Source organism: Leuciscus leuciscus (assembly GCF_965113295.1).
Source record: "Leuciscus leuciscus genome assembly, chromosome: 18".
Taxonomy (NCBI): Eukaryota; Metazoa; Chordata; class Actinopteri; order Cypriniformes; family Leuciscidae; genus Leuciscus; species Leuciscus leuciscus.
Genome location: NC_138742.1, coordinates 15,983,498 through 16,055,586, shown reverse-complemented (window position 1 = coordinate 16,055,586; position 72,089 = coordinate 15,983,498). Strand labels below are relative to the sequence as shown.

Here is a 72,089-nt window from a genome sequence, read left to right as displayed (position 1 = left end):
AATACCATCGGGAAAACTACTACATACTAAATATTTTAATATCTAAATTTTTGTCCATCCATTTTGTCAAGGCAATCATTATTTTCAAGCATTGAAAAGCACAACACTCATTGTAACAGTAATCTATTTGAATGGAAAAGTTTAATTCAAGTCTTCTAAAGAGACACATCCACTTTATAAGGTGAGATTTTAATTTAGGCTTTTGTTTACATATTTAAACATTGATCAATAACCATTACAATAATCTAATATTTACTCACTCAGTGTATTTGTCTTTACAATAGGGTAACGTGAACTGTTGCAATAGCTCACACACAGCACAAGGAAGCTTGATTTCAATTCAAACTGAATTTAATTTGCAAAAAGACTAGATTTTTCATAACTTTTGACAGCGTTTAATTCAAGAGCATGGAGAGATTGGAGCTGGACGTCATTTGAGTCTGCAGTGAGAACCACTTGGAGAGATTTGCGATTGCACATGATATGACACACAGTCCGAGAGCGCACACTCAATATCCGAGTCCAGTTCGTTCGTATATTTGAGAGCTCGCGTCCAGTTTTCTGCGATTACATGAATGTGCCCTCGCGTTATAATATTGTTCGTGACATTTGCCATTAAAATATGCCATAGAAACTTGCAGGTATTAATAAAATTATGCGTAATAGGCCTAACGTTACCTGCAATCCCGCGCTGAGAGGAGGCGGGTGTGTCAAACTCGCTGTCGTTGAGATGAGAGAATGAGAACGCGCAGCTGGTAAAATATAGATATTTTGACAATACTACTATGTAGTTTGTTGTTCCAAACTTTCAGTCCAGCCATTAATCACTCTGAGCTCCTCGCCTCCTTCATGATCAGCTCTTCAAAACCTGCTGCGACTGCGGCGGCTTTCATTCAGTCCAAATATCAGGGGTTTTATTGGTCCGTTTACGATCGAATATTTTTATTGGCTACCGAAATGCCATTCAAAGATTTGAATATCAATTCAAATTGTACTCAGTAACGAAATGTGATTTTACAAGTAGCGAAGTAGATTACTTATCTTAATATGTACTTGAGTACAAGTAAAATTACAGATTTAAAAATATACTCAAAAAAGTACAAGTACCCAAAAAAACTACTTAATTACAGTAATGTGAGTAGTTGTAATTCGTTACTTCCACCTCTGCAGGCAGCACGTACTCCCGGTGCTGCACGATGAAGCTCATGGAAAATATTCTTTGCTGCGGTAGTGTGGAAAATGCTTCTTTGCATCATTTGCATTGTAAATAATCCAGGATACTTCAAATACCTTGGCAAACAAGAGCAAGCCTGACAGACTGATGGTGGCATGGCACCTGGGCACACTAAAGAGTGATCTCTGAAATCCAATCCAATTTAAGTATCATTTAACTTTGTCATCAAGTGTTATTTAGAACGTCACATGCGGAAAAAAAACGACACACAGTTGCACAGATACACAAGGTTTCTTCAACAAGACCTGTGGTTTCGTAGGAGCCACAGCGCCTTCAAGCCTCATCTTTAGTCAGTAGGACTTTTTGTTTTTCTTGTCTACTTATAGAGAGCTTTTGAGAAACAAAACTGTTCATTAGTGCTTCTTCAAAGCTCTGGTGTGGATATCAAGATCTTTTATTTTTTCATTTTAAGCCAAAACCACAGCCTTGTAATACAAAACATTGTGGTTATCATTATTCTGCTGAAGTATTATTTTAGTTTTATTTATATATTATCATAGTTTTCATTTATACTGTTAATTAGCTTATGTATATATAAGCTAATATAGTTTATTTTGTCATTTTTATTAGTTTTTTTTTATATTTCTAAATAGTTTTCATTTATTTATTTATTTTTATTTTATTTTATTTCATTTAGTAATTTTAGAAGTTCTACTTATTTCCGTTACATGCCAAAGCAAAATTACAAAATTTTCAAAAACATTCTTTTCTTTTTTTTTTTTTACCAGAATTTTTTAGCTTAAGGATAACAACACTGGTCTGATGTAACGATTTAGTGACTCTATTAGTATTCTATGGTGAGAAGTACGCAAACAACAGCCAATCTAAGGGTTCATCAAAAGGTATCCCAAAATGCACCTCTTCGATTGTACAAACATGACTGTATTTTGTGTTTTTAAAGTCTATACACTGCTTCAAAAAGCACATTTTAGTATCTTGGTAATTGATAAACAACAGATTTTCCATGATCCTTGGCCAACAGAAAATACAAAAAAAAAGAAAAGAAAAACACCAAATAAGCGATGATGATTCAGTCTATTTTTTGTGTCCAGTCTGTAACAGTTTTGCAACAGCTTGACTAAATTAAGCCCTTATTATGTGAAAAATTTACACATAAAAGACTCCCAACACTTGTGACAATTTTGCAGCACTTTTCTTTGCACTTAGATAATAATTGAAACCTGAGTGCTAGTTACACAGTGTCTGCAGGTAATCTCTTTCAGCTGTTATCATTATCAGCATGAACCCACACAGTAGCTGCGGCACATCTGAACATTCCCACATTGACTTCAACACAGTTTCTAAACAGAAACAGACTCTTTTGCGAGATTAAGTTCATTAATCATTATTTGGAGGAGAAAATTCAGAATCAAACGATATGATTCTAATATTTCCATGCTATACTGTAAATTTCAAGGACTTACCCTAGCTGCTATTATGATATATTGATTATCATAAATTCAACAATGGGCACGAAACAAAACAACGAGCTTAAGATGAATCAGATCAGCTGATGTTTGGAAAAGTGTCTAATATGTTATGTTGCTGTTTGTGTGGTCCACATATTCATAAAGATTTCGGTAAGGGGTGTGACGGCTGTAGAGAGCTGTTTGGTGTATTTTAATGAGGTTGTATTATGTGCATGTAAATATTACAGCACACATCTATAAAAACCCATGCTACAAGAGTACTTTATGTTTGTGAAAACTGCTGCTTTTTTATTTTCATTCTTGAACAAGACTGTTTAATATATGTAGGCTAAGTGAGTTATGTTCTAGACAAGATTTCTAGACATGACTTTTTCAGTCAAATGTTTGAAAACAGACAGCTAAACTCCTTCACAATTTACTTGTAGATTTATACTGCGGTTATTGGAACATGTGCTTTTAAAAACGAACTATGCTTTGCCTGGCATAAAAACTCTTGGCTGAAGGGCTATGTGGCCATTCTCTTAGAATAACATTAATTGGAGCACTGAAACATGTGGTTAAGGACACTAATGTTGCTGTGTACATTTAAAGAGAACTAATCAACTCTTTTAACTCTTTTATAAGCTGTTAGAATCGACTGAGATAAAACGGGAGAATTTAGTGTGGGAATGCAAGTGCACATTAAAACTGAATATTAACAATAGATGAGTATTTCTTCAACACTTTTGAGTTTCAAGCAAGGTTTGATTTTTATAATCATTCATAACATATTTCAGCTTCTTTCCTTTTGTCAAATGAGGGTCATAGTATATTTTCCTTTGAAACTTTGTGTATATTTTATTCTTTAACCCAGACTGCCAATATTTAAACTATGAAAATCCATTACATATTATTATATATTTAATATTACACGTTTAAGACAATAATCATTTAAATAAAATATTACACATAAACCATTACAAAAATTTGTTTTTGTCAAAATAATTTAGATAATATTTTTCTGCCACACACTTGTGGTATAATTTCCACTATACTCTGAACAATTTTGCCCCTAATATTTTTTGGGGGCAAACATTTCCAAGGAGTCAACTTCAGTGAAGAGATGAAATTTGAGACGCTGTGTGAATAACAAAAAAATTAAGGTAAATATCACTTAATATTGTTTATTGTTCATCATTTCCAATCAAGCTGGAACTGTTAACTGTTAATATCCAAAAAGTGTGAAAATATTATTTGAGGACACATTATAGGACACATAAAATACTAAAAGACATTCTACTCCAAAAACACAATATCATTTGTGTTGTCAAACACAATAGATTAATTGAGATGTGATGGAAATGTTCATTTTTTTTTTTTTTTATAAAAACAGGATTATTCTGTACGGCATGTATATATCCACTGTTAGACATTGTTAGAAAACAAAAAAATTCAGGAATTGTATCCATGAAATAGCTGCATTATTAGCCAAAAGCATTGATTAAGTGTTCTATTGTTAAAACCATTGTCTTTGCAGTGGTATTATATTAATATGGAATCGGTCCTTAGCTTCTTCTTCTTGCATATTGCTATTAATAATTCTCAAATGGCTATCACTGCAAAGCAGTTTGTCTTTTTTGCTGTTGTTATGTTGTTTTAAATATGTTTAATGACAGCTATGCGAGCATGCTTCAACTCATACACCGTATAGTGTGGAGCGCTCAGAGCCTGCCAAGGCAGTTGCGAAACCACCTAGCACCACAAACTCCCTGACAGGAATTTCCCATTGCCCCATTATCAGCATCAGACAAGCTGAGTGATCCCAATTACCTCTTGCCCAAATGCTAAGAGCAACTATTCTTTTTTCTTTCTTTTTTTTCAGAGAGGAGAGTGAACGTTTATGAATGGTTCCATTGTGAATGTGAAGTTTCCTTGTTCACTGAGCACTGTATAAACAATCACAGCATATGGCTGTAGCCTATTTTAATTAATAGATTCCTCATCCTCAACAAGAGGACAGGTAGGGAGATAACAGCACAGACTCGCAGGGATTGACTCCAGAGATAAAATGAGGCACCGTTAGATGCTTAACAGGCTTCCTCTTCACAAATCTATGCCTTCATTGTTGTACTGTAAAAAGCAAAAAAAAAAAAAAAAGAATTATATGATTAATAAAATTATATAAAATAAAATTATATAATATATAAGATAAAATTAATCTAACTTAATAAGATAATAACAGTGTGCTTTTCAAATCCATTCAGAAAATGTCACAGCTAGGCCTTTCAAAATATTCGGACTTTTAATATATATTAAAGTTTTACTAAAAATATACAATACTGTTCTAAATTTTGAGGTTGGTATGATTTGTCTGTTATGTCTACTTGTTATGTTAAGTCTGTTATGTTCACCAAGGATGCATTTATTTGATACAGTAAAAACAGTAATAGTGTGAAACATTGTTACAATTTAAAAGAACTGGTTTCTATTTTAATAGGCCTATATTTTATTAAAAGTCTTATAGTTGAACTATGTTTCTATTTTAATGTATTTTCATATATTTTATTACTGTTGTGCTGCTTAATATTTTTGTGGAAACTGACTTTGATGAATAGAACTTTCAAATGAACAGCATTTATTTGTAAATTTAAACTAAATTTAAATAAATAAAAATCATACATGTACTTGGAAGATCGCTCTTTACTGACACTGATATGAGAGGTATGAAATATGAAATCTTAAGCATATAGCCATCATACGACATATACTTTTAAAATATATTTAATTACTTTTTTACATACAATTATTATGAAACAGCAAAAATTGGGAGAAGTAACTAAAAATTACAAACCACAATGTAACATTTTTGTTTAAAATTAACCAAATGTAAATAATGAGTCAGTGCATCATCAATATTTCTTTCAAAACTGTTTTTGTCTTACCCTGATTCATATGGAAAGCCTATTTAAGTGTTTACATTTCGGGGTGGTTTTCGCGGGAAATTGTGCACATGAGTCACTCGCCCATGTGTGTCTGTCTCCTAATTAAAAAAGTTGCCCCGGCTACTTTGACACATGTATGCAGGTTAGTTGTCACTAGGAGTGAGAAACTTTTACATGGAGCCGCTAAAACCTTCGAGGAATCCCAAAAAAAAAAAAAAAAAAAAAGAAGAGCGACAGAGCTCGTAATAAAATGAGAATCAACATTAGCTTTTCAGAGATGGCGAGAACTGAGGGATTTGAACGGTTGAGGCAACACAGACAGATTTTTTTTATTGCTACTGGTGAGTAAGGTATTTTTATTGAACAGATAAATTGCCAGATGTAGGCTAACTCTCTACCATAGTCTATTGAGCATTATCTATTGTGAAGGGTCATTTCATTATGGGTTGTTGTTGCGCTGTGCTTGAATTTATTTTAAAGGATGTAGGCTACCATGTCAAATGGGTAACGTTAGCCATAGCTACAGTAGGTTATATCTCTTAAGCCAGAAGTGAATGTTTCATGAGCAGTATATAATCTCTCTCCTTTTTTTTAGGTATGAGAAAGAACAATTTACTTTCTCTCCAAGGAAAACGCATTTGCCTCTTCTACTGCCATTATCTTCAATTGAAGCTGACTCAGATTCAGGTAAACAATTTGCTTTCTCCGCGAACCATATTCATCCGCACAGTCACGCAGAGCCGAAGCACAACCAAAACAATATTCTTCCGCAAAATGCGGAGTGACAACCTCATAACTGACATGATAATGTAAAAATAATAAGTGTTATTTATACACATACATAAGTGTATGATTAGTAGGCCTACATATAAAACACATGTGACTGACAACTTATGAAACTTGTACCCTTGTTCTAATGTTCTGTAAGAAAAATAGATTCTACTTTCGTAATATAGCTGAACCACCATGTCCCAATGTGGTTTTATTATTCACATCTTTTCCCAACAGCTATTACAAATACAGTTTTTTTTTTTTGGAGGATTGAATTGAACAAATCAACAACATTTAAGATAGTTGTGAAACCAACTCACCAGAGAAAACAAGCATTTAAGCATGAACTCCAAACCGTATACAATATACTATGATATACTGTAGCCCAATTGACAACTAGCCTCGGTGTCCTACCATACAGTATACATACATATTTCTATATGTGAGACCGTATTACTGAACCCTGAAGTAAGACACAAAAAGTGGTTCTTTATGAGACCTGGACATTGCACAAGACTATCGCAGTGGACGCTTGGAATGAGCCATAGTTCTCTACTATTGCTCCAAATTTCCTATTTGTCAGCATTTCCAAACAAGGCCACCTGTAGAGAGCAGAGCAGACAGAGAGACTCTCTCCCTGGGCGACGCTGAGTCCCTGTATATTATGTTTTGTGCATGCTTCAGATTTTTTCATGGCAACCCGAGTTACTCTAAACAGCTCTGCGCAGCCCCAGCCCTGCTGATACCAGTCGCCACCAAACACAACTGTTACTATGGTAGCGGCTCGATCCTGTCTCGTTTCGGTCTATTGGGTGAAAGATTGGATGAGCTCAAAGTAAAATGTCTAAAACCGTCTCAGACCTTTCATACTTGGGATATTTGACTATTTGTCTGTAGTGCTCTTTTGGTTTATTATCGTTATTAGCATTATTATTTGTCCGCCTGTCTCCAAGTCCCCACCTGGCAACTTGGTTTTCTTTTCTGTTCTTTTATCCCACTCTCATTTTAACCCCACTTGTATTTGTGGTGTTCTGGATTATAAATGAGCCTGACAAGTCTCTCCAAGCTTATGTTACAATGTGCAGCACTGTAAAGCTTTGGAATGAGCAAAGTACACAGACAGTGAGCAACGATTGATTTTCCTATAAATTGTGAGCGGGAGCTATTGCTCAGACAAGGAGGCTCCGGTAAGACACAGAAGGCCTTGCCAGGAATGAGAACGATGCTCCTGTCTCTGTCTATTCCTCTGTCTCATTCTGCATGCAAAGAGAGCGAGGGAGAGAGGACAGAAAGGTGTGCCTACAATTATGGGCTTTGTACACCTTATTTTCAGAATTATTAAAAGCAGACGGTAATTATTAATTAACATCTTCACATTAATTATAAAGAACAACTCGATTTTTGTACTTTATTTTGTTTTATTTTATTTTAAAGTTAAGTTAGATGAATATGAATGATACATTTTCCAAGATGGCATCAATAGTATCTCAAAACACACAGCGCTTGTACTAAAATCAATACATTATACCATTAAATATTTTTTTCTTAAAAAATCTCTCTCACAAACATTATCAGTGTTACACTAATAAAACATTTTAAAAATTGCCTGTATGAAGAATTACATGTGAAGGTAAATTGAATGGACATTTAAAGGGGTAATTCACCACTGGCAAAATGGGCTTTCAGTAAAACGTGGCTGCCTAGTATGCAGTAGAAAGGCGGGGTAAAAAGAAATTTGTGCTATACTGTACCTGACTAGAGAAAATAGAGAAAAAAGGCTGTTGTTGCCAAATAGATAGGAAAGCTTCTACACCCATAATGCACTGGGCATGTTGTCATCTAAGGCCACTCCCACTCTGCTATGTTTATGCTTGGCAAAAGTCAAATAGTGCCTTGCTTTAGTAGGAAATACTTCTTAGCAAACTTCTAGTCACAATGGTGTCACTTGGTGTTGTTCGATGACAACGAACAGTGTTTTAAACCAAACGGAGGGGAAAAACTGTAGGAAATGGCCTTTTTTTTGTTGCAAAAGCGCAGCCTTTTCTCAGACAGACTGTCAAATAAACGTGAATTTCTCAGTCCCGGTAACGGAGAAAGAGTAAACATTGTATATTTATATATATTACCGACATTGTAACAATACAAAGCAGGTTGAAAATCGGTGAAGTTACACTCTAAACAGCCTCTTCTTCCTATGAATTTTGACCTTGGAAATACTTTCCCATCATTTTTAGATGAAACAAAGTTTTTAACATTGATAATATCATAACATGTAATTTTGTTAACAATAAATTGGTCTTTTTTACAAATATATATAGGCTATATGTATATTTTTACACTTTTATACATTGCTTGCGCTATAGTGAAAATGAGAATTCTTTTTTTTTTTTTTTTTCATAGAAGCACCTGGTACATTCAAATATTATAAAAAAATTTACAAAACAATATGGAGTCAAACCATTTCATTTTTATTAGAAAATATGTGAGGTGCTTCTTGAACATTTTAATATTTACTCCTTAATGTGTGATGATGTCTGACTTTTGATAGCTCACCCAATGCGGCTCTACTATTAGAAAACTTGACTTTGATATTTTATTTGTACTATTAAAAATATTAAAAAAATTGGAGTAGGTATCATTCAACTATTATGTTGTCAAATTTTAGAATGTTTAAAAAATTACATATATATATATATATATATACATATATATTAAAAATAAAAGCATTCCTTGTTTTAGAATGCAGTGTGATTATAATTTTTTTTATATTTTTTTATATGAGCGAATACAAATCCTCCTAGGTGATTATATTTATATAGTCATCATAGTTATACAACCGCAATTCCAGCTGGCATTCTTCTCCATTTTCATAATCTCCCCAACTCCAAAACTGCAAAGTAACGCCCTGAGGAAAGATTCGGAAGATACATTATGAATCACATAGCCGCATCATTAGGTTAATTACCCCACAAACGCACAGCGGCTGGGTATGTTCACTTCAGAACGGCGACTGCGAGACGTGATGACACAGGCTGTCTTTGAGAGCGTCCTCATAATTGCCTCGGCTCTGACATGCATCTGTCAGTGACACACTGCTCACGTTAATGCCCTTCTGTCCACAAAAACCAAGGGGGAAGGAGGTATTTTGGTACTTTGGGGTCGGACAGGTTGCCCTTCGGAGACTGTGGGAGGCCCGAACTGGAGCCATTGGTTTAGATTGGTATCGTGTTAATGGTTCCCCAGACTCTGAGACCCACACTGGAAAACCGTAAGAGGCTGAAGAATGCAGATCTCCCTGAATCAATGTCACAATTAGAGACAATTGCACATACAGATTTGAGTCAGGCATCCAGACGCAATGTGCCTGTTGGAACATGGCCCTTCTCATACTGTCTTATCTCCCCTTATTCATCGACAGGGTTTCATACATGCCGTTATGCTGTTTAACACCCCATAGGCCACAGTATAAACTGTGAATGATGTTCCACTTAAAAAAACATTCAGTGATACATACTTTATTTGTAATGGCTAGGCCGTCACTTCCACAGACCTCCAGTGTCTAGGATCAGCCATCAGTCCTCCTCCCCACTCAGCGCCACTGTTATGGGCCGTTATGAGAAACATGTCAAGCATCTGTGATGAGGAGACAGGGATAGAACTAATAGCACTAATCAGAGTAAATCTGCCCCTATTGTCTCTGCTCTGAGTGATAAGACAAGTGGAGGGGCTGTGGTACCCCACGACAGATCTGATGGGAAAATGCAATGCTGAACTCGCCTGGATGATGGAGTAAACATATCGATGAAACCAGCTTTTTGCTGAAAATGACCACATTGTCAGCATAAGACCTGTACTTCTCTGTCTTACGAATGTAAAAAGTGGTTATCTGCAACTGTTAATCTGTAAAAGTTTTTTCTACTTGATCTAACACTTCAATTTTTGTTTGTGTCACCTATGTATTTAGGTTGATTCAGTGTTGTTAAAGGGATAGTTCACTTTGAAATTCATTTTTGGTATGTTTTAGCTTACCTCAAGGGCATCCAAGATGTAGGTGTCTTTTTTTCCGCGGTAGTTTCAATTTTGATATTTTTAGGTCAAACCGTTCTTGTCTGTCAGTCATATAATGCAGGTCTATGGTCACGGTCTCAAAACACAAGCACAGAGTCCAAATTAAAACAATTCCCCGTCGTCCAAATGAAACAATTCCCCATCGTAAGTACACATTGATGGCCTGAGACACGAAACGAGCGGTTTGTGTGAGAAAACGAACAGTATTTATATCGTTTTTACCTCTTATACGCAGACATGTCCGAGTGATCTGATCTGACGTGTACGCAGACTGGTGCATAGATATATACACTAGATGTCACCTTAAAGACATTCGTTCCAATGAACTGCCGTAGACAAAGCGACATCTAGTGTATATATATCTATGCACCAGTCTGCGTACACGTCACACACCAGGATGCGCGAGCGCCCTCAGATCACTTGGACGTGGCTGCGTATAAGAGCTAAAAACTATATAAATACTGTTCGTTTTCTCACACAAACCGCTCGTTTCGTGTCTTAGGCCATCAATGTGTACTTACGATGGGGAATTGTTTAATTTGGACGACGGGGAATTGTTTTAATTTGGACTCTGTGCTTGTGTTTTGAGACCGTGACCATAGACCTGCATTATCTGACTGACAGACAAGAACGGTTTGACCTAAAAATATCAAAATTGAAACTACCGCGGAAAAAAAGACACCTACATCTTGGATGCCCTTGAGGTAAGCTAAAACATACCAAAAATGAATTTCAAAGTGAACTATCCCTTTAATATAATAATTTCAACATAAATAAAATCCAATTGATTTTGATTGGATAGTTAAAATGGTGTGAAAAAAAAATCTAAATATGATATAAAAAATAATAACACACACTTTCTGCATTTTTACATTTTCAAAAAAACTCATTTTGTATGATTTATAAGCTTATTTCCTCACGGGACCTCAATTTAGGTCCATGGTGACACGAGTCCCCATGAGTCAGTGTGCATTCATGTTGAAGTCCCCACCGGGATAGAAAAACACACACACACACAGTTTGTAAAATGTAATTTATTTCTGTGATGATAAAGCTGAATTTTCAGCATCATTCATCAGGATTCTCTGACGACTTTAAATTGCAAAATAACAGCATTTATTTGAGATTGAAATCTTTTGTGTGTAGAGATGCTGCTGAGCGAGCAGAGGTGAAGATGAGTAAGCACACTAACATGTTTTGTTTTTCAATCTCTTAGAAATCGCTAAATCAGCTTATTTGAAGGCGAGACACTACATGTAAAAACAGTTTTTTCATGCATCTGTCAATTTAGCAATTTTTGAGCAATTCTCAGACCAGTGGAAAGAAAACATCCAAAATACACTTTTAAGTGTATATTTTATCTATTTGCATCTATAGATTTCAATTACAGTATATATCTTTTAAAGGCCATTTTCTCAAAATGAGTCAGAAATCTCCACTTTAGCAGCAATTAAATACATCAAACTTTACAGTTTTATTCCTATCTATATTCTGAAGGTTTTTACAGAGGGGTTTGTTCATGTATCATTTGCCTGATTTATAAAAAATGGTCAACAATAAAAAAAATTCTGGCTGTTGACAGTATTTTTTTATTTATGGAGTAATAAAAAAAGATATCCAAAATCCCCTCTGTAAAAACCTTTAACTCTAATATGTGACCCTGGACCACAAAAACAGTCACAAGGGTAATTTTTTTGAAATTGAGATTTAAACATCACCCAAAAGCTGAATAAATAAGCTTGAAAATCTGGAATCTGAGTGTGCAAAAAAATGTCAAATTAAACAATCATTTTGAACCTGACTTCACCCAACGTTCAGATTTTTGTTCTAGAGATATATGCTAATTAGTGCATATTTAATTAGAACCACCTAATTTGCATATTTAAACAACATTTCAGAAAGCATGTAATGCAAAAAAAAAAGTTCGCTTCTAAATGTAATCCATCAAATGGGGAAGTATGGCACTTTCTATTATTTTAATTTTTTTACCCTATTCACCTGGGTAATATGCCAATATGCAAATTAGGTTGCCTTAACTCTTTAAAAGCACTTACAAATTGCACAGGCATTTTAAATGCTTTATTTGTTTGTAAAATAAAAGCATCGTCAGTTCAGAATGTGTATTTCCAGGTCTCTTTACAATACAACCCCATTGGCACTCTTAGTCATCAGGATAACATCATTTATTATTCTCAAGCAATATTTTTAAGATCCTGTCTGCTTTAAAAAGGCAATGATATTCACAAACAGCGATCACCTATAGACATTAACTCAGCTTTTCCTTTGAAATGGCTGATTATGAGTTCCAGTTACTTCAGAGTGAAGTAGGAGTAACACAGGAGTGAGATGGAGACAGCCAGAAGGAGAAAAATCCGAAATATTGCCTTGTCTGGTTCATAAAGTTCAATGTCAACAATCCAAATGGATTTCTCATTCTCCCGTTGGTGATGGTATGTGGTGTGGTTTGACACGGCTTTGTGCAGACCCCGTACACATAAACTCCCCCTTCGGCCTCTCAGCCAGCCACCGCGCCATCACTCAATCCTCTCCTTGTTATAGAGCTCATAAATGTCGAAAATATCAGAGCCATTACAGCAATACCTCCATTTATGCTAGTTTTAGGAAAGTGATCTTCTGCTGGGTGATGATGGGGTGTCTGCCGGGTCATTTGGATGGAGAGTTGCTCTGCTTCCCTCTGTCGATGCCTCTCGGCCCCTGTTGCGATGAGGTCTGTTACTGTGTCTTGCATGAAAGATAAAGGGATGAAAATGAAGTATATTCGGCCACATAACTGTCAAACTCATTTTCACACCTTTTAACGTTGGCATACCATTGATGCATTATTATGTCATGCCGAGTTCTTTTTCTCAACATACCGCAGTCGTTTTTCAGTTGCAGAGTCGAATGTGAGATCACGGCTAGGTGAGAATATATTGGTGTTGTTGGCTGATATAATGGTCTGGCTTAGTTCTCCATTTGTACCAGCTTTGCAGCTCGTTATGTGGCCTTCCTCTCCACATGGTTGCAATAATCGGATGGCTTTCCTCAAAATCCAATGCAAGGGCTTGCATGAAGTGCCTGTGATAATTCTATTAACATAGCTTGAATTCTGATGCATTAATATTAAAAGGTTAGTTCACCCAAAAATGAAAATTTTGTCAGTAATTACTTAATAGACATCGTTAAAATAGTCCAAGTGACTACAGTGGCTCAACCTTAAGTTTATCAAGCGACGAGAATACTTTTTGTGCGCAAACCCCCCCCAAAATAACGACTTTATTCAACTATTCATTTTCTTCTGTGTTGGCCTCTGAGTGAGTTCACGTAGTGTAATATGTGTGTGACGCGTGTAATGCTGGCCAATAGTGAGCCTACGTTCTGACGTTGCGCTGCGCTGTTACACTACGTGAACTCACTCAGAGGCCCACACAGAAGAAAATGAATAGTTGAATAATGTCATTATTTTTGTTTTTTTTGCGCACAAAAAGTATTCTCGTCGCTTGATAAACTTGTGGTTGAGCCACTGTAGTCATTTGGACAATTTTAACGATGTCTTTACTAACTTTTCTGGGATGGCAGTTATCGATTACATGGAAGCCTATGAAGGAGTGAGCCAGCTCTCAGATTTCATCAAAAATATCTTAATTTGTGTTCCGAAGATGAACGAAGGTGTTACAGGGTTGGAACAACATGAGGGTGAGTGATTACTGACAGAATTTTCATTTTTGGGTGAACTAACCCTTTAAGGATACGGGGTAAATAAGGATGTAAAAGGATCAAGCCACACATTCAATAGTAAAATGCTTTTTATCTCGATTTTTACATTTATTTTCCTGTCTGCATTAATGTTTTTAAAGGAGAAAAAAAACACTGATACTCTAGCTGCTAAATAATACCATTTGCAGAAAAGAGAAAATTTGCAGACATAATTTCCCCAATGTGGGACAGGTTTACAATCACATGCTGGCAGAATATATTCCTGAAATAAACTTTCCAGGCTCTGGGAGTAAAAACAACTCCTTTTCTTTAGTGAGTGCTACTGGCCTCAGCCTGATATTCATCAGCTAGGATAACCTCTGACCTCTGGAATCATGTGATGCTGAGTGCTGGGGATCCTGCTGTAGCCAGACAGTCTGACTGTGTGGCAGCATCTCTTCCTCGATTACATGCCCTCATCTTTCTCTTTTTTCCCCTCTACCTCCTCCCAACGCCCTCTTCCTCCCCCATCTTGTGGTTAGTTTCAACAATATCACTATGTATTTGCTTTGTAAATATTTTTTCACACCACCCTCTCTCTCTTAAAAGACTTCAGCACAAAAAGAAGACTCTCATAGTCTTCACAGTCGGGCAGTGCTATTTTTATGAAACTGCTGAAAGGCATCTATTCTAGCCCTGTTACATTTAAACAATATCACACAAGCCAGGCTGTTTTATTTAAGAATAATCTTTTTTTTTTCTTCAACATTTCAATAAACAAGAAGTTAATATTGGGTTACTTGCATTTTTGGGGACAATAATACTAGTTACTTTGTCTATTTTTGCTCCGCCAACAAAATTAGTTCAAAACAAAGCCTCAGCAGAGCACGTCTCTGAGCAAGCAGCAGTGTTTCGTTCACGAATGAATAGAACAAATCGGCTATGCATACCATTCATCCTAAATAGCATGTGAGATTAGAATAATGCTGCACCTGAAATCAATTTGCGATTAATTTACCCCACCCCACACAACTGTAGTGTATGAAATTGGGGTTATTTTGACATTTAACAGCATAATACTTGTAGCTATATTAAGCTGACTGTTATAGTTTATTGTATTATCATTTTGTGTAATTTTTGATATTTTCTCCAAGCATACAGGCCTGTAGAATAGTGCGTTAAAACAAATTCATAAGGAAAAATAAAATTTTCACAGATCACGGATTCCAAGTGATCAAGGGCTTAGAGCGTTCCATTTAAAGGTGAACTAAGTAACTTTTTGTCATTGGTCACTTTTAACTTTAAGTCATTGGAATAGTTATATGACTTTTTTCAGGTTGAATGGTGGTCGTCTCGCACCCCCAAAGCGCCTGTGAGCCGAAAAACCACCCTTGCAACTTTGAGCCGGCGGGCCGCCGGACGCAGTGTCAGGAAGTATCGCGTGATATCAGGTCTCACGATGTAACGAATTGCTTTACGGCAAAAAAATCTGCTAAAATTCTGTCATTATTGCGCTCCCACACGCTGTTCGAACCCGAATGAAGAAGACGTTTTAAAGAATGTCCCATCTGCTTTTATGTCGTTGATCTACTAGCCTCTGGTATCTGAGAGTTGCCAACGAGTTTTTCGATAGTGTTGTCAAATATCTATTCTGAAGCTGTAGGGGGAGCTCTATAGAGAAACCTGCGAGCAAAAAGCGAGAATACAGCGAAGAAATTCCCGAAACTGCATAGCCCTGCTTTAAACACATTGTCGCCTGTAGTGGCCACTCGTGCAACGTAAGCAATGATGTACATCCAAGTGCACAAGACGGAGGGAAGTTAGCAAGGGAAGGTCATAAAAAATTGGACTTAAATTGGATTATAAAATTGGCTTCTAAACTAATATTGCCCACAAACCATTGCACTTTAGAGAAGGATTTGGTTCAGAACTACAAACACGAATAAAAAGAACTACAAACATGGCAGATGTGCATGAGATTGATGGTTAAGTAGAGATGGCCTGAAAGGGGTTTGAGTTTAACCTGACGAAAAAATGTCTTTCATGTTATCTGTTATATATTTCATCCGCAACAACATTGTGAACTTTACAAATACAAATAGCACAATAGTAAAAAACATTGGCCATTATATTAAATTAATCTTTATGCAAAAAAACCCCAAAAACATTAGCAGAGTTCTCTGCATGAAAGACCAACCACTGGCAAATCAATGTGTTATCTGTTTCCTCTCCAATACAGCAGGAAGAACTGTAGTGTAAATAAAAATTTTATGTGGAGTGTGTAAATGAGGATGAAACTGTGACAGGATGATTGACATTCTTATGGTGACAGAATGCATGTGAACTATGCGACAAAGAGCAATTTTATGACGTGGTACAGTTACATGTCCCAAAGCTTGCTTGCTCTTCTGCTACACACTCAAATGTATCTACTTTTTCATCACAAAAAAAGTACATACTTTTAGGGCATAGTATGAGTGGACGAATTGGGACACAGGAAATCACTTTCCACAGGCGTTACAGGGAAGATCGGATCATTTTATTGATACTTTCATTCAATATTGTTCAGCAAAATGAACAAATCTTTATTCAAGTCATTTTGATCATTTGAGTGGAGTTAAAAAGTTATATAGCCAAATGCCCTGAACACATCCAATTATGCAATCTTTGATCATATTACGAATTATGAAATAATTAGAGAATTATGAGTTTTTTGTTTATTTGTCATGTGAAAGACGCAATGAACGAATCGTCACCAAGGACTGGTTATTTTTCTATGATGGTCCGTCTCCTGTGTTTCTGATGTGGTTCAATGCCTCAAAAGAAAATTTCATCATACCTACTTTTGCAAATACTTGTAGCCTAATCTCTAAATCCTGACAGGACTTTTAAAAATTAGGATTACATTTTTTTGTGCCCCTTTTGTTGCACCAGATCCATCATTATCTCAATTCTGAAGAACAACTGCAGCTGCGATACTGTTAATTGTATTATGTAGCACACACTGTGGGCTCACTGAACAAACTCTGAAGCATTCCACATATATTAGTCATATTACTGTACAAGCACTGAGAGCTGTGCTGTTTGGAGTAGAGCGTGAGACAACATGTTTGGCTGTCGAGCCCTGTTGTGGATAGGAGTGCTGCATGGTGTAATTAGTGCTTGGTGATATTATAGTACACAGTCACACCCCCCCAGTTCCTCACAAAGCCTTTCAGAGCGAGAACAAGTGGAGCATTGGCAATATGACATTAAGGTCTCATCTTGGCCAAAGAGCCCGGACGCCCCATGACGGCTGGCCATTGACCAGCGGCCCATATGAACCCACAAGTGGCTCCCAGCTGTAGCGGGGCCTAAAAAGAGGCGCTGTGCTTAACTTTCTCCAGCCCACTTGCTCGTCTGAGAACATGTGTGAGGTACGAGGGAACAGGTTTGTCTTTGATGAGAGAGTTTGTTTTTGGTTCTCAGTGAGGAGAGAGAGGTGGCATAGTCTGGCTGCTGACGTAGCCTGTGGGACAGCCGAGACCGTGTGGGGGGTACAGCTCGCCAGGCAGCTGGGAGCTCCTGTGCTGGAACGTCTGCCTGTGGATTTAGCTCTCTGTGGACATGTCTAGATACTGTGTCTTTAATTCCAATGGCCAACCCGCTGGACAAGAGGCCTGTACTGTGTGCTCTCCGAAATGAATGCTCCTCTGTTAGAACTTTTCCAAGCTGTGCCAACTGTCCTCTGACTGTCTGATGTCTGCAAAGCTGACCTAACACGTAGTTTAATGTACCAATTAGGGGCGTGATGACATTTTGAAAATGAATTTGGTAAAAGAGATGCAACAGTTTACTCAGTATGTTTCATAAACATCACATAATTCAGTTGAGTTTATATAAATGTTCATACAGCATAATTCACAAACATGCTTCATCAAGTCCTGTGTTTCAAATAAGGGTACAATTTTCAAGACTATGTTTCTGTGACAAACAATAATTTGTTTCCCACCTACAGAAAGCAGGGCTGGGAATCAATTATTTGCATGATTCAATTTGATTCCGATTCACAAACTCCCGAATTTATTCCACTTTTGTTCAGTTTAAATTTTTATTTTTTTTTCATAAGAGAACTGTTTGATTCGGGAATCCGACTACTCTGGTCGCACTGTATGGCTGCGTCTGAAATCGCATGCTCTCTTGAGTAGGTACTTATTTTGAATAGTTAATTACTTCACGAATGCTAAATATGTACGTTCTATATAGTATGAGTGTGTGTATGAATGTATTCTGGACATACTACAGCCGCCATGCTGTCGACCAGCATCAGTTGCGTCGCTTCACTGCCATTCACAAACCCTCTCCCGTGGCCTCCTGGGTAAAGTGTCCATCGTATGCACATTCAGAATGTCGCCGGAAGTAGTAGGTCATCTGGGTACTTGAGTACTGGGACATACTGTACCTTTTTGTCACATACTCTTTTTTGCCTACCTACTATATAGCAAGTATGCGATTTCGGATGCAGCCCGAATGTTTTTCAATCATCAAAAAGAACCGACTCATAAAATTCTGGAGTCAGACTACACTGATCGCGATGTATATTTTTCGATTAAAAAATAAGAACTGGCTCTTGGGAATTGGGTTACACTGACTACACTGGTGGCATTGTATGTTTGTTTTGGCTTGCAGCTCAACTCAATAGAAAGACGGCAATTTCTTGCCATTATTTTGCGCTACACAAAGTTTTTTATCGCATCACACTGTGAAATTACATTTAGAACTATTAATTAGTAATAAAAAATGTCTTTGCAGAAAAGTGGTTTCTTTACAGGAAACACACAACTACCACTTTTCTTTGTCGCTGCTGTTTAATTTTCAGCCCCACTGCAAAACATTGGTTTTATATCTTACCCGAGTTATGAATGTGATTTATCAGTGTGATCAACTAAAAAGATCGATTTGAAGAATCAATATTGGAACCGTTCAAATGATGATCACGACCAGTATAATATACGTTATACACAAAATGTATATTTTCCCCAGTTCCAACTGTTTTCCAACCATGAATCACACCAATATAGCCAGTTATAATAAAACAACACCCATTTTAGTGTCTTTGAAGAACTCTCTGCAGTGGCCAGTGGCCACTCACTGAATCCTGGGAGCGGAGAGGAAGGTCCAGGCTGCTCATGGCCACAACCTGATTAAGTCCACAAAGTGGGCCCGAGGTTGGAGTCAGACAAAATAAGTGTCAAGCGAGCGTGCTGCTAATTATGCCTTGACTATTACCTGGACTGACAGCAAGAGAATGGGAGGAGAGGGGGTGGGTCCGGAACATTCAGTCAAGCAGAAAGTTCCCAAACGCTGAGGCTAACACAGGTCAAGTGATTTGGCGCCTCGGGTGTATTAAAGCTATTTACAAGAGGCAGAGGGATTTATGGTGCTTTTGCACAGTCTGTTCTTTTATATGACCTGGCACTAGGTGGTCATGCTTTCTGACCTACTCAATCATTATTTCGACCCAATAAAAATCTTTCTTTTCGTATGTATTTAGGTTGTGTTTTAGAAACTAGAAGTGTTCAACGAGAGAATCTCTGCAGGCACCATCATCTCAGTCAAGCTGTCTTTTTCAGAATGACTCTATAAATAACACAGGAGCACAAATGTTTTTGTACAGTTTTACAGTTGTTATAGCGTGGGGTCCACAAGTTATTGAAACTCAAACAAAGAAGTGTTATGATCTAAAATAATAAAGAAATATTTAAGATTCTCCACTAATCCAATAAATCAATTTGTGACATTGATCATGTGACACTGTGGAGAAACTCAGATGTTGTGGCTTCCATTGCTCAAGTTGCGCGTTGAATCATCTCAAATCACACTGGAGAACATGATCATTTTACACAGTTTTTACACAAACTTCTGGAGTTCATGCAGCTTGTTGATGTCATTAATGCAAAAGAGAGACAAATCAAAGTCTAAGACACTCTGAAATTCATGTATTTTTTAGTTCAGCTTTTTAATCAGTAATATAATTTATCATTAATAAAATGCAAATATAGGCTATGTATACGTGGCATAATTAATAGATATATTTATTTGTTACATGTCTCATGATGATTAGGTTGTAGATTTTCAAAATTGTGAAAAATATATATATTATTTTTAAAATCTAAAACCTTATGTTAAAAGAAATCTAATGGAATGGAATGCAAACCACTGATTGGAGAGGCAGGTAATCCATGAACTCATTTTTGCAGCTTGCTTATACTTCCATCTAGTGGACATAAATGATAAGATGGAAAGAATATAACCGTGATGAAACGGATTTGTTATCGAGTTTAAATCTTAATTGTGTCTTTCTTTTAGCAAATCATGGTATATTTTTCTGTAGATTGTTATTATTCCCATAAACAATAGGCTATATATATCCATTAACAAAAATACAGAAAAAAATGTAATATTGTGAAATAATAGGCATACTGTATTATAAATCAAAATAGTGGTTTTCTATTTTAATATACTTTAAAATATAATTTTTTTCTGTTATGCAAAGCTGAATTTTCAGCATCATTACTCCAGTCTTTAGTGTCACATGATCCTTCAGAAATCATTCTAATATGCTGATTGTATTATCAATGATGGAAACAGTCGTGCTGCTTAATATAACCTGTGATACTTTTTCAGGGTTCTATGATGAATAAAAAGTAAAAAAAATAATACAAATAAAACAGCATTTATTTAAAATAGAAATCTTTTGTAACAATATATAGCGTTGAAAATGTTTAGGGTCAGTAATTTTTTTTTTTTTTTTTTTTAGAAATGAATACTTTTATTCAACAAGGATGTATTACATTTATAAAAGGTGATGGTAAAGATTTATGTTGCCAGAAAAGATTTCTATTTTGAATAAATGCTGTTCTTTTAAACTTTCTATTCATCAATGAATGCTGAAAAAAGTATCACAGCTTATAAGAAAATATTAAGCAGCACAACTGTTTCCAACATTGATAATAACTGAGTATTAAATCAGCATTTTAGAATGATTTCATGGATCATGTGACACTGTAGACTGGAGTAATCTTGCTGAAAATTCAGCCTTGCATTACAGAAATAAATTATATTATAACGTATATATATATATATATATAATATTTAATGTGTGTGTGTGTGTGTGTGTGTGTGTGTGTATGTGTGTGTTTAGCAACACATCTGGTCAATGACATAACATCTGTCTGATTGCTCAACAGGGTTCGTGGCCTCCGGTCTGCAACCAACTGAGAGCGTTGCCATGACGACACCAGCTGCACAAGTGAGATAAAAATAGTATGAAAATCAGAAATACATGAAAAGGTTAAAACATAATTGATGTGATTCCATATATCTCATATTTAATGTATTAATGAATTTGTTTTGGATGTGGGCTTAATGTGGAATGGTTACAGAAATATGTTAATTACAACATAAGACAAAAAACCTTCAGTCTATTTCTGTTGTGTTTGTGGAGTATTTCCTCTTTATTCAGGTTCTTGCACGTTATGTTAGTTTTCCTCAGTTACACATATTGTAGTGACAAGTGTTGAATTCAGAAATTTTTGTCCTTGGATATATTGAGCTCAGTTGATAGCTCATCTGTCTGTCAAAACAAAAGGTCAGTTTCTTCACTCACTTTACATGAAGAGCACATCGACGGACACATGATAAAAGGTTAAACCTCTGAGAATGAAGAAGGTAAAAAGCTTCTTTTTTTTTATTCACAGTATTGAGCCATTCTTTCCTAACAACATTCTTCTGTTTTAAGGACTTTTCTTTTGAGAATTAAGCTAAATTTACTTTGTTGGTGATGAAGAGAGATTTAATCAAAGTATCCAAAAAATGCAATATGTGAATAATATTCACTCTGCATAATTCAGTTTGACTTTCAAGGGATTTTCAATTGCATTTTACTTTAAATAAACCAAGTGCCCTTTCACTGGTATTTGCATAACCAGGATGATTTGATTTCCTTATCCATGTATGATAAGTTTGTGATTAAGCGAACACGATGAAGGTTTAACTTTTGGATGGAGGTTTGACAGTTAGAAATTGGATTCTTGCTCATCTCAGAACAAATTGCTTTGTCATATTGAACTACTTCAACCACTATTTAAACCAATTTGTTGAATAAAGTTGCGTCCAAATAATTTGTGCATATGTAGCCAACAGACTGTAATACACTCTTAAAAATAAAGGTTCTTTAATTGGCATAAATGGTTCTATGAAGAAAGTTTTACATCAATGGAAACATTCCATTGCACAAAAGGTTATTTATAGTGAAAAAATGTTCTCCAGATTATTCTGTGAAGAAAATAAAAATATTCTTCACACTAAGGTTCTTTTAAGAACTGTTCACAGAAAGGTTCTTTGGAGAATCCAAAATGGTTCTTCTATTGCATCGCTACGTATATAAAACATATATACTATATTGCATAAAACTCTCTTTTGGAAACTTTCTTTTTAAGAGTGTACTTTTATTACAAAACTGCTGACATGTTTCTTGTAGACATTAGTAGATTTTTACTGTACTTCAGTGACTTCATCTTTCAGGCACACTACATGCTTCTCTTTTGAGGACGGAGAGAGGCCAGAGATACATGGCTCCTCCCCTCAGTGTAAGTAAAAACATTCCAGCCAAGTGAGAGAGCCAGCGAATATGAAACCCTGGAAGTCTCTGATTCCGGTCCCTTCTCCTTGTGAGCACTCACACGCTTACTAGAGGACAAGGACGCCCCATAAGAAGCTGCAGCACATCTTTTTTGAGACTTCTTTAGTTTTGTGGAGTACCTGAAAGCGTCCCTTATCCAAAGCCACCATGAAAGCCACCATATTTTTCATTCTCTTGACTGTATTGGCTCATTCCAGAGGCCAGTACCACTACCAGGGCCTGATGAACTATCTGGAAAACAGGATGATTGCTATGGAGGTAAGATCATTTTGGTTCATCTGGCCACGTCTCAATATACTGTCTGCAGTTCTGCTAGTTTTCAGCCATTTTACAGAGACGTCCACTTTTCTAGGAATACGTCAAAACTCTGAAACCATGCTAATTCTGAGAGTTCTTTACATTTATTCAACTCGACAACACTTGAAAATGTTGGCAATATCTGTAGCACTGTTTGTTCAAAGTGAGAGTACACACACTCTGAAGTAACTTCTCAAACCAAAGAACCATAGCTTAGATCAACAGACAAAACAAAAAGTCTTCATCTAAGCAAGTGCTGGCTCACATTTACTTAAGATTTAAGTCTTAAGTAAATGGAGACTTAAATCTTCATTACTTTTGAAGAAAGTAATGAAGATTTAAGTAGTTTTACTTTTTTTGGTAACACTTTATTACATGTAGTTACTATAGTAATAACGATCTAATCCTAACCATAACCCTATAGTAAGTGCACATAGTTAGTTAATATTACTCCGTTATGTATAATTACACTGTAACAAAGACACCTTAAAATAAACTGTAACCCTTTTTTTCTTGAGTGAAGTTGTACCCCAGTGCAGAGAAACATTTTCTTGATTGACAGAATAGTTTATCTCAGCATTGTTGTTCAGTGAAGCTGTACTGAAAAAATTCTTACACTGATTCAATAAGCAAAATAATTACTCATGATTAAGTATACACTTCATTAGAATAATGAATTTATTCTGTCAATTTACTGTCATAATTTCTGTCATATGCAGACAGGACTTGATTACCTGAATCAGCAGGAGTCCACTGAACATGCTGTGACTCTTAAAATGTGTGTGATTTTTTTTTTCTTTTGAATTTATTTATTAAACGATAGCCTCTTGAGATGCAACATCTCGTTTTCAAGAGGGTCCTATAAACACGAATACAGAATACAAAAGACAAATCATAAGCAGAAATAATAAATAACAACATTACAGATACACCTACAAACTCACCAACTCACACCGACCCATCACACTAACCTACGTTTTTTACTCAAAGTTAAATAAATAAATGAGAAACTATGATATTTTAACAGATAAACAAATGAACAAAGGGTTGAAGTTAACTTAAAAATTTAAAGCATAAACAAGTTGTTTTAAGATATAGAGCTAGAGATGATCTGAAAAAGTGAAAAGAAGTTTCACTCAAGGAAAGAGGAAGATTATTCCAGTCCCATGGCGCTTTATATTGAAACGTTCTACGTCCAACTTCTTTATAAATTCTGGGTATAAAGAAAAAGGGGGTATTGCATGTGTCTGAGTGGATATGAAGATCTGCATGGAATTAGATATGATTTTAAATATGAGAGGGACAGTTAAAATAAACACATTTGAAGATAAACTGAACCCAGTGGAATTGCCTTCTTGATTTAAGTTGCAACCAGTTAAGTGATTCATACATTAAACAATGATGAGTTCTATAAGGACACCTCAAAACAAATCTACAAAGCGAGTTAACTACAACATTAAGGGGCATTAGATTGGTGCCAATGGTATTCTGATAAACAATGTCAGCATAATCAATAATAGGCAGTATCATCTGAGAGATTAATCTTTTTCTGACAGGAAGAGTGAAACAATTAATAGAACGGTACAGTGAGTTTAGACAGCCATATGATCTTTTAGTAATAAAGTCAATATGTGGTTTAAATGAAAGTTCCGGATCAATCCAGAGTCCAAGATGTTTAAATGAGTCAACCTTCTCAAGAAGGGTCCTGTTATTGAAATTAATTTGTAACTCCGAGGAGTAAACACGACGAGTTCCGAACAACATGCAACATGACTTCTTCCTATTCAGTATAAGTTTGTTACTATGAAGCCATTTTTGTACCAGGTTGAAGTCAGACTGTAAGGAATTCTGAATTTGTAATAGATCTGAGTTAGAGGTGTAAATAACAGTGTCATCAGCATACAGATGAACAAAAGAATTAGAGCACATTTGATGTAAGTCATTAATAAAAATAGTAAAAAGAAGTCCTAACGTGGAGCCTTGTGGAACACCCTTATTAACAAGTAAATAGTCGGACTGGCAACCCTAAAAAACAACACACTGTCGTCTACTATGAAGATAGGAGTTAAACCAAAGAAGAGCATTTTGATTCAAACCAATAGAGTAGAGCTTATCAAGAAGAAGAAGATAGTGATCAACCGAATCAAAAGCCTTAGTAAGATCAATAAAGATTGCACCTGTAAATTGAGATTCATCAAAGGATGACAACACATCATTTGTGAACTTCAGTAGAGCGGTAGTAGTGGAAAAATGCGGTCTAAATCCAGATTGTGATGGAGATAAAATGTTGAATTGACTTATATACTTTGATAATTGATTAAAAATAAGTTTCTCAAATTTTTTTGCAGTAGTACAAATAATAGAAATTGGACGAAAATTGTTCATATCAGATCTATCACCATCTTTGAAAAGAGGAGTAACTCTTGCACATTTCTCCTAATTACTGCTTATTAATAGTTAGTAAGGTAGTTGTTAAGTTTAGGCATGAGGTGGGATTAGGGATGTAGAATATGGTCATGCAGAATAAAGCCATTAATATGTGCTTAATAAGTACTAATAAACAGCCAATATCATAGTAATATGCATGTTATATGAGCAACTAGTTTATAGTGAGGATTGGACCCTGATCTAAAGTGTAACTGTTTTTTGTTTTTTATTAATATTTATGGAGCAAAAACATTTATGAGGAACAAAGTTCGTTTTGATTCAAAATCATGCAATATTAAAGTCAGCTTGAGCAGCTAGCCTAGAGCAAAAGGCCCCTGGGGTGACCACACTGATATGGTATACATATTTAATGAAAATACTGACAATTCGGCACCATATTCAAGTACTTTACTATAGTAATATAGTATGGGAACAGTTTTGTGACATGTTCTGTACCTCCTGCAACAAGTAGGTACCTCAAATCATATCACTCATTTGGCAGTTTTTTAATAAGAATTAATAGTGAGCGTTTTTATTTAATTTTTTATTACTGATTTGTGGAACTGAAGGGCCTCGAAAATTGTAGACCCCTTCAACTCTGCAATGATTTTTCACAATTTGTTAAAAATATGTATTGAATTTTATGGTGTCCTTGACTGATAGCCTCAGACATCGCTCTGAGGTTCTCCATCTCCTGAATTCAGATACGAATTGATTTTGTCTTTGACTGGGCTAACACATGCTGTCCAGAATTACTCAACACTTCTGAACCATTATTCCCAGCAGGCCTATTCACCATTGGAATGAGTTTAACATTGGAAAGAATCTGCTGCACTTTTTGATCTGGCTGCAGAATCAGATCATCTTAAACAATTATGTGACTCAGTGTTTGTCATTTTACCAGGAACGCATTGCCTTGTGGCATGAACAGAACAACCGCTACAACTCCGACCTGAAGGAATTCAGGCAGCAGGCCGCGGACCTGTTGGAGAAGTTGGGCAAGGAGCACAGTAAACTGCGTTCCGACATGGAGGGCGCAGGAGCACGGGTAGACCGCGTGGAGCGTGAGATGGACTATATTGAAACCAAGAATCCACCTAAGCCTTGTGTGAAAGCAGCAGACAAAATGGTGGAACAGGACCCGGTTTTCAAAGAGAGGAAGAAGGAAGATTTCTTTGAGCTGTCTGGTGAGTCGGGGAAATCAGGTTTTGTAAGCTAAAGCCCAGCTTTTGATCATTTACTTTCAGTTGACATACTCTTGGTCGAGGAGATTTAGCTTACCGTTACAAAGCAGTAATTTCCAGAGTTTTTATATTTTTAAGATATTTGTATTTTATGAGAACTAGCATCCCAGTTACACTCATCAATATTGGGATTGTGCTGTAGGCCTTGTGACTGTCTCACTTGAACAGTATAATGGTAGAATTTCTGCTAATGCTCGGTTGCCTTACACTGAGGATTTATTCGTTTAGAGGAAATGTGCTGCATCTTGTTAATTAGGAAACAAGGAACAAAGAATCAAGCCAGTCAGTTCACTAGATTAGCCATTTGGCTTTTGTGGTTAAAATGTTATGCAATTGTTGTTGGGTTCTAGCCTATTTTGTTATCCAGAAGGCTGGAATCAAAGCAGATGAATGTATTTGTTTTTCATTTGCCTGTTCATCTGACAGCTTTACAGTTCATCTGTCTCCACTGAAGACAGTGTTGTTAAAAAATCCACTCTAAAGCTGAAGGCTGCAGGCAAAATTCCAGTCCATTACATTTATTTAATTCTTTTCAAACAAAATATATATTTTTATACTTTAAACACTATGGTTCAAAGGTTTGGGGTTGGTAAAACAGTAATATTGTGAATACAATACAGTAAAACAGTAATATTGTAAAATTGCATCATTACTCCAGTCTTCAGTGTCACATGATCCTTCAGAAATCATTCTTAAATGCTGATTTGGTGATCAAGAAATATTTATTAATATTATACATTTTGAAAACAGTTGTGTTGCTTAATATTTTTTGTAAAAAACATCATATACATTTTTAGAATGTTTTGATGAATATAGAAAATATAAATGCACAGTATTTATTTGAAATATATATTTTTAACAATGCCTCTGCTGTTACTTTTGATAAATTGAATGTGTCATGCTGAATAAAAAATAATAATTTCTTAAAAAAATAAAATTAATTAATCCTATTACTGACTCCAAATTTTTTAACTCCAGTGTATATATTATCAAAAACATTGTGTAACAAAGAGAATTACTGGCAAGGGAATCTACAAATAAAAAGTGAATTAAAATAACATTAACATTTTCTTAATCGAATGATTGCTATAAGCTTTATTATATATTGTTTTAGAACAGCCTGACTCAATTTATTTTAATAGAGTTTCAGCTACAAATGTGACAGATCATGACAGGAGAAACTAATAAAGTTTCTAAATGTTTTCTTTGAAATGAAATATCTTAGAAATAGTTCCCAAAGGCCTGTATATTAAAATGAAGATGTATTAACAATCATGCTTGTTAAGCCCCACACAATCCTGCACATTTATAGAAGCATACATGACATTTAAGGGTGAATCTCTCGACTGTGGAGGCTTACATTAGTTTTAACTAATTTCACATTCAAGTTAACTAGGTTTATTTCTTCCATAAAGAAAAATAAGGGTTCAAACTCTATTTTTTTTCATAATGCTGTCTTCCAGTGCTTGTGCAGACTAAGCAGTCTGTATAAATTGCTTTCAGAGTTCGCAATATTAATCATAGTTTGCTCCCTGTAGACATTAATCATGTTTGTTTTCATTGACAGTGTGCGTGAACATTGTATCCCGTCTAAAAGCAATGAAGATCCTTAAAAGGTTGGGGAGCCCGAAAGGTGTCTGGACCAAAGATGCCAGGTCAGCAAAAGTCTACATCTTTAACGGCACATCCGACAACACGCTGTACGAATTCAACTCAGTGCGAGAGCTCTCTGCATCAGCAGGCGTGTCTAAAGGCAGGCAGATCACCGTTCCCACTGCTTGGAATGGGACCGGTCATGCAGTCTACGATGGCTTTCTCTATTATATCAGTGAAAGTTCAGAGCTCCAAGTTATTAAATATGACCTCAAGAATGGTTCAGTTGCAGACAGTGCAGTGCTTCCCATGGAGGACCGCAGCCCAGTGTACCAACTCAATCCAGAGACGCTGGTGGACCTGGTGGTGGATGAGGATGGGCTATGGGCACTGTATCCAGCTGGAGACACTATCAATCTTGCTAAAATGGACTCTAACTCTCTGGACATAGAACAGATGTGGGACACGGCTTGTCCAAGAAACAACGCTGAAGCTGCTTTTATTGTCTGTGGCACAGTCTATGTGGTTTACAACACCAAGCCGCCGAGCCGCTCGCGTGTGCAGTGTGTGTTCGATGTGAATGACATGGTTAGCAGCGGCGAAGCCCCTCTGATTTATTTCCCCAGGCGCTACGGGGCCCATTCCAGCCTCAAATACAATCCTGAGGAGCGGCAGCTCTATGCATGGGATGATGGGTACCAGATTCTGTATAAACTAGCGCTGAAGAAGAAGCTATGGGCGGTAATGCCACCACCTGAGGAATAGTGGACCTCTTACGTTCTTAAAGGGCTTTATTTTCCTGGCTACAAAACATTACTGAAAATGAAAATCCTGTCATCATTTACTCTCCTTCATGTTGTCCGTATGACTTTTTTTCTTCCATGGAACTCAAATGGAAAAATGTTGAAGAATAAATGACAACCGAGACTGCAATATTAGTGTCGGCCCAGATCCGGCCCACATCTGGTACGCATGGAATCCACATGTACCAGATGTGGTCCGGATCTGGGCCGACACTATGTTGCTTTCTGGGAATGGATGAGGATTGAGGCATTCAAACGTCAAAAAGGACTCAAAACCACCATAAAAGTAATCTTCTCTGAGTCAGAACTTTTAAATGAATTGGCTAATCCAGTTCACAAAACCGGCCTGAATGATTTGTTCACGACTGAATCTGTTCTCAAGTTCAATTCACTGATTCAGTTATTCAGTTGCAGCAGTTAAAGGGATACTCCACTTTTTTGGGGAAATAGGCTCATTTTACAACTCCCCCAGAGTTAAACAGTTCTACCGTTTTCGAATCCATTCAGCCGATCTCCGGGTCTGGCGGTACCACTTTTAGCATAGCTTAGCATAGATCATTGAATCGGACAGGACCATTAGCATCTCTCTCAAAAAAATGACCAAAGAGTTTCGATATTTTTCCTATTTAAAACTTGACTCTTCTGTAGTTACATCGTGTACTAAGACCGACGGAAAATGAAAAGTTGCGATTTTCTAGGCTGATAGGGCTAGGAACTATACTCTCATTCCTGCGTAATAATCAAGAAACTCTGCTGCCATACCATGAGTCCAGCAGGCGTAATGATATGACGCATCGCCTGAAAATAGTCCCCAGCTCGGTAACTTCCAACGTGACCGGGACTAAGTTTGTCTAACCTATTAGACCTATTTTCAGGCGCTGCGTCATTTCATTACGCCTGCTGGACTCATGGTACAGCAGCAAAGTTTCTTGATTATTACGCAGGAATGAGAGTATAGTTCCTAGCCATATCAGCCTAGAAAATCGCAACTTTACATTTTCCGTCGGTCTTAGTACACGATGTAACTACAGAAGAGTCAAGTTTTAAATAGGAAAAATATAGAAACTCTTTGGTCATTTTTTGAGAGAGATGCTAATGGTCTTGTCCGATTCAATGATCTATGCTAAAAGATGGTACCGCCAGACCCGGAGATCGGCTGAATGGATTCGAAAACGGTAAACTCAACTGTTTAACTCTGGGGGATGTTGTAAAATGAGCCTATTTCCAAAAAAAGTGGAGTATCCCTTTAAAGGCTCACTGAATTATCTGTTAATGTTAAACAACTTAAATTTGGTTCTAATTCTCACATAAAGCTATCGTGACTTTTTGTGAAAAAACAAACAAACAAAAAATTTAATAAAAATATTAATCTGAAGTTGAATGATGGTTTTAATTACCTGTACCTGATTAATGCTGTAATTTGAACTACTCTTTTTCTACAGTACAGAATTCATTTTAAACTTGATTAGTTATTATATGACTTCATAAGACTTGAAATATAGTGGCTTATATATTTGGAACGACATGAGGGCAAGTAAATGATGGCAAATGTTTAATTTTTGGGTGAACTAATCCTTTACCTTTATCAACACACAAATATATTGCTTTTGTTGCACATTTTATAAAAAAATATGAGACAATATGCAGTCTCTATAATGTAACCCACTATTTGTGATTTGATGACAGAAGTTCCCAAGAGTGAAAGAGAAGCAACTCTGTCCTTGAAATGGCTGAAACAACATTTTATTTTGGCATTTTTGAAATACAAGAACCTTTTCAAACATTACAAGTTATATTGCAAGTACAAATGATCAATACAAAATTAGAAAGTTGCTCAGATTCACAAGGGGGCAGAAACAGGTTGTTAAAACACCAGCACACAAGAGTTAGTGATGAGGTAAAGAACCAGATCTAAACCTTATTAACTTTACATTCACCTACAGAAACACACTTTATATTATCTGAGTATTACAACATTGGTGATATTGTAAAAACAGGACCAAAAAGTTTGTCACTTTGTCACAACCATTTCTTCAACAAATTGACTTTTTTGACAGAATTTTTAAAGATTCTGTTACAATATGAAATCTATATATAAATGTAAAGCTTAACAGTTACCCTATGAGATGATGGAGGGCATTATGTAAAATAGCCCAAGTGCCATGTATATTTCAAGATATTTCAACACCACCAACTGGAGCGTAAAGTCATTCATCATCTGACAATGAACTGCCTGCATAGGGTTTATTTTTATTTTTTATCTTTTTCATCTTTGTGACAGATGTTATGTGCACTTGAATGGTCTGTCTTTTCTTATTTGAAACATATAGTCAAAATGTCCAGGACTCAGAAGGGAAGCCCTGAAATAATTCAGTCATTTCTGTGCATTTATGCAACTTATTTCCAGCATATGCATTACATTATGTTTTGTTTTTTTAAATGACATGAGAATATACTGCAATAATCATAATTTATCGTTTTGCTGGGGTTTGCCTGAGCATCTCTTTCTGCTAAATTTAAATTCCAAGTTAAATTGTGTTGAATGAATGTAAAACAAAACAGAGAAACCACAGGGATAAACAAATAAAATATTGCGGGCAATGGAAGTTGTTAAGACATTTATGACATTAACAATTTAAAAAATAACATTATTATTTTCACTGCTCTGTTGAGCATTACATATTATAAAAATAACACTTGCACAAGATGGCATGACTTTTTTTAGACTTACTTAGTTGACAGTTATGGAATTGTTTGGTTATGCAGATATTACCATGTTACAGTTCTGCTGGATACAGACTGTACAGTGCCACATTATTTTATGCACATCCTTTCAAATATCCCTAATTTTTTACAAATAATTGTTGTGAAATAAAATAAAAATATGAATCTGAAGATGTATGATAGTTATTTTATGTAATGTCGACCCTGCTCTTTTAAACAGTACAGAATATGAATATATTTTATAAGTCTGAGCATACATTGTTTACTCCAGACATTTTTCCAGACAAAATATGGAAAACTTTGACAGTACAATATAACTCAATAAAATTATGTCAAAAGATGAATGAGATGTCAGCGTTAGACTATTAAAACAACAGTGAATACAGTACAACCCACATAAATCAAGACAGATCTCTATGGATATTTCAGCACTTTTACCTTAAATGCCCAGTTTTGTACCTGGTCTTGACGATGAATATTATTTTAATCACGTAAATGTATTCAGCTACATGTGAAGTGTTTTTGTGTGTGAACAGGAAGTTCTTTACATGTAAACCATCTGTGTTTCATCAAGAGATTACTGGATAGGAAAAGTTTGTTGTGCTCTGATATATATATATAGTCTCTTTTTACACATAACATTTATACAACATCTATAAACCGCTAAATATTTCAAAAAGTACACCTTCACACAGGTTTTGACAGAGAACATAGTTTGTTTGTAGTAGCCAATAGCACATGACAAATCCGTTTGCGTTCTCTTTTTCGCACTCGCACAAAACATTGTCCTTTTCCCTCAATATTTTATATAGGCTACCAACTTTTTTGACTTCATTCTTAGGACTTCCAATATTTAATCTTTCATCCACAAAGACCTTTGTAGCATTGTGTGGAAACTTCTGTTTGCACGTAGACCGCTTGCAGAATAGCGCATCGGATTTCAAATGCTTCAGGAAAATTCATATTGGAAAGAAACATCTCTGACGATACCAAGCTATACTAGGAACACAAGTTGGCTTTGTAGAGTATTCTAGGTACAAAGGTTTGTACAACACTTCCAAGAATTGACTGAGGATCATAAGGACTGGAAGAGCTTGAACATGAGGAACATCGGGGCAAAGATAGTAGGGTCTGATCTTAGATCAACGTTTGGGAACCATCTAAATCAACCCGTAGGTAACGTGAAAGTAGCAGGGCTCTTGTTTTCATCGGACAGACAAATGGACTACAGCGAGAATGCCGAGCCTGTAGGTTTACATATGGCTCTGATCAAGGGCTGGCAGGAGGTTTGGGGGAGGGACAAGACCCCTGACTGTCAAAACTGGCGGTTCTAGTTTTCCACTGTAAGAAAAGACACATGAAAAACCCATCAATGAGAGCATTTAAGAGTAGAAGCAGCACAGCAGAAGAGTGAGCAAATATTGCTCAGAAGACACTGTGGTTGGATGAAACTGATGTATCTAAAGTTATATTACAAGTTAAACATATTTGTTATTTTTTGTTAATTATTTTCTATGTAAAAATAAATATCATGCTTTTAATTAATGCAAATCCAAACACATCTAATCACGTTCCACTTAAGCAAACTGCATAAATGAGGCTACAAATGAAATAACTAATTAATCCTCAGCCTGATTTTTCTCATGCTTTTATGTAATTATTTGCACATCACGGTATATTACAGTTGTAAAAATGAGAATTATCATTCATTTGTTGAATAGCCTGTTTCTCATACACTAGCAGAAAACTTATCTGGCACACTAATTTATACAGTACAAACTTAATTAAAATTAACAATAATTTCAATAATGGTGACTTCCAATAAAACATCATTTAACTCGAAACAGAAACACAACCATACCCCTTTAAAAATGACCAAAAACAATGCCTTACAATCTAAGCCACCAATTATTTCTCAGGTCTACTTAATATTCAGATAAAAGAGTGTGTGGCCACGCCCCCAAACACAATGCATAGATGCCCAGACCGGACCACAGCTGAAACAGTGGGGTTTTTTAAGATTCATTTTGAATGAATTGCCAACTTTGTTCAAAATAAAGACAATATTTATTATTATATTTAACAGAAGAAATTTAAGTAAATTGAACGAAGAGAGCAAAATGTGTAACTTAACCAAATAATTTTTTATCCCCTCATGATTAACTCTTGACCACATTTCAGAAAAGGGGACAGCATTTCAGTGTGTGAATTAAAATCAGCACTGACATATTCCACTCATGTATTATTCATGAAGCACAGTACAAGTTTGAGGATGTGACTAGAGGGATCTGAATATTTACAAAGAGAGATTGGCGAGTAGTCAGAAATGAATTCTGAAAATGCAATTTGCATTAAAAAAAAACAGTTCTTAGTTCTATATAAACCAAGGGGGTGTCCAAACTCGGCCCTGGAGGGTCACTGTCCTGCAGAGTTTTGCTCCAACTTGCCACAACACACCTGTCTGAAAGTTTTTAGTATGCCTATAAGACCTTTATTAGCTGGTTCAAGTGTGTTTAATTGGGGTTGGAGCTAAACTCTGCATGACAGAGGCCTTCCAGGAGACACCCCTGATATAAACACTAATTCAGAGGGTTATTATGCCTACCCTTCATGTTTATGTTTGCATTCCTGGAGGGAGGGTTACTTACCACTTTTTCTGACTTCTTAGGCTCCACCAGGGAGTGCCAGTGTGCAATTGGCTTACGGGGGTATGTGAGCATCTCATTCCAGTGGTCTCTACCTAAACCTTCAGCACCACAGCCCAAACGGCACACACCAATTATCTCATTGTGGCCCACCCTGCAAGATAAGATTTGTTTGTTATAGAATTATGCATTGGTATATCCGTTTATTTAAGTAATCCAAATAAACACATCCACTCTGGCAATGAATAATGTAACTTAAAGTTTGCATGACCCAAAAGCATTTTGTTAACAGACAATGATATGAGTTTGCCTGCCAGTGCAACTGACCTATTTTGCAGCAAGGTATGTGTGTGAAAATATGTGCATATGTTCTGAATCAAAGAGAGCAGCTGAAGTGCCACAGGATAAAGAAATCAACATACAGTACATTTACCTCAGTGGTGCTGAACTTTATGCGAGTCCTTTTGTGAACACAAGGAAGATAATTACGAAATAGCAGTTCCTGACATCTAATCATGTGTGTGTTCTTGTCTTGGACACTGACTGCTCGAGGCTTGAGAATGTTGGGTAAAATGTATGCACCCGGTTCTTTGAGCAGTTACCCAGCTGTAGAGAAGTGAGCGGTGAATGCTCTGACATCTGACCTTTTCCTCTTTCTACTTAAGCACATGTACTGTACCATGTGACCATTCTGATGTCTGGTGATCCTGCTATTCTAATATATCCTGTATAGTTTGTTTCAATATTTCAATATTTCTCTGTTTGGGTTGTGTGCATTGAGTTTGATGCACAATATATTACAACCCCATTTCCAGAAAAGTTTAGTAAAATGCAATACAATAAAGAATCTTTGGTTTGTTAATTCTCTTGAACCTTATTTTAACTGACAAAAGTACAAAGGAAGGATTTCCAATGTTTTTACTGACAAAATTAATAAACACATTTTGATCTTGATGGCTGCAACACATACAAAAAAAGTTAGGACAGAGGCAAAAGGGGATAAGAATATAGAATATCCAATTTAAACTCTTTTAAAACAGTCCACAATAAGTAGGTGAATTGGTAATAGGTGAGGGTATCGTGATTGGGTATAAAAGGAGCATCTCAGTCTTTGCAAGCAAAGATGATTCATGGCTCACCACTTGGTGCTAAATACCATGAGAGAATTGTCACACAATAAAAAAATAGATACATTTCTTAATGCAAGACTGCAAAGAGTTTAGGTATTTCACCATCTACCAAAATATTGTGAAAAGATTCAGGGAATCCAGAAAAATCTCAGTACATGTAGGGCAGGGGTGCCCAATCCTGCTCTGGCTGATCACTGTCCTGGGGTGCATTTCCCGAACAACGACATCGCTGCTTAACTACCATAGTACGATGCATCGTTGAAGAAATCAACTAGCTAGTCACGACTGTTTCCTGAAACCATATTGTCGCAAAGTGGTCGTTCAACCACGTTGGTTTATGACGTCACGCATGTGTTGGCGTAATAACTTCTTTTAATGGATCTGTTTGAGATCGAATTAACGCTAGATGTTTTGCTATAAATTACAGACATGGCATCTGAGGACTATTTCTAATTTTTCTCTGTTATTTTTCTTTATTTCCAGATTCAATCATAGGCTCACAGCCGCTCGCTCTTACATAGTAGCACGTTCGCACATGCGCACTCTTCAAAAATGGTGCTTTAAATCTCTTGACAAACTAAAAGACGTAAATGACATTTATATGTATTCTAAATAAAAGACACAGGAAATGGTATTGGATGTCAGCTTATTTTGCTCAAGATAAGGATGTGTCCACATGTCATGCTAACTAGAAACTATGCTTCTAACCACAGGTCGAGAGCTGTCGTTCCAACTACATAACTCTGCGATGCTGTTTGCGAATGTTCGTTAGAACGATGGTTTCGGGAAACACTGACTCGTTGAACTATGCTGATAACGACGGAACTTGCAAACATAGTTGGCTAAGACGATGCTTTTGGGAAACGCACCCCTGCACAGTTCATCTCCAACCCTAATCAAACACACCTGAAGCAACCAAATTGAAATTGAAAATTTAAGGCAGGTGTGTTTGATTAGGGCTGGAGATGAACTGTGCAGGACAGTCAATCGGCAGGATTGAGCACCCCTGATGTAGGGCAAGGCAGGAAACCTCTGTTGAATGTGTGTGACCTTTGAGTCCTCAGAAGCCACTGCATGAGAAACCATCATGCTGCTGTGTTAAATATATCCACATGGACTCGGGAGTACTTTTGAAAATCATTTTCACTTAACACAGTCTGACGCTGCATCAAGAAATGCCGCTTGAATCTCTGTTACGCACGGTGAAAGCTATACATCAATTCTATGCAGAGATGCTGCTGAGTTCTCTGGGCCCGAGCTCATCTCAAATTATCCAAAACACAGTGGAAATGTGCTGTGGTCAGATGAATCCACGTTTCAGCTTGTTTTTGGGGGAAAATTGACATTTTCAGTTCTAAGTTTCCAAAGACAAAAGGGACCCTTCAGACTTTCATCAGCGACAGGTGCAAAAGCAAACATCTGTCATGGTAGCATCAGTGCAAACGGCAAGGGTGACTTGCATGTGTGTGAAGGTACCATTGATGTGGAGATGTATTGGGATTGTACAAAGACATATACTGCCATCAAGATGACATCTTTCCTGGGAAGCAAGACAAAGCCAGGCCTTATTCAACACGTGCTACAACAGAGTGGTTTCGTAGACACTCTACACCGCAGAAGGGATGTGCCTGCCTGCCTACAGTCCAGATCTGTCTCATATTGAAAATGTGAGAATCAGTCATGATGACCATGGACTGTTGAACAGCTGTCTTGTATCAAGCTACATTGGGCAAAAATTCCACTTGCAAAACGGCAACAATTAGTATTCTCAATCTTCAAATGATCAAAAATTTTAATTAAAAAGGAAAGGTGATGTGATAATGTGGGGAAAATGCTTCTGTCCCAACTTTTTAGAGTGTGTTGCATCCATCAATATATATATATATTTACAAAATGCATTTAAGTTGGTCAGTAAAAACTTTGGAAATGTTTTCTTTGTACTTTTGTTAGTTAAATAAAGGTTCTAGAAAATTAAACCTGATTCTTGATTTTATTGCATTTTACAAAATGTCCCAACTACTCTGGAAATGGAGTTGTATGATAATACATGAACTGTGTTAAATGTTAAAGGAATAGTTCAGCCAAAAATGAAAAGTCTCTCGTAATTTACTCACTCTCGTGTTGTCACAATTATGTTCAGAGTAGAGAATGCCATGATATTGCAGGCCAAATATATTGCCAAAGATATTGCACAGCTTCCTTTTGTGTCGACAGTTACTCCTGTTGGATGTGGTTTGTCCTAAGTGGAGGTATGCTGACATTACCCTGGATATCATTGCTCTTGATACACCACAAAGACTTGCTGTACTGGTCACATATGAGCCAGCGGGATGCGCACCAATAATTTGTCCTCTTTTAAACTCTGATATGTCTCCCATTATGCTGTGAGGATGGCAACATTTTATATACAGCTGTGCCATTGCTCTGTTTATTCAACCTTCACACTCTGCTCTTACTGATGGAGAGTAAAATCAGTGAAGATTGGCCACCAGGTCGAGCATATATAGACGTGAAACCTCCAACAGTGTTTCAGTTTCATTGTCCAACCCTGTATCGTTTCGCTTCAGAAGACATTGATTCATCCAAGTGGGGTCGTATGGATTACTGTCTGTGTTTTTTCAAGCAAAGGAGCGGAACCCATTCAATGGCATTTTATGGATGGATTATTTTCCTGACATTTTTTGTTTGTTTATCTGAAGAAAGAAAGTCATTTATACATTGGTAATGGCATGAGGGTGAGTAAATGATGAGAGAATATTTGGGTGAACTATCTCTTTAACACTGTTAAATGAAAATGTGGTCATTTTCTCATATTATTTCAAACCGGTAAAATTTCATTTGAAAATGAATAATAATAAAAATATATATTTGTTTTTCCCTATGCAATTACAAAGAACGAGGGCTGTAGTTTTCATGTTTCAAAAATCACGAAAAAAATATCATAAAAGTAAAATAGTTCATATGACCTCTGCATTACATATAAGCCTTATGAAGACAATATCTTTGTGTGTATCTTTGTCATTCGCAACATGACAGTGTTAAGGGTAATTTGTGTCATTTTCTGTTTTTGGGTGGGTTGGATGTGTTTTATTTCAGTTTCCTGTGTTTCACTTAGTTTCTATGGTTTCCCGTTTATCTGATTATTATGTGCACCTGTTATTCATTTCATTGATTGGTTTGTTTGGGTATTTCAGCTCTGTGTTTCTTTCAATTCATTATCTGTTCTCGTTGCGTTTACTCGGTTGTTCTGTTCATGTTAATTATCAAGTGTGTTCTGAGTATTTTGTTTTGAGTTTTTGTTAATAAATCATTATTGCTGCGAACAGATCCAGCTCCTTTCCTTTATTTTTGCAACCGCCGCTGACAGTGAGTCAATATTGACAGAATTTTCACTTTTGGTTCATCTGTCTCTTTAAATTTCAATGTATAAATGATAAATAGCTGTTACATACAGGTCATAGTCCATGACTGAGATGTACAAGCTGACTTGGTCCATGCTCTCGGGAGGGATGTCAAAGATAATAGCCTCATTATAAGTGGGATTCAGGGTGTTTTTCTTTGTTGTGGTCTTCTTCTTTTTGAGACGTCTCCCGTCACAAATGAGGGATACCTTCACATAGGGATCTGCTCAGAGAAAACACTGGTATTAGTTCAGATCATTTAAACGCTATTAATTTCACATTTGCAGTTTGACTTTTCATTAATTAATGTATTATTTTACTTTAATTGAAACTAGTGCATACTACAATACGTTTAATCAATCATCAACCAATAGCTTGAAGTTGATGAGAGTATTAGATGAGAAGATTAGAAATGAATGCTGGGTATCTTCATAGAGCCAACTTTGCATTCAGTGTGAATAGAAGGCCGTTGAGATTTAGAGCTTTAATGAAATGACTTGAGCGCTGATTCTAACATCAGAGCTGCATACTGATTTCCATCCCTCTCCATTATTGCGCAATTTGTCTGATCCATTTATCGTGTGCATAAGTAAGCCATAAACTACTTCCAGCTTGAGCAGAACAAATCACATGAGAAGTACTTGTTCTGACACCAAATTAGCTTGGGGCACTTCTAAACAGATATTATCCACTGCGTGTGAATAAAATTTTACTGCAAATGAAAAACGTTTACTCTTCAGCAGATAAAAGTAAAAATGTCTGGTGTGTGACACACTATCATGATAAGGGAAAACCATGATAAGTGTGAGTCATTCATGTTATTAGAGCTTAAAATTGTTCCCTGCATCACATTCGTAACGCTTCTTTAGACTGTCTGGCTTAACTCGCTCAGTGATGCTGCTGATTTACCTCTGGGAAAGTTTGTAAATATGAACAGACTCAACAGAAGCCAATTTGTAACACGAAAACATGATTAGAACGTGCTAGACGTGTGCATTAACAATATATGAGAAAATAAAAAAAGCTTTCCAGAAGCCATAAAACCAGATGGACCAATTATAGGGGAGAATGGTGCTACTTTTTACTTATGTTGTCCTCTAGGCAAGGAGAAATGAGACAGAGGTAATATAAAATGGCTATATTTTCAGGATGTGTCAGAATTGGACCCTAGTGAGAATTGGACCCTAAACTAAAGTGTTACCAAATGTATAGTCACATAAAGTAGCCTATATTCTTTAGATTAAGAGAGTGCTTATGACACTTTTCACCCCACTCTCCCCTACTTCTAATCACATGTCTGTATTTTGATGCTCAATGGCAGTAAAGCTTTGAGTGGTGAAATTCTACCTGAGTATCCTGTAATGTCCATTGCCTTTAGGTTCCTGCACTTGATGACTGTGAGTGTTAATCTGCCTGCTGTAGGTAGATAGCAGAGTGAGAACATGATCTCCCCAAGGTCCACGCTCTCCTGTCAGACACAGACACAGACAAATCAATGTAGCATGATGTATTGGCACACTTTGTTACAAAGGTCACCTTTTCAATTCAATAGCTCCGGATATTAGAGATAAAAACAGTAAATGTGCATTAATGTACCAGCGACAGATACTATTAGAGTAGAAACTGTTCCACAAGCATCACTTCCAGTCAATGTATGAGTATAGAAGGCCATTTCCACCACATGAGGAGAAAAAAATGCAATCATGCCTTGGTCAATTATGAGATAAAATGTCATAATTCTAAAATGATCATCTTAAAGGTGCTCTAAGTGATGTTGGGTGACGTCACTTCTTGTTGACGTTTAAAGTATTGTCAAACAAAATGGAAGCCAGCTAGACCCTCCCTCCTCCTCATCTGCGCACTAACCCCCAAACCCCACCCCCAAATCCTTCTTGTCGGTTATTGGCTGGAATAGTTTATGTTTCGTGGTGCGGGTTAGCCCAGTTTGTTTTTTTGCCGTTTGTGGAGCCTGGGGTGTCTACAGAGACCTCGGTTTTTTACAGTGTGTTCAGGGGACAGGTAGCTAGCGGATAGTGAGGAGATGTTTGCTGTATGTGACAAAAAAAATTTTGGCCTAAAAAACGTGTGACATCGCTTAGAGCACCTTTAATTATGAGATACTAAGACATAATTTTGAGACTAAAAGTCAAAATTATGACATTAAGCATAATAACGACATAAGTTGAAATAAGATAAAAAAACAAAACTATTACACTATTTTTACACATAATAACTATTATTAAAAAATCATAATATTACATACAGTAAAAAGTCTAAATTAGGAGATTAAAAAATCTTATGACAGTCAAAATTTCAACTCTTTTTCATAATTATTTCAACTTTATATCTCATTATGACATTTTGTGTTATAATTGACCAAACCATTCTTTTTTTTAATGTGGCAGAAACAGGCTTCCATACAGACTTACCAATGCTATGACTACTTGTCACTAGCGGTGTTTCTTTTGTGAAGGAATCTATGTTTTGGAGACAAATCTTTTAAGAGGACGAATCATTGTAACAGTGTTGATAATCAGTAATTATTTACTTTCCAATCTGCACAGTGGCTGAATAGAGAAAGATTCTGCATCAATACGATCAATACAGTCACTTTGCTATAGTGTCCTAGATATGCTAAAAGCTAGTTAGTACTGCAAGAAGTTATTTATAGGTCTTTGTGGTTTGGCATTTTGACTATGACGGTTGGGTTTAATAAGCCTTTGACTTAATATCGAGGTCTAGGGGAGAACTGTTTGGACAGATATAGCCACAGTGACCAATTAGTTGTTGCTATTCTCCAAGCCGCGAGCTCTCCTGGACACCACTCCAGCAAACTGTTAATTAAACGTCAACACTCCAAAACATTTCAGCCTTTCCACCAGGGCATGAGGTCCATCATTTCCATCCCAGCTGATCCAAGCATATCATGTTGCTTTTAGATCAGGATAAAACAAGTGTAGGCCTATCCAACAAAAATAAGGAAATGCATTGGAACAGTGGAATTTTTAGATATTAAGACCACCCACTTTGTCTGAAAGTTAAGCACATGCGATGCAAAGGAAGTTAGAGTTAGCGTGTTAGCGGCATCATCTCAGCAGTATTAAGACTGGTGTAAAAATTAATCCCTTTAAATGAGCTCAATAAGCCTCTCTCTGACAGACATATCCCATGACTCCCCTACTTGTGGCTTAATGTCTCTCTAGCCCTCTAAGGTGATTATTTGTAGTTTGCACTTAAGTATCATATAGGGACTTTTTAAAGTGAACTGATGGATGTTCAAAATGACAGCTTGACAGAAAGAACATTTGTAAAGCAAGTAAACTTTAAGTAAATAAATTGACTATTACTGAACAATATGGCACAGGTTAAAAAGTCAAGTAATCAAGCTTACTAAATTATGTCTGATTTCCAGAGGAGTAACAATGTGTGAATACAGTGAATGTGTTCAAGTTTATGTAAATTTTTTTTGACTATTTCTCGGATACATTTAGCCTATTGTTATTCATTGGTAAAAATCCTTCTTCCATGAAATATAAAAGCAGGAGTTTAGCTGTATTTTTATGCTCTTTTTCTTACAATGAAAATAAAATGGTGATATCAAGTTTCTTATCCCAAGCAATCAATAGCTTTTTGTATGAAAAAGAGCAAAATTTAGATAAGTTATTTTTCACATATAATCCTCTCATTTGTTATAGGTCTGAAATCTCATGCACACTCACGTATATTTAAATATGGCATGTCAAGACATGTCACACCATGTTTGACGTCAGTGATTTCAAAAGCCATTGGTTCTTTTGTCTTGGAACCATTTGTGACACCAAATTAAATTAAAATTGCTTAATTGAATAACAATACAAATTTGAATATGCACATATCCAAACTGCGTACATGAAAAGCAACTTAATCTTTAGTCTTTTTTTCTACGTTTTTGTATAGCTTCAGAAGACTTGATTCATATGGACCACTTTTATGATAATTATTGTTGCTTTTTGTCATTTTATGAGCATGAGAGTCCCTATTGTCACTATTAACTTGTAGTATATAGAAAAGAGCAGGATGTTAACCTAACATCTCATTATGTGTGTAAAGGAAAAAAAGAACATAATAGTTTTTTGAGTTTTGAAATGAGTGCATTGAGTTCCAGATTCAAATCTCCTGCCAAGTACAACAGAACGTGTGCTATTGTTCAAGGGGCAGCCGGCCTCCTGCCACGAAAGCAATAACCACAGGTTTATTGAATTGCTCCTCTGAGGATAGCTGTAAATCTAGAAAACAGAGAGAAATAAGACTCGTCGAGGAGTATTGCCTGCCATTATGGAGTAATCAGCAAACCTCAGATGACCTCAGAAGCTATTTTGGAGGTTAACTTCAATATTAATATTATGCTGTGATTGGCAGTACCTCTTATTAGAGCCCTTTACAAAAATTAGGCAATTACCTTGTCCACACAATCAGCCTGTGTCAGTCATCTCCATGTGTCAATTACTACCTTATCTGTGTGTTAATGAGGGTAGATCCCTGAACTCTCATTAATTCGGCTGTCTTGGTGTAAGCAGGTGTATAGCACAGTGTTGAATATTGTGTTTGCATTTTAACAGACTATGTCAATAACCCAACAAGGTAATTCACATACCTTAGTCGCTATCTAAAGGCCTTGTTATTTAGAATTAATTTATTTTCTAATCTACACTAAACACAAACTGTCTGACCAGTGCAAAATCAAGTGTACTTGCTAAGGTTTCAGGATCCATCCTTCCTTCTCTTACCAACAAAAATTAAACTAGTGTCTAGAATGTTGTAGATAACCTGGATGACTTATGATTTATCAGACCAGGCTCACGTCATGTGGTACAGTGGGGTCCAAAAATTTGAGACTACAATGAATACATTTTATCTGTACGATTTTTATATTTATAAAATAAATGTATTATGCTCACCAAGGCTGCATTTATTTGATTAAAATATTATTACAGTTTAAAATAACTGTGTTCTATTTTAATATGTTTTAAAATATAATTCATTCCTGTGATGCAAAGCTGAATTTTCAGCATCATTAGAATCTTCAGTGTCACATGATCCTTCAGAAATCATTATAATATGCTGATTTGTTGTGCGTTTTAATATTTTGAAGGAACCCTTGATACAATTTTTAGGATTCTTTGATGAGTCAAAAGTCAAGAGTCAATTTTATATTGTAAATATTATTACTTTTGATCAATTTAATTCATCCTTGCTGAATAAAATATTTTTCTTTATATATATATATATCAACCATTTGTTCTGTTCAAATACAGTAATATAACATTTTATAATATAAAATATAATAATCTAATTTAACCTGGAAATAAACCTTTTTTATTACCGTTAAAATATCAAATGAACAATTAGTATATATATATTATTTTGGGGGGATTTGGTCACTATCAAAAAAGCTAATTTGTGACATTGATCATGTGAACAGTTTTGTACACATGGTCAGATGTTCTCAAACCAACTACTAAAACAATGTGAAATTTTAATCTACATTTTACAAGTCAACTTTTTACTCAAATTGTTCTGCTCATATTTAAATTTGCAATAAAAAAAATATTGTATATTTTTTTGTTTTGTTTTTTAAACGTGGTCTCAGACTTTTGTAACCCACTGTATATTAATTTACAGATCTGATCAGTATGTGATCAATACATATATGAGCATCCTCATCATGCCCCATAAAGAAATCGTCTTAAAATCCGGCAGAATTTCATGATTTGGCAAACACATCAAGAGAAGAGAGAGCGGCAAGGTTCTCTTACAGAGGTAGCGTACTGAATGTCTCTCCAGATGGAGGTTTCCCTCGAGAGATCAGACACTTCTAACAGATTGTCCAATATGACCTCCCCAATCATATCGTGCCGTGAGAACCGGTCGAAGTCAAAAACGCTCAGATGGAGCTTCCTGGCGGGAAGCTCATCATAGGGTACCGGAAACTGGAAGGACTCGTCAAACGTGGGGTTGAGGGTTTTACGATGGACTCGTGTCTGGAACTTCTGCTGCCGATCGGGAAGCAGGTAGATCTTGACATAGGGGTCGGAGCTGCCGCAAAGATCCTTGGCTGGTAGATCAAATGCCTTGAGTATCTTGACAAGTATCATCTCATTCTCATAGTCATAGCGGAGAGAAAAGTTGATCTTGCCACAGTTTTTGCCACCTTTACTATTGTCGGAGTCGTCGTTGTCTGTGGTCATCTGCTTGTAGAGTTCAGGCTTGATACGGCCAATGCTGGTTGGCTGCTCATCCACATCATAATCATCTCCTAGGTCCAGACTTCCAACCTGCATTTGACGGGGAAGGTGACGTTTGAAGGAACTATGCCTGAAACAATTGGATAAAGGAGAGAAAGAGTAACATGAGGGATTTGATGATGTTTGGAAAAAGTTGAATTAAAAACTAAACAGCCCAAGGCAAGGTTTTGTAACTAAAATCTGAATGTTTATTGTGCTGAAATCCTACTGATATGTCACTTGCATAATTCATAGACTATACATTATGTATAATATTGTTATATACACTTGAGGTTTGTCACAATTCTATAGTGAAGACAAACCTCACCATGAAAGCAACTGTTTCATCCATTATGTAACAGCTGTTCTCAAAAGGAGACCGGGTGTTAAAATTAATTCTGGTGTAGTTAATTCAGCTGTGGTGCATACTATTTAATATTAATAAAACTCCATATTTCCCTGTCAGGCTGATCTCTAGGAATGCTCTTTAACAAAAAGCAGTGGAAAATCTTCAAAAGCAGCCACATACTGAAGCTAAATTAAATATTACTCTTTAATGAGCAAATAGTACCTGACATATTACATTTTGAGTGGACAAGTTATATGCCGTAATTAAGGTCCCTGGAACAAGCCCAAATGAATCAAGTATGCATGAGCAGCACTTCCCTTGGTTCCAGTGATTATGAAACAGCTAAACATTAAAAACTCGCCCTGAAGTGATATTGAAATACATTATTGAAGGGATAAAGTAACAAAGCAGTCACAGATGAAAGACTTCACTGTCCTCTAAAATATTATGCATCATCAGCAAAATACTTTTCAAATATAAATGATGTTTCTGAGAAGTTTACATTTCTCTTGCTGTTGTCAGTATTCATCTGTTCTGTAATGTCTTTATGAGATCCTCTAATGGGGTGACTGTAATTGATGTTTTGAGCCATACTGGAATGTAACCACCAGAGGAAAGTTTACACAGATCTAATAATACAGGGAGGGTGGTCTGACAGTCTGATTCATAGTCTACATTTCCTTCAGGTAAATAGTTCTGCATGTGACGAATGACATGCAGGCTGAACATTGATCAAAGACAGGGAAAAGGGGAAAGATGGGCATCCCTTAAGAACAGTGTGAATTTACAGCTACATTTTAACATATTTAGATGACTTGTATGATGCATCATCCTGTTTATTATTAAAGGAAATTTTGTTATTGCAATACACAGAAAGTCATGAAAGGGGTAAGATGACCCTTACCTTGGGCAAGAAGCTCCCCTTTTAAACTTATTTTAAAGAGTATATATTGTAGAATACATCTGATTTTGTATTAAAGGGTAAGTTCACACACACAAAAAAATTACTTACTCACCCTCATGTTGTTCCAAACCCTTAAGACCTTCGTTCAAGTCAGAGTCAAATTCAACTTTATTGTCATTTTTAGCACATTGCATGGCAATTGTTAAAAACGAAACACAGTTCCTTCAGGGAACAACGGTAACACATTCATGAAGACTTAGAAAAGTCAACAGTAATGTAAACAATAGATATACAAAAAGATGGAAAATAAATTATACACATAAATAAAGCAATATATATATATTAAGTGTAGCAGCATTGAGGTACGAGTATATTTAAATAAATAAAAAATAATAAAAATAAATTATTATAATGGGGGTATGGTCACAATCTTTTGGTGGGTTGGGGGTGGTTAGGTGCACAGAATCTGGCTGCTTGCGGGAAGAAACTGTTTTTGAGTCTGTATTTGAGTTTTGATATAGCAGGAAGGCTGGTCCCAGTGATGCGCTGTGCCGACTTCACTACCCGCTGTAGGGCTTTCCTGTCAGATGCAGAGCATCACTCTCAATGACACATCTGTAGAAAGCAGTGAGGATAAAGGGGGTCATGCCTGCTCTCTTCAGCCTTCTTAGAAAATACAGCCGTTGTTGGGCCTTCTTTACTAAGGAGGAGGTGTTCCATAGACTACTGTAATGTACTATACTTGGTTGTCTCACAGTCCATATTGTCACGTCTTCAACTAGTTCAAAATGCTGCTGCAAGATTGTTAACAAGAACAAGGAAAAGCGAACATATTTCACCAGTATTGCCCTCTCTTCCAGTTAAACATCGTATTGAGTTCAAAACACTTTTGTTTGCTTATAAGGGATTGCATGGACTGGCTCCTCCATACATCTCTGATCTCCTTTCATCCCATCATAATGCTTTTAGAAAACTTAGGGTCAATCAGTAGTCTACAGCTGACTGTTCCAAGGACACGTTTAAAATTGAAAGGAGATCGTGCCTTTTCAGTGGCCGCTCCACAGCTTACATAAAGACTGCACCAACATACATTGATTTTAAATCTCTGCTTAAAACCCACTTATTAACTGTTGCTTATGGTCATAAGTGGGCCTAGTGGTATAAATTGTAGTGTATTGTTTATTTGTGTGTTTTATCATTAGGATACCTATTTACACTTTGTACAGCACTTTGGCCAACAGCTGTTGTTTTTAAATGTACTCTATAAATAAAAATGACTGACTGATGACCATGTGAGGTCACTGGATATGTGCAGGCCCAGGAATTTAAACTTCTGTGTTGTTTCGACTTCTGTGCCTTTGATGGATAAGGGCTGGTGTGGGGCTTTGGTGCGTCTAAAGTCAACAATCATCTCTTTTGTCTTGTTGACATTCAAGGCAAGATTATTGTAGTCACACCAGGCTGGTCCACTTCATCCCTGTATGCTACTTCGTCATTGTTGATGATAAGCCCCAACACTGTAGTGTCATCTGCAAACTTCACAATGCTGTTGCTTTGGTGTTTTGCAGTGCAGTCATTGGTCAGAAGGGTGTATAACAGTGGACTCAGTACACAGCCTTGTGGTGCACCCGTGCTCAGTGTGATGGGCTGAGAGCTCTGTGTTTTGATTTTAACCAACTGTGGTCTGTTGCTCAGGAAGCAATGGTTCATCTTTGGAACACAAATTAAGATATTTTTGATGAAATCTGAGAGCTTTCTGACCCCGCCATAGACTGGAATGCAATCATCACTTTCAAGGCCCAGAAAGGTAGTAAAGACATTGTTAAAATACTCCATGTGACTACAGTGGTTCAACCTTAATGTTACGAAGCCACGAGAATACTTTTAGTCTCTGATGCTGTTCATGTTGTAAACACAGTGCAGCGCTTCCGGGTTCTACCTCAGAACGCCGGCTCAGTATTGGCTGGATCCTGCGTCAGCATCACACGCATGCCTCTTTTTCTTTTCTTTTTTTTTTACACAAAAAGCATTCTCGTGTATTTCATCATTCATTTTATAAAACAAATCTTAATTTGTGTTCCGAAGATGAACAAAGGTCTTACGGGTTTGGAACGACATAAGGGTGAGTAATTAATGACAGAATTTTGGGTGAACTAATCCTTTAAATAACTTTGACAATTAAAATAAAAAAGTAATACAAGTATTATCATTTTTTCTATTAAAATACAATCACAAAATATTACTATAATAAATTCTAAGAAGGACATCTTGACACTCAGTCATAAAAACGTGTACATTTTTTACTTACTGTAGTGTCCACAAAGACCCTAAATAACAACTAGACATAAAAACCTTTAATATTGAACATTTATCAACATTCAATTCATTAATCACAATTAGCCAATGACAACATTTTGTTCAAACGTTTGGGGTAAGTTTGACTTTTAATAAGAAATGTTTCTTTAGCAGCATAATCAGCATCGTAAAATGATTTCTGAAGGACCATGTGACACTGAAGAATGAATAATGGCTGCAGGGAAATCAACTTTTCATCACAATTGTTTTTTTTTTCACTGTAAAAATATTTCCCAAGATTCCTGCTTTTACTGCATTTTGATCAAATAAACGCAGTCGTCTTTTAGGAAAACATTATCTCACCGACCCCAAACTTTTGAAGGGTAGTGTAAGTGTGAGTTCCTAGATGCTTTTTGGCTCTGTTACCTGGTGGATGACGCAGGCTCTGTGGTCTGTCTCTGCATGCGCTGTGTACGGCGCAAAAAGTGCTCCCTCATGGAGAGCTGCACCTCGGCGGGGATGTCGGGAGACGTGCGGCTTATTTTAACAGCTGCCTCCAGGAAGCCCATCGACGCCATAGAATACTTCTCCTTTTCAGTCGCCATGGCGACCTCAGATGGCTGAGGACTGGGCAGGAGAGACGGTAAATGAAATGAGGGGCAGTCGTCAGGGGCGAGGACCGCAGAACTTGACGAGAGGGCTTTGTTCCTCCAAGGAACCCAGCACAGCCTCCAGGAGACAAATGAGGAGAGCAACAGCAGCGCCAGGCCACACGCTATTATCACACCGATGGGGAGGCCAACAGTGATGTCTACAGCCGGGCGGAAGTGATGGGCCGCACAATATGGACAAACAGATGGTCGAAACAGTGAGACAGACAGAAAGAGAAGTGCATTAGTTTCAAGAAGGTTCAAATGAGCAATAACTTGGATTAATATTACTTATCTAAAGATCCCTGGGTTCCCTGAATCCCTGAATTCGATACCACGCACACACTCACAAACACACAGTGCAGAAATGATGAAATGTAATTAAAGTTATCGCAGATACAAGGCCATAATCTATTTCCAAGGGAACAATGCTAGCGGAAGATGCCGCAGCAATATCAAGTGCTCTCACTGCGACGCTTTCCACCCATCAATGGCTCTTACACATGTAGGCGGAAAGCAAGATCAAACTCATTTCTTCACGATTACAGAGAATTTGCTTGCAAAAGAACAAACAGACTGGAGAAGCTCCAAGACTGCTGACAAGCACCATGTAAACAATAATGTAAAATAAAAGGGAGAGTTGTCATTTTGTGTGGGAGCTCTATATAGGTTTTCGAGCAATACTATTGAGGCGGCTGAATTAATTTTTATTTTCTGTCTGAGATATGTTTTTATAGTGAGAAACGCTGATTACGTTTTTCTTTCTCCCAACAGTTGTGTGAACGCTCTCCGCCCACTGCTTCAACCGGTTTGATTTATTTGAAATAATGCATGCTGAGATCTCCCTGGGCTTCCTGAGGAACGTACAACGTGTCCTTGCTCAAATGGAATATAAATCTCTACTGACAGTTCAAAGGGCTTGGAGCCATGTCTAATTTGGAGTATTTTACAACTTTTGTTCTTCAGTCAGTTCCTCATTCCTTTCCAAGTCATTTGTCATTACGTGACTACTGTAAGCACACAATACCAAGTAAAGAAAGACTCAAGGTCAGAACAGGAGAAATGAATCAAGACTTAGGCTAATAATAATATTTTTTTCAAAATACTTTATACAGTACTTGTCAAAAGTTTGCAAGAAAAATTAAGATTCTTATTTATCAAAAATAAGTCTCTTATGCCCACCAAGGCTGCATTTATTTGATCAAAATACAGTAAAAACAGAAATATTATTACAATATTAAAGAACTGTTTTCTATTTGATTATATTTTAAAATGCAGAATTTATATAAGCAGTCATTACTCCAGTATTCAGAGTCACATGATCCTTTAGAAATCATTCTAATACACTGATTTGATGCTCATCGCAAATACAAATGTATCTTTCTTAAAAATATGTAAATAAACGTACAAAAATATTTAAGTTTACTTGAGAAAACTATTTTTCCCCAAGCATAAACACAATCTTAATTTAAGGATGTTTAGATGAAATAAGAAAAAATACTGGTTTAACGTTTTTTTGTTGTTGTTGCATCATAGCTTCTCTAAATTTTCTAATATGTTGCAAGCCGTATATTTGCTGAAGTTTCTCATTTCGTGTGAATAAGCTGTCAAGGGGTTCTGTAAACTGTGTAAACTGCTTTCTCTAAAATGTCCATTTGAAGGGCTCAGGGTTTATCCCGAGTGGATATGAAATTTCTAGGTCCAGGGATTTATGTGTTCAGAGGATTTTCACTTTCAAACGCTGCCATAGCTTCTGGTTTGTCAACTGAAATGATCCAGACTCCGAAATGTGGCTCCCACTGGTTTGCCACTGTTGTCTTTTGATTTCTAATCAGTCTGGCTTGCCTGTACAGCTGGACAGGCCTGATAATGTCAAGTTAATGTGGAAGTTTCGTGGTGGGGTTAAACAATATTTTAGTCATGTGGAAAAAAAAAATAGTGATAAAATGTATATGAATGCCAATTTGATCCTTTTCACATCCAAAAATGAATAATGCGGCTATTGACCGTTTATGGCATGCATACTGGACATTTATGATGATTTGGCTGTAAATCAGCATGAAGAAAGCAATACAGAAGACAGTAAAGCAATGAGCTTCCACCCATTGAGATATGGATAATGAATCCATACAGTGTGACAATGTGACTCCCCATGGACCTGGTTGCCAACCAGCATGACTTTCACACAGCTCTGGTTATAATACTCAGCTAATGATCCATGCATATAATGGATCATAAATGCAATCAGTCAGTCACCAAATGTTTTTCTCAGGCCTGTCCAAGACAGAGGGAAGCCGTAAAGTTTCAGGTGGTTAGCGCGATAATTTGTCAAAACAGCTCATCTTTTCTTGGATTAAAGTCAAAAGCCTAATCTAGGGTCAATGACATGTTACATATTAATCTTGTAGCTTCACTGTGAGTGTAATCATTGCTTTCAAATATATCTTTTTAAATATATCTTTTTTGTAAAGTAGTTTTTTCAAATATCATGAAATATTAATTCATACATATGTATTACTGTAATTTTGCACGCACACGCACACACACACACAAAATTAAATATATTTCCAAATAACATTATTTATTCATTATTTATTAATTATCAAGTTTTAGGGACTTGTACCAAATTACATTTTACAACATGATCTATACTATTCTTGTCATAAAAAGGGTAATTATCTGTTAATTATTATCATTTCCTATTCCATTTTTAATGTGTTATTTTAGTATCATTCATATACTATTATAGTTTTTAATATCTTGCATTTATTTTTAATTCTTATATTTTGCATTTAAATGTCTATATAGTTTTTATTAGTTAGTTTTAGATATTTTAGTACATCAATTTAAAGTAATTGAAAATGAGAATGGTTCAACTAGCTAAAATATAACAGGTTTCATTTTTTTATTTCAGTTAACATTTATTTTCTTTCTTTGTTTATTTAATATACATTTATTTACATTTTATTATATATAATTTTTTCTAATCTCATGCTCAGCTCATCTAAACATGCTCATCAAAATGTTGGATAATATATACAATTTTGTCAGGTCCGTTGATCAGACTGCAAATGCACCTGTTAATTAGATATGCAGTCAAGCTTTTCTTTACTCTCTATGTAGCTAGTATCCTGAAAAACAACCTCAACCTCTGATGCATAATGAATCCACAGCATTTATGTTTGTGGAACCTGTATCCCATCTTGGTGCTCAGCAACATTTTCCAGCCCAGTGCTGCAGAAGCAGAGAGGAGAACATGCTGTCCTATGAGATAACACATGAAGGGAAGGGGCTGTTCATTTCCCCCCTCCTCCTCAGGCACAGGGTTCACTAGGGTTGGGCCATGTCTGGAGCATATGAGTAATATCAGGAGGTCCACAAATTCAATTAAGCTTTGTTTTGAACAGTCAGGGAACAAACTGGGGCCCGAGGGTTTTCCCTTCAAATGTCTTTGAATGTAACCTGGTTTCCATAGAAACCCAGCTATAAGACGCAACATGTGCCCTGTCAGATCTCATCATCTGATCCCGGGCAAAAACAAAAAGCTTTGTTGTGTGCTCAAAGGACAGCATCAAATTAAGAATTAACGTGTGAGGACATAAAATGTGAGGCGACAAACAACATCTTCAGAGGGGTCATCTGAACCTTGAAATGAAGCCAATTAAAGAACCTCTAACATGGACCTTTTTTTAATTACAGGGTAAAATTGCAACAAAATGGAACACTGTGCTAACACATAATTTAACCACACACAAAGGGCAATCAGGAAGACAGTGTGTTAACCCAACTCAGCGGACCTCAATTACACAGTCTCTCTTCCACCCACGCATCTCCGACAGCTGATATTTTCAGGACAATGGGAGCCACACTGATAGGAACTGGCATCACAATCAGTGGCCACCATTAGGGAGAGCTCAGAGGCACCGTCATATCATTGAACTAGATCTCTGTTCCCATGGAATAAGCGGGAAAATACACTGCAAAGTGTAAATCTGTCTTCTGTAGGGTCTATCTCTTGAGGATGTATGCAAATATAGCCACAGAAGGACTATATTGCTGCCTCTGAGTTCAAAGCCTTGCTACGTTAGTCAAGATCAATTACATCGGCCTGAATAAATCAATGTGACAGCTCAGTAAAGAGCGTTTTGTGATTTCTAGTACCAGTACAGTACACATTACCAATTAAAAGTTTACAGTCTGTCATTTTTAAAAAGGAATTAATACTATTATTCAGTGAAATTCAACGATGCATTAATTTGATCAATAGTGAAGCATTCAACTTTACATTCATCCTGAAAAAAAGATTAAGCAGCACAACGGATTTCAACATTAATAATAATAAGAAATGTTTCTTGAGCAGCAAATCATATTAGAATGATTTCTGAAGAATCATGTAACACTGAAGACTGGAGTAATGATGCTGAAAAATCAGCTTTGCCATCACAGAAATAAATAACATTTCAAAATATATTAAAATGGAAAACAATAATTTTTTTCCTTGTAATATTAATATTCCAAAATATTACTATTTTTTTTATTGAATAAATGCAGCCTTATTGAGCATAAGAGACTTTAAAAACATTAAATTATTTATAATAAAAATATATTTTAATTTTTTTTAAATGTAGCCTATTATATAATATTTATTTATATATAAACTGTATTTTAATAATAATAATGTGTGTATAGTAATGTATACATGTGTGTATATAAGTCCTCCAAGAGGACAAGTGTAAAAATCAAGGTGCAGCCTTGGGTCATTCCTCAGTTGGCCGCTTGTGTAAATCACCTCACATGATGCTGCATGACATCCCAGGCTTTAAAAGGGGAGCTTTTCTCCTTGATTCTACACAGAGAAAAAAAAACATCGGCTCTGCAAGCAAATCTCCATGCAACATCCGGGCCATTTTTAGATTGCTCTATTTCATAGCTCCTTCTCCACTGCAATCTCAAATCCCCTAATTCCCAGGATCTCAGAGTGGCGGAGCGCCACAGCAAACAAAGCCGGGGTTCTCAAACTGAAGGACTTCTGGGAGCAATGCAGAATTCATACGCTAAGACTTTGGGAGGTAAACAGCCTCTTGTAGAGCTTCAGGCACATATTCATAAATTCATTGTAACAACATCTGGACCATGTTTTTAGCAATGACACATTGTTGTTATTCTTAAATCCCAGAGCTTTACAGACTCGAAGAAGATTTGGAGAAGATATTTTTTCCATGTTAGTGTAATTGATCTGAGGAATATCCTGCTCATACAGAACTTTAAGCTAAACCCAAAGGTATAAGAAGGGAACTGCGAGCCAATCATCAAAACATTCATAAGCTCAGAACCCCACAAACACAATTTCTTTAGGGATGGTAACCAAAAAACGAAGAAACTGCTGCATATTCACAGAATCATATTCAAATCTACTACAGACAGGCGATGATTTTGGAATTTAGCCCTGAATATAAAACATCTGAAATGTCAATAAAACTACAACGATTTTTTTCCCGTATAGACCTTATGCACCAGAGAAACGAGGGCGCCGCCATCTTTAGAATATTATCTTTTAACTTCCGTTTTTGCGGTCGCTCTGTATATCTCTATGGCGCTGCTGTCCAGGAGTAATTAGCTTTTGAAGTGGATTTACTTAATGTAAAGTTAACGAAAGTGTTCATGAGGATTGTAATGTTTAAAGCAGATGTCTTAACAAATGTAAGTAGACCGGGAAGATTTTAAAACGAGCCATTCATTCATAAACACGCAAGATCGCTGTGAAAATACAGACCGGAAGTCAAAAGACAACGAGCGCAGCGCTGAAAAGGGGCGGGGCTACATAAGGTCTTATAGTGTAGAGAAAAGTGGAGAATGTTAATGGCTTTACAGAAATGGCTTTTTGTTAAAAGTCCGGCTTCTCCAGCCCCTACTTCATTTTACCCAAGAAAACCGGTGGGTTACGGCCAATCCTGGACCTGCACGTCTTGAATCGATCCCTCCACAGGCTTCCGTTCAAGATGCTCCAGCCAAACGCATTTTCGAATGTGTGCGGCCACAGGATTGGTTTGCAGCGATCGACCTGAAGGACGCCTACTTTCATGTCTCCATTCTTCCTCGACACGGACCGTTTCTGCGGTTTGCTTTCGAGGGGCGGACATATCAGTATGCGGTTCTCCCATTCGGGCTAGCCCTGTCTCCTTGCATCTTCATGGAAGTCATCGAGGCAGCCCTTGTGCCACTACGGCAACACAGGGTTTGCATGCTGAACTATCTCGATCCTAGCTCACTCTCGTGACCAGGTTTGCGAACACAGGGACCTAGTGCCTTGGCACCTAGCCCGTCTGGGCCTTCGGGTCAACTGGGAAAAGAGCAAACTCTCCCCCGTGCAGAGGATCTCTTTCTTCGGTATGGAAATCGACTCGGTCGCAATGTGCGCGCAGCTAACGAGCGAGTGCGCGCAGTCACTGCTGACTTGCCTGAGACAGTACGAGGGCAAGAGTGCGGTTCCACTGAAGTTATTTCAGAGGCTCATGGGGCATATGGCATCCGCAGCCGCAGCTACGCCGCTCGGATTGCTTCGTATGAGACCGCTTCAGCTCTGGCTTCGCGATCGAGTCTCGAGAAATAATCTTTGTGCTTTGTTATTATTGATATGAAACAAAGTCTCAGATTTCAAATTACGTCCATTTTATTACCAAATTCAAAAACATAATTACCGTTTTGGCGCTGTGGCGTGAGATTGCTCTGGCGCAGCTCAGCTTAAAGGTACAATGTAGTTTTTTTGCTTTAAAAATAGCAAAAATCACTATATCTATGTTATATATATTTTTTTTAGTTGTGTACTTACATTATCCCGACTGTTTCCAACAACTTTCAAATGTGTAATTTAATTCGAAGACACGGACCGTTTCTTTATTTCCGTTTTGACGCCCGTCAATGGCGTCATATCCGCGTTCTCCCTGGTTTCCGCTCATACTGCCATAGTAACCAGAGCCCTCTGATAGTAACCAAGGCGACAGACGTGGACAACTGTGTAGTTCGTAATGTCTATCTGCACACTGTTGTTGTTTCGTTCAAACATTATGGACCATGGCAAGCAGACTTTGGATAAAAAAGGAGAACTAAAACGAGAATCAATATGAGCGCGGTGTTTTCGAGATGCCGAGAGCTTCACGTCCGAGACTTCGACCGCTCCTACATGTACTATATTAAACAGGTGAGCACATTTACATAAAACTAATCAATGTTATATAGTTCAACAATGATAAAATGTTAGAATATGATCTGTATGTTATTCTAATGTTGATCTAGCTGACTGCTAGTCTCATACAGACAAACTAACACATAGAATAACATAAATTTCAACACATTCAAATGCAGTTTAGTGTGATAGTGTAATGTTAGACCAAGTGAAACAGCGCTGCGTTACCTCACAAGTTTAATTTGTCTAATAAACTGACCTGTGAGTAAGTTAGTAATTCTGCACAAGCGTTTAGTTCGGTAGAATGAAATGTCCATAGGCCTATTCCTTTTATATCCGCGGGACTCGCGTCGCGTGTGGAGCTGATAGCTGTCTCTTAGCAATCCCGACCTGATCATATCACAGTCATGATAAAAACATCGATGTATTTACTCATCCATAAACATTATTAGATCGGTCGGCTTGACGTTGATGATAAGATCTATAATTCTTAGCAAATGTTGCGTCATCAAACTACGCCTTTGTTATTGTAAGAGGTTAGTGACCCCTAGCGGCGAAAAAATTTGATATTGTACGTTTAAGAGAAGCAGCAGCACATTACCTTCTTTTCCACCTTAATAATACCAGTTACAGCGCGAAATAAACATGAATGAGCATCTGAAAGTGTGTTAAAAGATAGAGAGTACAACTTATCGAAGTCCGTATCATGTCACATGGAATCGCTCAATCAGTGTTTCAACCGTGGAAAGACGTTAGTAAACAATGTCATGTAACGTCACATTTACCTCAGAAAAAACATATCCAGTGACCATAAACTCGTTAGTCAGCTAGAAAAATTAACTCTAGAGAGGAGCATTTTGTTAAATATATGCACCATATTACATATTCATTATAATTTTTAATGTTCTTCAATATTTAATGCATGTTTGAATAAATCTGGAAAGTTTTTTTATGACAGCCACCATTTAAAATTGTATATAATTTCATATAACTTTATTATTATAAAAATAAATAAAAGTGTATTTTAAGTGTTTGTATACAAATCAGTTAATTTTTACCTTCAATATTATAGTAGGCTAATGAAGCCTATAGGCTACAACTGACTCCCATAGTTTACAATAGTAGTTAAGAGATTTGTTTTCCTTGAGAAAATGTGCAATGTATTGTACCTGATATCCAAAATAATCAATATTGAATCGAATCGTAATCGAAATCGAATCGAATTGCAAGCTTGTGAATTGAAATCGAATTGAATTGTGAAATTTGGGTCAATACCCAGCCCTAGTGGACACCATTGCTTTGGCATACCAGCAGCAAGGTCGACCATGCCCCCTTGGTATGAAGGCACACTCCACCTCGTGTGGCTTCCTCTTGGGCTCTAGCGCATAGACATCTGCAGAGCTGCAGGCTGGGCGACACCCAACACATTCTACAATCTCCGAGTGGAACCAGTGTCTTGTGTACTCGCTTCAACTAGCCGGTACTAGGATCTGCTCAGGTGTCTTCGCTTGCTCGCCATTTCACTCCTTGGACTGGATACTGTAAATGTAAATGGATACGTGAGTTATTCTCCTCAGGTGAGCTTCCCCGAGAAGCCCTGAGTTCCTCCAGCACCGTTGACATCAACGCCAGAGTTATGCCACCGGCAGCCTTCGCGTTGGCTAGGTGCCTCCATGTGTATGGTTCCCCCCTTGGGCGACCCCCAAATGTGTATTTCAACTGTAAGCCTCTATGAGCATGTGTCTTTCCCTTGGCAAGCCACCTTGCCCCCCTTGGGGTTGAAACATTCCACCCTGAGGGCTGGACACCCCAGTGTTTCTCCATATGCAGCCCGTATATAAAGCCCTCATATGTGTATTCTGTAATACTCGAAGGTGAGAGGCTTTCTAAGTGAAACCCCATTTGTCGTCACAACGTAACGTCTCCGCTCCCTACTCAGGGAACAAGGGTTACATACGTAACCAAGACGTTCTTGTATCTTGTATTTATATCGACACCTCTTGCCTTGGACGCAGCATCACAAAAAAACAAGTTGTCAGTTACCAATATCATTGTATAAATGTGCTATTCACAGTCAGCCATGATTCATTTGTTCAGCGAGCGAAGGTGTCTGATAACAGCAGGTTTACCGAGATAAAATCAGTAATATTCATCAAGTCATGTAATCTCAACACCGCAGCCAAAGGATGCGATACGAATGAACGAGAAAAGGTGTAGGGCGGGACTTGGCGGGATTTTGTCCATCGGGAATTGATTGGATCGTTGGATAGTTGTGGCTTGCTACTGCTGTGATCACATGTGAGTGACATAATGTCAAGCCCTCGTGCTGAAAAACACTGCAATATTCCATAAAAAATTTTTTTTTTTAAATCATGGTGAAATCTTTCAATAAAACAGCTTTTAGTCTACTGGAGTTTTGTCTCATGTGAGTTTAGGTGGACGTGATTTCTCCAAGTACAACAAGTTCTTGGATCAATATCTGGTAACACTTTATTTTGATGGTCTCTTTTGAACATTCTGTTGACTATAAGTAACTTTGCAACTACATGTCAACTAACTCTCATTAGAGTTTTAGAAGACTCTAGACTGGTGGTCCTCCTACAGACATTCTACTGACTTTAATTAACTTTGCAAGTACATGTTAACTTATTCTAACCCTAACCCTTCCAGCCTACTAATACTCTACTAACACTCTAATGAGAGTTAGTAGACATGTAGGTGTAATGTTATTTATAGCTAACAGAATGTGTTAAAGGGACCATCAAAATAATGTGAACCCCAATATCTTTGTTGATTCTGGGACAACATTCCAATCAACCTATCAGATTTGAGGGATAAGTTTACAGTTTATGTCAAGTTTAGGCTTACAACCAGGGTTAGGTGTTTCAACATCAGTTGTGGTTATGGGTAGGTTAAGGAAAAAAAATTCAGACAGGAATGTTCCAGGATTAACCAAACATGTTGATCCAGGAACATGTCCTACTGTGATTTAAAGTGCCCCTTTTTTGCTAAATTTCCTAATTTTGATTTATAGATCTCCAACAATAGATTTACACACATTTAAAAGTCATGGGTACAATGGATAGATGTAGTGAAGCATAATTTTACCCGCTGTCATAGCCAGTCCCATGACAACGTTAATCTGCTCACCTCCCACCTGAATGTCTCACAAGATGGTTCACATGGCTTAGCAACAGACTGCATGCACACACACATGCCATTAAATTCCTGAACTCACATCCTTTATTTGACACAGCGTGATTGTCTGAAGTGTTTATCGATCTGAATCCCCCACACACACCTCTCTGCAAAAGGTGTTACAAATCACATACTGCTGCTGGGCACCTTCACATCCACATTCCCCCATTAGCAAAAACATGCCAGCACTGATCATTTCAAGAGTAGACAAGTGTTTATGTGAGTAGGTAAAAGATAAACCAGTGGTTATTCTATCTTAACAAAAGGCGGTACCATGTTTAAGTATTGTGTTGAGTATTCGATATGGCACTTAATTAGAAATCCTATAATATTCCATAAAGTACAGATTGCTGATCTACTGTATGCAATCTCTGCAAATAAAATACGTCTTTGTCAAATATCACAGTATATAACCAAAGCAACAAATGGTCAAATGCAACATTTGTCATAATTTGTGTTTTCAGTCAGTGAACATTAGCCAGGCAGGGAACATTAGCATTTTGCCACTTTTTACTTTTTTTAACATTGAGACAATAGTCAAATGTTGCAAAGTTTACCTGAATTCACTCTACTGATGTTAATTTAAATATGCTATGATGTATATTTGTCAGATGTATGTTCAGTTTGTTTGTGTTTTTATTTTTGGTTAGCCCTGTCTGCCTGCCCGCCCATCTGTATTCACTAGTTATTCTCGATGGTTACTGATATTAGGTGTGTTCGACATCGGCTGCGGCTGGATGTAACCGATCGGCGAGAGTAGCCGCGTGCAGGCGGGGAGGAGCTGCAAACGGAGACGTGAAGTCGGACACTTTCTGGTTCCCGTAGTGACCGCTCACGTGGTGTTTGCATACTTTACCACAGCTGCAGTGAAATAAATGCAATATTTGCCAAATAATACACAGATGTTTCATTTCATGAGACATGTTCATTCAATACTTTATGTACTGCTTCATACAGCGTCTGTTTGAACAAGAATAAAGTTCAACATAAGCAACTATCAATGAAGTGGAGTCTACGTTTTTTAAGCAGTTTTAATTTGATAAACATGACACAATATAACATGACAACGACATGAAAAGAGTGTTCACTGTTATAATAAACTGATTTGAGAGCATTAGAGGAACTAAAGGTGTTCGAATAAACACGAAACACACGTGATCGTTGTCATGCGGTGAATCCGGCCAATCGTGGAACAGCTGTGTCGTCATCAGCCCTCCTGCAGCCCAGTGCAGCCGCTCTTGAGAAGCTGCGCTGGCTGAGTTCTCCAGCTACTCTCGAAACGCTCTCGCGGTACTTTGATGCCATACGTCACAGTCACGTGGCGTCAGCGCTGTATCAAGTCGGACAAAATTTCTAACCGGCATGCACTGCTTCAAGTCAGCCGCCGATCGTTCTGCGCAGAGCTGCATGAAGTCGAACAAGCCCTATGTTACGCACCTGTTTCATGTTCTGTTGATTAGCTACACTGATTAAGCCCTTAGTTTCCTTTGTTTCGGTGTTGTCAGAGAATGTCTAATAGGAAGAGAATTGGCACTCTCTGGTTACTTCCGGTTTCTGGACTGGCTGCAGTAACACGTCTCTGTCCATGCGGGGGCGCTCGCAGGCGAGTGCAGAATGAATGGAGGTCTATGGCGCTATACCCATCAAAATCCACTTTTCACAGGATGTAATTTTTTGTCTAGTAATTTGAATGTTGTATTCGAAAGGAGATGCAAAGAAATTACACATTGTTGGGTGTTAGATTTTTTAGAGTCACTTATTTGCTTTAAAAAGTCTTTTAAAATGTCAATGACGTCATACACATTGTACGACCAGAGATATGCTTTACGGCAATCCTTCAGTCGCTTTGGTGCTTTCGTGCTCTGCACTTTCTTTTCTCTCGAGGCATCGATAACACAGCTGACACAGGTAAATACACGTGCTAGAAGAGTTTTTGTTTTGTTTGTTTCTGGTCCCGCTTCGGATGCGACGATGCCATCAAGCGGTATCTCTGGTCGTAATCAGTCCTTCACTGACCAATCAGCGTTCATTAGCAGAATGCTAGCGTGTTACGGGCAACAACAACTCAGCCTGTAAGAAATCAAAAGAACATAAGTACTCGTTCATTCAATTTTCGACCTATAACCCATGTTGAACTTGCAAAACCTACAATAAAATTTGAGATTTCTCAACGGCAATCGGGTGAAAGAGACAAATTTAGCCGTCTAGCCCCATAGACTCCCATTCAGTCTGCACTCGCCCGCGATCACCTCCAGTGGAATTCTAATGGAACTGCAAACAAGATCGATACAATGGGGCTAATAGGAAGTGCCAAGGCTCTCCGTATACGGGCTCTGGTGTTGTCTATGTTTTGCGTGGTTGTGCAATTATGTTTCCCTATTTCCTGCATAGGCCTATTCCTAATTGGATTTACTATTAAAGACTGTTTCTGTTTGTTAAACTCCATCATTGTGCGATTCGCAACCTGCTGATGACAATCATATAATATAATCAGTTATTTGATTTCTAATCAAAAACTGTGTTTTCAACCAGTTGCATTGTTCAGGGATACAAGTAAGGAAATTGATGGGGGTTTACTGCAAGGATGCATTCAATTGAGTAAAAGGATGTACAAAGATTACAGTATAAGGACTTTTACATTGCTACAAAATATTTTCATTAATATTCCAAATAAATGCTATTTAATATGTTGTTCCAAATAAATGCTGTTCTTTTGAACCTTCTAGTAACTAAAATATTAAGCAGCACAACTGTTTTCAAAGTTGATAATAATAATAAATGTTTCTTGAGCAGCAAATCAGCATATTAGAATGATTTCTGAAGGATCATGTGACTGAATAAGTATGAGTAATGATGCTGAAAATTCAGCTTTACCATCGCAAGAATAAATTACATATTAAAACAGTTATTTTAAATTGTTATAATATTTCACTATTACTACAGTATGCATTTTTGATCAAATACATGCAGCCTTGGTGAAGAGATGTTACAGACCACAAACTTTTGAATGGTAGTGTACTTTACAAGATATCTTATTGCAAGGACAAAAGTAAGGACCACTAAGTTCCAGAGATGCTCTTTGTGTCTCCTATGTGTGTTTCTGTCTCACTACCAAAGATGGTAAATCAGGTATTAAACATAATGCAATACTATATCACAAACACGTGCACACAATTTCCTCACTTTGAAAACCCCCCAAAAAACATTGTGACATATACTCTGCCTTTTTACTCCAGTAGCTAATGGGGTAGCAGTATTTATTCAGGTCTCTGCATGCATACATCTGCATTTAAAATCCACCATTTCGAAAGAGAAAATTAATTATGACGACTAATTCAAACCCTGGCTGAATGTAAAAAAACTATAATCTTCGCAGATGTTTGAAAGATGCAAAACACTGTAAATTCATCAAAAGTTGCATCTTAGTGGTGCAGTTTAAAAAAAAAAGAGTGTTGCATTACTGGTAGCAGACATTTTCTTTGCCTTGTAATGCCTCCTGACAACATAGGAGATACCATAGGCTCAATAAACAATTGTTTTCTTTTAAAAAACTGTTCAATCACATATGACCTATGACAATTGGCTGAACTCAAGTCTGAGTTTGTTATGCTTATTTTTAGCCCAACGGATTCAGGTGTGTCAATTAACTGTGTGGGCTGGCAATAAAAGAGCTGCTGTCTGTCCCTGCTGCCCACAGCAGCATTTACAATCTCCTTAATAACTGACTCCATCACACAGATATTCCTATTACACATACCCTGGACTTTAATTGGTTCTATCAAGAGTGATATATATCTAATTTATATGGAGAGCAAAGCACATCCCAGAAATCATGGAGGCAGATGCCATCAGATGGACACGGGGAGCTTTATATGAGTGCCGGGAGATTTATGTGACACGGAAAATGTGATAAAGTTTGTAGGATTTGGCCCACGCATCTCCTGCCAGTTTATGGCTGCTTTCATTTGAACACGTATCACAATAAATTCACCAGGTTTCATTTCTTAGCTGTAAAATTAGATTAGGCTCATTTAATGTTTCACTTCTTTTTACCACAGCTGGCATTAAAATGTTAAGCCCTATCTGTCCGCAGAAATTAAAGCTGATTTTCTCCAGACATGTTATTGCTAAAATGACTCATGCTTCTGCTAGGCAGATCTTGTGGAATTTGCTGTTTTATAAAACTATAAAACATAGGTAGATGCTTTCGTTTAACATTTGATTGCATCCAAGAGAAAAAGAGTGTGAACAAAATTGAAATTGTGATTAGCCATTAATATCATATTCCAGGCGGACCTCTTAGTTGAAATGGATAATTTATCCCAAAAATTCCCAAAGAGAAATATTTAGCTTGTAGGACACAGACAAAAATATAATGTATGAAAAAATTATTACTGCTACTCAATATAAATAATTCATATAAATAATACAAAGCAATAATAGGTACACTTTATTTTACAGTGTCCCTGTTACACATCTTACATGTACTTACTATAGTAATAACATTAAATTATGCATAATTACAAGCAAGCAACCCTAAACCAAACCCTAATCAACTCAAATTATATAGTACGTATATGTTGTTAATTAATATTACTCAGTACCTATTTGTATAATTACAATGTCACAAGGGGTGTAACGATGCCCTCTAGTCACGATTCGTTACATATCACGATACTGAACTCACGATACGATACTATTGCAATTCTCCAAGACATATGATTAAAGTTTAACAAAAAATGTACTCTTGATTAAAATGCTAAATTTGATATTACATTGTGGGTGTAAATGAATAGGCTTGGACTTTGTGCTGGTAACCCAATGCACAGGACAATAGTGACACCAGAATAAAAATATTCATGATTCGGAAGCTGAAAATACAGAATTATTTTAGACGAATATGCTTGCACTCTGTCACTGACAAGATATATTTAAAATTATGTAGGACACTTTTTACTGGTAACAGAAGACATTTGGCATTATCAGGACCCACAAATATTCCCCCATTACATTATTATACATTATATTCAACATTATATATAGTAGTTTAATGTGGTATTGACACTAAAACTCTGAAAATTTGATTTTTTTCTTACACGGTAATTTTTATTTTGGGTGAACTACACACAATATACAGTATATTGCCACTATGCATTATACATACATATATACATATATATATATATATATATATATATATATATATATATATGTATAATGTAAAAAGTTGAGGAAACTAGAGTGTCAGTAGAAGGTAATATCAGATCTTTTCACATCCCTTCCTGTCAAAACTGTCTATGTGAATTACTCACATCCAGTAAACCTCAGGCCTGCTCTGGATCAGGGTAAGGTCGGGGTAATTGAAGGTCGGACAGATTGTTGTAAATATGAACCTTTGTAAATAACATTCATGCTTTTTGTAAATCGCTGACTAATCAGTTGCCTTGGTGGCTTGGGGTCTTGGTTCCTTCTGGCCTTTGGCCTGTGACATGAAGTAAACATCATGTCACCACTGGAGAGAGCAATGCATCACTTCACTGATCTGTGACTTGACAGTGGCATGACAGCGGGAGTCACGGGGCTGTTGGGCAAAACATCACACCGCATTAGGACTGACAAGAAGTGCATCGGGAGTCTATTTTGCACATATTCAGTGTAGAAGTAGAACATGGAAAAATCATGTTCAGCTAATGCATCAAAATTAGAGGAATACATACAGTAGCTCTTATTAGTAGTTACTAATTATTATTTGCTCATCTGTCTGAAAATAAATTAAAGCTAAAAAGAAATATAAAAAACAAAAACTAATAAAAATGACAGGCACATAAAATTAAATTAAAACAAATGAAAACTGAAAATATTATTAAATATTATATGTTATTCAGAATATTATTAAAAACTATAGGCCTAATAGTAGTATATAAATAAGATAAAAATTTTTTTTTTTACTTTATTATGTATATTAATGTGTTTTTGCTGTATTTAAACTAACCTGTTCAAGTTTGATGATGTCACCTATTCACCTATTTGAAGAGGCATCTTACGGTTTTACAAACGGAATCACACTGTTCATGCAGGACTGAATGTAATTGTTAAATTACAGTTTTAAAATTAAAATTGCATACAAATTCAATACATACATATATATATATATATATATATATATATATATATATATATATATATATATATATATGTATATATATATATATATATATAATACTTCAATAGAGACACTTAAAGATATTTTATTTGAAAAGAGACAAGTCCATTTTATAACTATATCATCTACACAAGCCATGGTGCTTGAACCCCGATGATCGCCTCAAGTTAAACTGCATTGTTTCATTGACCTTCTGTGTCCTTGCCCACAACGCTTCGAGAATGGGTCTTTGAAATTGTAAACAGGGAAAACAATAAAAGGCAAGACTTACATCGCATCCAGCAAGCCAACTCCGTCCAAGCATTATGATCCTTATTTTTTCCCTCATTTGAACGCCTTGTGAAATGATTTTTTTAAAGATAAAAACGAATTTACTTTCATCTCAGAAGAGATGTTGCATCTACTTGAAAGTCGAGAATGGTCCAATCACATGAGGCCAAAATATATAAAAAACATATTGATTCGCTAAAATCAAAAGTGGGAAAGTCTGGGGCGCAATCTGAAACAAGCCAAAAAGTCAGAGCTTAAAGTCACATGCGTTTTTTTAAAAGTTTATGGACCTACAGATACTTGACCACATAGATCATTTGTGCACGCCCTCGCACACACAAAACAAACGAAACAATTTTTTTGGTTTTATTTCTAACAGATGCTAACATGACTACCAGTTGAATGGCTAAATAATGGCTAAGTAATTATTAATAATAACTTATTTTTAACATGTTGAAGTAGCCTTCTTCTCTGGCTAACATGAGGGGGCGGCGCCCCAGACCGGCTGCCACTGACAATTACATATTTATTTTTGGTGAACTATCCCTTTAAACACAAGCACTATTTTCACCACGCTCTGTACAACATTCTTCATTTACCCCAACCCATTAAAGATTGATTTACTGATACCGATCAACTGTGCAGAAACATGTCTACTGGCCACAAGTTCTCCACATGGGAAATAATTTTGTAGAACTGGAGCGATTGGGTGTCCTTATAGCCTTGCTCAAGGGAAAATTCCACATTAAAACAACACAAGGAATTAATATCGCATGGGTAAATTATTGACAGAACACATTACAATCTAGAGCACGAAGGGATATACGCTTTCTTTCTCTGTGTCTGTGTGTGACATAAAAATTAGATGCTTTCAAGTTAAACAGCCCACAGCTGCCCTCCTAATCTCAGAGAAGTACTGTTCGAATAAGTATCTGCATCTCTTGTTAGGTTTTACTAGCCTGAATGATACTATTTTCAATAATTTTCCACTCAAAAGTGAAGCCTTGGTCTCATCCAGACTTATCCCAGTAACACCCATGGGGAAAAGCACTACTGTGTTTTACAGTCATAAGACAGACTGGTCCTTTAACAGTCCTCCTGGGATCACACACATTCTCAGCACATCTCACACTTCTACACTCACATTTTCCACCTGCCAGTATGACTTTACAAGTTACAAATTCCATAGTGTCTCACTTGGTTCACACATCCAGCTGTTGTATCAGATTTTTTTTTTTTACAGTTTTGTCTGCCGATGACATTTGTAAAGCCCTAAGGGTCCTGCAGAGCCACAACCATGACCCATCCGTGCATGCACATTAAATAGAATGAAGAATTTTCATGACATTGTGTGCATGGTCAGTGAATTTTTTCAACTTAGCATATAAATGAAAAAAATAACACCTGGCTTAGGATATCTATAAGCTTTCCTATTCAACTCAATGGTATTTGCTTTTATTTCTGGATACAATTGTCTTTGAGCAATAAATGTCATGTGACTGACTAATCACTCTAGAGCTGCAGGAAAAATTATGTCATTAAACTGCTGACGGCACAACAACAATCCCAAACCCTTTTCTAGTAACTACCCTGAGCTGTGATGTGAAAGGCGGCAGACAAGGGAAAATACAGTCCGTTTCGCTCTTCAAAGGGATAGTTTACCCTCACATCATTCCAAATCTGCATGATTTTCTTGATATAAAAGATGATATTTTGAAGAATTCTTTAACTGTTTTTTGTTCATACAATGTCAACAATGTACTCCATTTCATTATTTGGAGCAAAAGAAAAAAATTATATACTGTATATATATGAAGAGTTCAGATGCAAAAGCCTCTAAGTGCCATCTGAATTTTTCTTTTAGAATAATCATTTTTATCAAGCTTGTATATTTAAGTTAAGTAATTTCACTTAAATGACAATTAATAGGTAATTTGCATTGCCATTTAAGTGAAATTATTGAACCTAAATATACGAGCTTGATAAAAATGATTATTGTAGAAGAAAATTTCAGATGGCACTTAGAGGCTTTTGCATCTGAACTCTTCATATGTAGTTCAGTCATGAAACTCTAGAGGGCGCAGGCTGATAGGTCTTTTACATGCAATCTACAAGCAATCACATCATTACTGCATGGCACAAGCTGATTGGCCACTGCTGATCCTGCAGCCAATGAGATTGCTTGCTCAACATTTAAATAGCAAGCAATTTATTGTTTGCTGTAATCTTGTCCTGCAGTGCGCTATCAGAGTTCCTCTGAAACCCTCCACCTCCCCAAGCTCCACCTGCCTAGATCTGCTATGGGGATTTATGCATGTCTATTTTTACAGCAGCATATATTACATGCTCACAGTTGTATGTGTATCTATTAGCAGTAGCAAGTCCATACTTGCTCTGCAGCAGCAGCAGTTATCAACAGCAGCAACAGCAGTAGCAGCAGGGTAACAGATAGTCCACCAAGACCAAATACTTTTCCATATTCAATAACATGCTAAAACTATTAGTGGTCATGATTGAAATATATACATAACAAATTTTTAACAAATAAATGAATAAATAAATAAAAATTTAAAACATCATTACGTGTTCCACAGAACAACAAAAAAGTTCAGAGACTTGTGGGTGAATAAATGATTTTCATATCCCTTCAGGCACTAACAAAACATCTATAAGGTAATATCAGCGATGTGTTTCTTACAAAATAAGCTGATAGGCTATTTGTAATTACAACATCTACCAGTAGGTGCTAACAGGGACATGTTAACTAGCATCCTTTCTTCGGTGTAAAAAAAACAAACTAATTTGTGGCGCATGTCTTTTGAACAAAAAATCTTATTGTGGCTTATTGTGAATAAGCCTTAGGAAAAAAAACTGACCGTGAAGACAGGGATAGAAAGTGAGAACGACAATAAAAGCAGTGCAGAAACAAGAAAAGAAATAAAATGTACTAATTAACCCCCATTAGGGAAGTGAGTTAATCTGCACAAGAAATCACTAAGCATCTGTGCCCAATGCAGATATAAGATGGACTTCAATTGACAGCATGGAAAAAAGTGGGTAAGTGTCACCGCAACATGCACAGCATTACAAAACACTGAATAGAGCCATGGTCTGTGAGCCGCAGATTTGTGCTTTTCCACCATCAGCACCTAAAACACTTTTTCCACCATACATAATGCAACACCATTGATTTATGATAGTGCTGTATATTTGGGAGGTGATAGAGCCAAAGTTTGCTCTCTCTGACTGCACTGCTGCACTGCCGGAGAAAGACTCTCTCTCTGGAACGAGGGTGTGCCGGTGCCTGCGCTGTGCTTCACAGATGGACTGACATATTTACGAGGGGTTTCCAGCATGGTGAGACACTGAGACTGGCCCCCAGTTGATCGGGCTGAGTTTTACCGAAGCTGACATCTACCCCATGCACTGTTCTTGAACTCATTCTGATGCTAGGATCCCCTGTGCAGCAGGTAAGATAGTATTACTGATGGGAAGGGGAGATTTTTACATCCCTGCAGCTATGATTGCTCACTTACACACACGCACGCACAAACAAACAAACACACAAAGTGATACAGGATCACAGTCGCAGTTGTGCGCTGCTGAGCGCAATTCACCTGCCAGATCAGTGTGTACTCTGCTGGCAGATGGAAATAACTCATAACAGAAAGAAAACACAACAGCAACAACAAAATCGCACACAGAGGACGCGGTGTGGGCAGAAACCCCTTTGATTAAATATTTACAAAGGCTTTTGAAAGGGCAAGAGATTAAAAAAAAGCGTGCCACTCAGTCATCATCTGCTTTCAAAGTGTTTGACGTTCAACCGGAGAGATGAAATAGAAGCGATAAAGAGCACACAGTTGCTGTCACTGGAGCAACTGCATCCCTGCTTTGGTGTGATGGACGCAGCGTGCACGTGCACACACACATAGTAAATGCGCACATTGATACACCTGCTGGGAAATCCAGTTGTTTAAACTGGTCTTTAGCTAGTCTAAACAGGTTGACCAGTTGCCATGCTTCAGCTTGACCACCTTAGGTTGTTTTTAGATGGCTTAATAGCTTTAAAAAAGCCTAGCTATAATGCTCAAAAAAGCATTTTAACGTATAATTTAAATATAGCATAATCTGGATTTTCCAGCAGGAACTACTTCGGACAGTTGTAAAAATCAAAGTAGCACGTGTATAGGAAGCCTCTTTGTTTCCCTCTATCACAGCATGCTCATGCAACCTGTTTCTCCCTTGGTGGACAAATCCATCTTTCCAAGCCATTCAAACAAATGCAAACTACTCCAAAAAGGTGCAACACTTGTGTACTCACCAATACTTGTCTGTTTCTTCTTACTCTTTCTCTCTCTGTCCTCCTTGATCCATTTGATGCTTACGCTCGGCAGCGCCCAAGCAGAATGAGCCTCCACCGCGTTTAAGAACCCCGTTTCTATGGCAGTGAGAGCAAGCCAGTCAGCAAGATACGGCGAAAGGCTGGGGGCAGATCCCTCACTGAGCTCTACGCACTTACATACACTCCACACTCCCATTATCCCTGTGGTGTTGCACCGCACGGCTCAATACACAACACGCAGGGCAAAGACCTATCTGTCACGGGGGCAGATATACATCAGAGATATAAAACACCAGAGAAACAGCTGTGATCTAACTAGAATAACAAAGCAGCGGTGCTGCATAAGTTTGTTGCATGCATATTAATGAGGCAAACTCATGAATATCAAACATATTTATTGAATGCGGGCAGCAAAGGAGAGATCGAATGAGTTGAGGACGTGTCAATGGATGAAAAGGGACCATTGTGCAGCTTGGTTCCGACAAAGTGATTAAAGAGACCCGTGACAGCTGGAAAGATGGATGGACGGAGAGCATGTGTAAGACACGCCAACAGCCTTTTAATATTCCAATGGCTGTATTTCACTCCAGTCTCAGACTGCGGCGTCAACGATGGGGTTTGAACCATACTGCAGCACTATCTTCACCCGAGCTGGAGAGATAGCGGTTCCCCCCTGCCTCGCTCCGTCTAGATTACCATCACCCTATCGGCATGCATTCAGCTGAGCACACTGAACGAGGAGAGCAGTCAGACCGTGGGACCACCTTCCTCCCGCTATCTTCTGCACCAGGGATGCACCTTGTGCGTCTCAAACTGGAACCATTACAGCAGCCCTAATGAAAGAGAGCTATTTTCATTCACATAATGTATGCAACACTACACAAGAGCCCCTGAGTGATTTCAGCAGCACTGTGGTGTTAAATTGATTTTCCTTAATTTGTGGCTCAATTTATTGAGGAAAAAGGTATCTTCTTTGTCTAAAATATCGGTATTGTGAAATCAGGGCATGTCCTCCCCTTTATCTAAAAGGATAGTTAAGACGAACATGAAAATACCTCTCATTACTTTCTCACCCTTGTGTCGTTCAAAAGCCACTTTATTTACTTCTGTGAAATAAAAAAAAAACATAATGGGCAACTTTTATGGTGACTTTGTCACTTTTTGAAGGTTGAAAGCCTTATTATATGGAAAATAGTGGTATTTCTCCTTTTGTGCTCCACCGAAGAAAGGAAAACAAATGTGTTTAAATTTTTCTGGTAAACTATTCCTTTAAATTCCACTGCATTACAAATAAATAAATTATACACACACACACACACACACACACACACACATACAGGTATATATATATATATATATATATATATATATATATATATATATATATATATATATATATATA

General features: G+C 37.0%; 3 protein-coding genes across 3 annotated transcripts in view; 2 read left to right on the top strand and 1 right to left on the bottom strand.

The window, feature by feature from the left end:
- Positions 1-2,364, top strand: part of c1qtnf12 (C1q and TNF related 12) — a 30,734-nt gene extending 28,370 nt beyond the window's left edge. The window contains exon 11 of the mRNA XM_082144683.1: positions 1,171-2,364. The gene's annotated coding sequence lies outside the window, so the exon portion shown is untranslated. The remainder of the gene's footprint in view (positions 1-1,170) is intronic.
- A 20,397-nt stretch (positions 2,365-22,761) lies between these two features.
- olfml3a (olfactomedin-like 3a) lies at positions 22,762-31,596 on the top strand. Its single transcript, XM_082144548.1, has 3 exons — positions 22,762-23,061; positions 26,432-26,714; positions 28,339-31,596. Exons 1-3 carry the CDS (start codon positions 22,951-22,953, stop codon positions 29,127-29,129), a joined length of 1,185 nt encoding a protein of 394 aa, XP_082000674.1. The 5' UTR covers positions 22,762-22,950; the 3' UTR covers positions 29,130-31,596.
- Positions 31,411-71,353, bottom strand: syt6a (synaptotagmin VIa). The gene is made up of 7 exons (XM_082144547.1): positions 70,667-71,353; positions 49,305-49,689; positions 44,863-45,421; positions 40,415-40,535; positions 39,119-39,290; positions 34,540-34,690; positions 31,411-33,232 (listed from the first exon to the last, which is right to left on the bottom strand). The coding sequence occupies exons 1-7, from the start codon at positions 70,881-70,883 to the stop codon at positions 33,161-33,163; spliced, it is 1,677 nt and encodes a 558-aa protein (XP_082000673.1). The 5' UTR covers positions 70,884-71,353; the 3' UTR covers positions 31,411-33,160.
- Positions 71,354-72,089: the final 736 nt, after the last annotated feature.

Coding starts and splice junctions, on each gene's coding strand:
- olfml3a (XM_082144548.1), top strand. CDS start 22,951: ATGAAAGCCACCATATTTTTCATTCTCTTGACTGTATTGGCTCATTCC. Junction 23,062..26,431: donor ACAGGATGATTGCTATGGAG/GTAAGATCATTT, acceptor TCATTTTACCAG/GAACGCATTGCCTTGTGGCA. Junction 26,715..28,338: donor AGATTTCTTTGAGCTGTCTG/GTGAGTCGGGGA, acceptor TTTCATTGACAG/TGTGCGTGAACATTGTATCC.
- syt6a (XM_082144547.1), bottom strand. CDS start 70,883: ATGGGAGTGTGGAGTGTATGTAAGTGCGTAGAGCTCAGTGAGGGATCT. Junction 40,536..44,862: donor ACATTCAGTACGCTACCTCT/GTAAGAGAACCT, acceptor TGTGTCTGACAG/GAGAGCGTGGACCTTGGGGA. Junction 33,233..34,539: donor CTAAGAAGTCAGAAAAAGTG/GTAAGTAACCCT, acceptor CTTTTCTTACAG/TGGAAAACTAGAACCGCCAG.